Raw genomic sequence first — 64,309 nt, 5'->3', positions numbered from 1 at the left:
GTAACTTTCTATTAGAGGGGATCACTCCAGGGAAGCTCCGATTCAGAGATCGGGCTCCGGGGCGACGTGCGGGCTTGAGGTGAATGAACGCACGTAGAAACTCCTCCGGCTAAGAGGAGGAAGGGGATGAGCTCGGGGAAGCCTTCAGGAAGCTAGGAGAAGTTCTCCCCGTCGATCTCCAGTCATCAAACACGTCGAGGTGGATATCTCCTTCTCTCTCTAGGGTTGAGTGAAGAAAATAGTGTGAGAAGAAAAGAAAGAGAGAGCGAGAAAAAGTGATCGATGCACTTAAGTGGCTCTGCGCTCTGGCAGTCAGACAACGGGAGCTGCCGATCGGATCGTGCAAACGGTCTTTTTTCTCTTTCTTCCTTTTCCTATTCTTCTTCTACTCCAACGTCCTTAGGGTTTTTCCTAAATAGCTCTAACCCATTTCCACTCACAAAATTACTTACATTTCGGTGGGGAAAATGTGTAAAGGTTCCAAACGTAAAACCTTCAAAATCCGAGTGAACGTTTTAAAAATAATAATAATACACGTAAAACATAATGCCATGATGATTATGTATACTTAATTACGTAATTAACATCTTGGGATGTGATAGCTTCACCGTCGCCTGCACCTCCACCGCCTCTCTGGAGGTCCTCGAGCTCGGGGACGCTATCGTGGGGCTCACCCTCGAGGAGGCACGCAGCCGGGTGGACCACTTGCAGGATCGCCTCGGTGTCTCTATTCCCAGCGCCGCCACCACAAGCAATGAGGTGGCTGCGGCGCTCGCGAAGAATACGGAATTTGACGTGGTCATCGAGGAGGTGCCGAGCAGTGCGTGCATTGCGACCATCAAGGTGACACTGCAGGGCGGGGGCGACGACCGATGACGCGTAGGGTGAGGTCGGTGCATAGGGCGGGGGTGACGGCTGACGACACGCAGGGCTCAAATGAAAAACGAGAACCCCGCTTGAAATTTTCCGATTAAAAATAGGATTTTGAAAATATGGTCGAAAAAATAGCAAAACCGTTTTCGACCCCATTTTTTTAATTAAGTTTCCCGTTTTTATCCTATTTTCGCATAAGTCCCTAAGATCCGAAAACAACCGGGAAAAATGTAGAAAACGGGACGGGATAGGATTTCTCCCACCCGTTTTCATCCCTACATGAACTCTTGTCTAGCACAATCCAATAATTCCAATAAATTTATCAAAAAAGCAAGACCTGCGAATGAAAACCTAACCGTTAGAACCCAGAAACATAGATGTCCATCATAAACTTTAGGTTCTACAGTTGGTCAACACGTGTTCTTACCCTGACAATATGGACGTCGCTGCTGGGCTCTCCCATGTGCAGCGACAATGGGAGGTGCGCCGCCAGGCCCTGGAGGTGGTATGTGACGGGGGAGAGGGAGCAGGAGGATGGTGGATTGACAGCGCCGAGATCCATGGTGAAAGAGGGGGTGGAAGCGTGGAGAGCGAACTAGGACTAGGAGGGGTAGGTGAGGCAGGAGAAAGGAGGTGGGAGGTGGTGGCCAAAGGAAGAAGAGCAGTGATGGTAGGGTTAGTAATTTATTGGTGTCAGATGGGGTGTTAACCGTCTGATAACATTTTCGACCGCTGAGATGGTGTGGGGAAAGACAAAGATGGCTTGTGGTGGTGGTGTTGCTCGAGTGTCTGTTGTCTAATGCACGGGGTGCTAGACTGGTTTCGGCGCCAGAGTTTGTTGCTGGTGTAAAGAGGGAATCGGCCAGGGGCTGTCAGGTTCTGTTCCTCCGCGCCAATATTCATGGCATCTCAAGATCACGTGCTAAGCCAGCCTGCTAATCAAGTAGTGAGCAACCATGTCTGTGGATATATAGAACATGCAACAGATGATTGTAAAGCATGTATATGTTCTTGACCAAAGCAGGCATTTGTACAGGACGCAGTTTTTTCCCGCTTGTACAGGCCCAGGCAAGCATTATCATTGTTTGGCCGTTGGAGACTTGAAGTTATTTTTTGGCCGTTGGAGACTTGAAGATCCGTGCATACATTTCCTCTCTCCTCCGTCTCTGCCCTCTGGCTCGTCGTATAGCTAGCCCTATGTGTGAGCCGAAGCATTTTTTTTTTTTGTGAAGCCGAGCCGGAGCAATTTGTTGCGATGGCAATAGGTCGCTTCTGTCCTCCTCCGGGTGCAGGTGTGCTCATCACAATAATAGTGTTTGGGACGGAGACTTCAGAATATGTACTATGGCTACAAATGTGCAGCTAAATCTGTAGATCTCAGATCAATGCCTAGCTTAAATCTATTGTTTTGTGCCTATCTGCAGCTTTGCGGATTCACTCTGATATATTCAATATGGATCATTTGTTGCGTTAATTGTGAACAACACCATGGCAATGATTTTTAAAATGAATGTGCGATTTGAGAGAAAACGTGTTTGAAGTTTTAAAATTCATCCAAATTTCCCACCCCGTTACTCGGACGCGCATCTTCTTATTTTGCTTCACAAAGTCACCGAAATATATAGTAATATGAGTCTAGATGAATAGTATCATGACATTATTTACTGTGGCAAAATATTGTAGCGATTCTACTGTTTATAGAGGTACTGTAGCAGATAATCTAGTACGTCCATTCCAGATATAACGGTTCAGAAACGCTAATATTATGGTACTGTTCATCCTTTGATTTTGCCGATATGATTGCCCGTTACTCACACCGCCGTATGCCTCTCTGGTTTCTACCCACCTCCAGTCTAGGGCATCCTATGCATCGGGTAGCCGAAATTTGCCACCGATGGCATAGCCTATTCGGCTCATTATATGGCACATCAACAAGGGCTAAGCCCACAGACGCAAGGTAATCCTTTTTCTTTTTCATGTATCAATTACTAATTTATTCTTTTTTATTGACCTATGTTTTTCATATGCATTCAACATTTTCAAAGATTTGGTTTAAAAATTAATAAAAACGACTTCTACATTTTACGTGAGAACATTGAAACAACTAATAAATTCATATAGTAATTTTGAAACATTTCAAAACACTTGTTACAATATTTTGTAAAAACTAGTTCATCATTTTTACGAAAATGTTGAAGTAATACACTTAAATACTAATTTTAAAAAATAAAAATATGAAAATATGTTCATAATTCATCTTGTTTTATTGTATTAATTCTAAACAATACTGTGATTCAAATGAATTTGAAAACATGTCTACGGTTGGAGAGAGAAAATTACGTTTATAATTTGAAATTCATACCGGTTTTCCACCCACCTATCCATCCGGACCAACTCACCCACTTGCATCTCAATTGTTGACGTCCGATAATAGGATCTCAGAAGCAAATTCTATATAACATTATCTAGAAAGACTCTCGTGAGATCTCATCAATATTATCCATCTCATAATTTAATAACTGAGCTAAAAATAAGAAAAAGTGAATACGTATCATCATTAAAGAAAAGATCTTTTATAGAATAAAATGCTATAAAATTTACTTACTAGATCTTTGTCCAGCCCATCCCGTACGCCGTGTGGGCCCGGCCCAAACTCAGGCAGGCTCATCGCATCCCCGTTTAGTTTTGCCTAGGGTCCACATGTCAGCTACCCAGGCCACATCCTACGACCTCCTTGTCCGAACCGAGCAGAGCTTCCCTCCCTCCCCTCGCCGGCCGCGACGACGACCACCCACCACCTCCTCTGTCCTCTCCAGCGACCACCACGGTGGAGCCACCGCGTCATCGAGCTCCCATGTCTGCCGCCGCCGCCGCCGCCGTGCTGCGCCCAGCACCTCGGTGGGGCGGCGCGCCGTCGCACCGCCGGGGCCTGGAGCAGCACCTGGCCTCGCTCCCGCACGGCCTCCCGTGCCTCCGCCACGTGCAGGAGCTCCACGCACAGCTCCTCAAGCAGGGGCTCCATCGCGACCCGCTCGCGGCCTCCAAGCTCATCGGCTCCTACGCACTCCTCCGCCGCGTCCCCGCATGCCGCCGCGTCTTCGCCGCGCTACCCAACCCGCACGCCACCACCTTCCTCGCCAACACTCTCCTCCGAGCCTACGCGCTGAACTCCCTTCCGCACGCCGCGCTCGCCGCCTTCGCCGCCATGCCTCAGCGGGACACCTTCACCTACTCCTTCCTCATCAAGGCGCTGGCCGCCGCCGGTGTCGCGCCCATCCGCGCGGCGCACTCGCACGTCGTAAAACACGGGGCCGCCGATGACACCTTCGTCGGGAACGCGCTCATCGACGCCTACTCCAAGAACGGTGGGTTCGCGGAAGCCGGGAAGGTGTTCGACGAAATGCCAACACGGGACGTCGTGTCCTGGAACACGGCCATGGCCGCGATGGTGCGGCATGGTGAGGTAGCTGGCGCGAGGCGGATGTTCGACGAGATGCCAGAGAGGGACACGGTGAGCTGGAACACAATGCTGGATGGGCACGCTAAGGCTGGGGAAGCAGAGGAAGCATTTGAGCTATTCCAGCGCATGCCGGAGAGGAATGTTGTGTCGTGGTCAACGATGGTGTCGGCCTATTGTAAGAAGGGAGACATGGAGATGGCACGGGTGATCTTCGATAAGATGCCGACCAAGAACTTGGTGACATGGACTATAATGGTGTCAGCATGCGCGCAGAAGGGGCTTGTCGAGGAGGCAGGCAGGTTGTTTACTCAGATGAAAGAGGCTACTGTGGAACTTGATGTAGCTGCGATTGTGAGTATCCTGGCTGCATGCGCTGAGTCTGGCTCACTTGCCCTTGGGAAGAGGATTCACCGGCATGTGCGGCAAAGGAAGCTGGGGAGATCAACCCTTGTATGCAATGCCCTGATGGACATGTTTTGCAAGTGTGGGTGTGTTAACCGGGCCGATTACATCTTTGACACTGAGATAGTCGAAAAGGATTCGGTGTCATGGAACACCATAATTGGAGGTTTTGCAATGCATGGGCATGGAGACAAGGCGCTGGATCTGTTTGCTCAAATGAAGCAGCAAGGGTTCCGCCCTGATGCGGTGACGCTGATCAACGTTCTCAGCGCTTGCACACACATGGGGCTTGCGGAAGAAGGGCGCCGATACTTCTCTAGCATGGTGACGGACTACGGTATCATGCCCCAAATAGAGCATTATGGTTGCATGGTCGACCTTCTTGGCCGAGGAGGGCTCATCAAGGAGGCCGTTGACCTGATTAAAAGCATGCCTTGGGAGCCTAATGGGGTCATATGGGGGTCCCTTCTCAGTGCATGCCGACTGCACAAGAACGTGGAGTATGCAGAACTGGCAGTGAACAAGCTGAGCAAGCTGCAGCCCTCAAATGCAGGGAACTATGCTGTCCTTTCAAACATCTACGCAGAGGCTGGGCAGTGGAGCGATATGGCGAAGGTGAGGGTGCAGATGAAAGGAACAGGGTCTCAGAAAACAGCAGGGTCTAGTTCGATAGAACTGGATGAGGCGTTCCATGAGTTCACAGTTGGGGACAGAAAGCACCCAGAGTCAGATCAGATATCCGAGATGGTTGATAGGCTGAGTTCGCATGTTAAGCATGTTGGCTGCGTTCCAGCAGGCCATGAGCTGCTTGTGTAATGAGTCATATGCCAAGGGCATGCTTGTGATTACATTGCAAACGTGGAATGCTCCACAAGGTGATTTGCATTGCAAGTCATGTAATCTGAAGAAAGGAAGCACTAACTCCAGTGAAACTATGGCACTGCCTGCAATCAAGAAGATGCTGCGACATGGTACAGAAGTTTCCATAATGAACCTGAATGACCAGAGATGTGTTCAACCATTTCTCAGCATCTGCACCTCTGCCATCAGCTTTGCTCTGTTAATTTGCTACGGTGACGAAAGCTGGTGACGGGAGGGACTGTCAAAATACTGGCAATGCAGTGATAGGTTGGTCAAACAGTTGATAGCCCAGTACTTTCAATGCTTCATTTGATCTATAGACGATTCATAATTAGGGTCTTCTCAAAATACATAGAATAAAGGTGATAAGACCGTAGATCACAGCCAATTTTCTCTTTACATTGTAACAGCATAGTGATTTTGTTAAGATGAATCGGTTATGGGTTTTTGGCTGTTGTTGGCTCCATATTTTTACATGCATCATCTTTGTAACTTATGTATGATGAGAGGGTACAGATTCTTTTTCAGTAGGTTTTAATACATGCATCTGGAAATGTATTTGGAATGAAATCAAACGCTCTGCATTTCACTGTTTGCTTGGTCTTGTGATTTGTTGGTCCGCTGCTAAGAATATATAGAAGCACATTTCAGGTTTCTGTGCTGTTTATGTTAAGCGTGCAACACGGTATTCCTTTTGCAAACATCTGAGATAACCATTAGCTTGTAGTAGGCATCTTTGAGTCGGAGAAAAACAATCAACGCCTTGGGAAAGATAGCAATCCCGGTGTCATTTGACGAAGGATCAAACTTTCGAACGAAGGACATCACCTTCGATGTGGTTGACATCAACAATCACTATAATGCAATTTTTGGATGAGGAGTCCTAAATACATTCGAAGCAATACAGCACCATGCATATTTGTGCATGAAGATGCCTGGTCCCGAAGGTGTCATAACAGTGTTTGGATGTCAACAAGTGGCACGTAGAATTGAAGTGGGAAATACTCCGGGCCCGCGAAATATCCATGTAGTGGTTGGACCTTTGGTAAATCCTGAAGAACACGAAGAGCAACTGCAGGAGCAGACAATGGCGAAGGCTAGACCACAAGGCCAGACCAAGAAAGTACTACTGTGTCGAGACAGGCCAGATAAAAAAGTTGTTATTGGGGTAGAAATCATAGAGGAAGCTGAGCAAAGATTGATATTGTTCCTCCGCAACAACGAAGATATCTTCGTCTGGTCTCCGAAGGATTTGCAAGGAGTCAGCAGAGATATCATTCAACATACTCTAAATGTAGACCCCAAGGCAAAGCCTAAGAAGCAGAAGCTTCGGAAGGCTTCAAAGGAGAGGGAAGAGGCAGCGAAGGCTGAGGTGCAAAAGTTGCTTGACACCAGAGTGGTGCGCAAAGTGTTGCATTCTGAGTGGCTGGCCAACCCGGTGCTAGTTAAGAAAAGTAATGGCAAGTAGAGGATGTGTGTAGATTTCATAGACCTGAACAGAGCTTGTCCGAAGGATGACTTTCCGCTGCCACGAATTGATCAGTTGGTGGACTCCGCTGCGGGCTGTGAAATGTTAAGTTTCTTGGATGCATATTATGGGTACCACCAGGTTTGGATGGCCAAGGAGGACAAGGAGAAAACAAGTTTTAGAACCTCCTTAGGTATATATTGTTTCGTAAGAATAGCCTTCGACCTTTGGAATGCTGGTGCCACCTTTGTCAGGTTGGTACAGATAGTGCTGAAATGTCTCGGCATACGTTGATGACATAGTGGTCAAAAGCATTAGAGAAGACACACACCTCGATGACCTCCAAGAAACTTTTGAAAACCTGCGAAGTGCAGGTCTAAAGCTAAACCTAGAAAAATGTGCGTTTGGTATGCGATCAGGAAGATTACTGTGCTTCTTGGTCTCACGAAGGGGCACCGAGGTAGATCCTCAAAATATTCAAGCAATAATTGACATGAGACCTCCCCAGAGCAAGAAACAAGCACAACGCCTAGCAGGGAGATTGGCAGCTCTGAACCGATTCATCGCAAAATCAGCCGAGCGAAGCCTACCTTTCTTCAAAACGCTAAAAGGATTTGACCCTTTCAAATGGGGCGCGAAGTAGCAGGAAGCCTTCGATGAGTTGAAGAAGTATATGATGATGCTCACGGCCTTGTCCAGTCCCGATCCCGAGGCTGAGTTGTTGCTGTACATAGCAGCATCTCCTTCGGCAGGAAGTGCCGTACTTGTGCAAGAAAGGCAAGAAGGTGACAAATTTCAGCAATTTCTAGTATACTATGTACCGGAGGCTTTGGCAGGGCCGAAGAGGTATTACTTCGAAATGGAGAAGATGGCCTATGCGCTAGTAATAACGTCGTGAAGATAACAGTGCCCACCTCTTTACCCCTTTGCGACATGTTTGAAAACCGTGAAGCTATAGGGAGGATTGCAAAATGGGCTGCAGAGATTGCACCATTTATGATAGCTTTTGTTGCAAGAACAGCGATAAAAGTCTCAAGCATTATCGGAGTTCGTGGCAGACTGGACGCCGCTGGCTGAAGCTGCAGATAAGGCACCATTAGACCCAGTTTGGATCGTGTATTGTGATGGAGTATGGGGGGCTACATGTGCTGGCGCGGCGGTGACAGTATATTCACCTTCGGGAGTGAAGTTGCGATACGCCGCCAGACTCGATTTTCGATCGACAAACAATATTGCAGAGTACGAAGCAGTTCTCCTTGGGCTTCGTAAGGCACGAGCGTTGGGCGCCCGAAGGGTCCTAGTTAAGACAGACTCCAGGGTGGTCGCAAGCCAAATTGAAAAGACATTTCAGGCGAAGAAGCCAGAACTGGTTAAGTACATGGCAGAAGTGCGAAGCATGGAAAAGCATATCCTGGGGTTCATAGTCAAGAGCATATCAAGGAATTACAACTTCGAGGCTGACGACCTCGCAAAGGCTGTGGCACAAAATATGGTGATACCGCCAGATGTGTTTTATCAGAAGGTGAAGGTGCCAGCAGTCGAGGCCCCTTTGCAGGCGTCATGATCGATGACTATAATTGAAAGAGAAGATAGGCAATCCCCTATAATGGCATACCTTCGCGGTTACTATGAGCCTGAATATAATGTTGAGGATAAGCGCATGGCGCAACGGGCCAGAAACTACAAAATTGTGGGATCCGAATTGTATAAGATGGGAGTTTGTGCACCAATGCTTCGATGCATATCCCAAGCAGAGGGTCAAAACTTGCTCTGAGAAATACATGAGGACTGTGTGACTCACACATTGGCACTCGAGCACTCATCAAGAAAGTATACAGGCAAGGATTCTTTTGGCCAAAGACTATCTCTGATGCAGAGCACATAGTCTGAAGCTGTGTGAAGTGCCAATACTTGGCCAAGGGTTCAAATAGGCCTTCAACAAAGACGCAACTCATACCACAAGTCTAGCCATTAATACGGTGGGGAATCGACATTATCGGACAGTTACCAGTCGCACTGGGAAACTTGCGTTACGCTGTTGTCGCAGTTGGGTACATCTCGAAATGGGTAGAGGCAATGCCGCTGGTGAACATAACATCAAAAGTATTGTCTGTCACTTCGGCGTTCCTCGCAAGGTGACCATTGATAATGGCACACAGTTTGACAGCGAAGGATTCACAAAATTCTGCAAAGGTCTAGGAATCAAATCCATTACGCTCAATCAAATGGAAAGTGGGTGGAAGAGCTGCCGAAGGTCTAGTGGTCTGTGAGAACAACAGTAACAAGACCAACAGGGTTCACGCCATTTTGTTTGCTCTTCTGCGAAGAGGCGATGACTCCGAAGGAATGTAGAAACAAATCATTTAGAGTCACGGCTGAATCAGTCCAGAACGAAGAATCTGTATCGAAAGATGCACTGGAGGAAGTGAGAATGCATGCCATAAAAAACTTGACTAGATACCAGGAGGAAACTAGGGACCTGTTTGGCAGAGCTCCCAGAGCAGCTTCCCGGCTAGAATCTGGGGGAGCTCTACCAAACAACAGGTTTTAGCTTTTAACTCCCTGAGTGGAATCCGTCGGAGTGATTCTCTGAAATGAACTAGAAGCTGGGAAGCTGAAAAAAGTCGCTTACCCTGATTCACTTCCCGCACAGAATCACTTCCTTCATATAGTTTATTCTAAAGAATCACTTTCAGCCACAAAATCACTTCCTCCAGAGAATCACTCTCCGTAGAGAATTTGAATCAAAGAGAGCTCTACCAAACAGGCTCTAGGAAATGAAGAGACAAGAAAGTGTCCCCGAAGGAGTTCGCTCCTAGATACTTGGTACTTCGGAGGCTCACCAATACTTCGGCCATGGGAAAACTACAAAGTAAGTGGGATGGACCTTTTTTGGTGAAGAGGTCGTTAAGCCCGGGTCTTATCACCTGGCCACTGTCAAAGGGGAAGAGATTTCGCACACTTAGAATGCTGATAACCTTCGCAAGTTTTATGTGTAGTAACCATAGAAGATGTCCTCGCATTGGCGGTCGAGGTACACGTATCAGGGTAGCATTTATGTAATTTTCTTTTCTGCAGTTCAACCAAAATAGTGTACAATTGTTGTACTCTTTTCCTCACAGGAGGAACCCTTCGTCAGGGCATGAGGTTTTTAACGAGGCAATAACCTTTGTAAAAACTATGATATAAATGGAATCACCCCCATATAAAAAAGCGTGTACTTTTGACAAAATTATGCATAATTCATCGTCGAAGTGTTGCAAACCTTCACAAGAAGGAAGCACACCAATCGACAAAGGGTGAGCCAAAAACTCGCCATAAAAGTCAAGGTATGGAATGTCAAAGAAAGACATCTTACCTTTCGACTTTAGACGGGGCGTAAACCCGCAGCAAAGTACGAAGCTTATCACTTGCTTCAAAGTTGTCCATATTTTAAAGCATCTCTTTTTGCAGCGTCTTCGCCCACAAGGCAAGGTGATTATGATTCAGTTACATGAATTTGTGTAATGCTAAAAAAAAAGGAGACCCGAAGTGCTGCTCGACCTAAAAGAAGACAATCCACCTCTCGACTAAAAGTCGGGGGCTAAGAGTGCCTGCTCCCGCACCGAAGGGAAAACATACCTTCAGGAGAAAAAATAAAAAGCCAAAGTGCTGCTCGACCTAAAAGAAGGCGGCGCACCTCTTGACTAAAAGTCGGGGGCTAAGAGTGCCTGCGCTCGCACCGAAGGCAAAACGTACATTCGGGAGAAAAAAAAAAGCCAAAGTTCTGATCGACCTAAAAGAAGATGGCGCACCTCTCGACTAAAAATCAGGGGCTAAGAGTACCTGCCCCCGCACCGAGCGCAAAACGTACCTTCGTGAGAAAAAAAAATAAAAAGTTGAAGTGCTGCTCGACCTAAAAGAAGACGGCACACCTCTCGACTAAAAGTCGGGGGCTAAGAGTGCCTGCCCCCACACCGAAGGCAAAATGTACCTTTGGGAGAAAAAATAAAAAGCCGAAGTGCTACTCAACCTAAAAGAAGGTGGCGCACCTCTCGACTTGACTAAAAGTCAGGGGCTAAGTGTGCTTGCTCCCGCACCGAAGGAAAAACGTACCTCCGGGAGAAAAAATAAAAAGCCAAAGTGCTGCTCGGCTTTGAAAGAAGGTTGCGCGGCCCTCGGGGGCTAACAAAGCCTGCCCTGCACTGAAGGCACAAAATACCTAACGTTAATTCCGAAACACGGACAACGTACAAAATGCGAAAATTCAGCGAAATAAAAGTCAAAGCTTGGATAACCATCCCCGTAAATTGCGCAATCGCATTTACGGTTCTGCCGAAGGTCCCTACAGCTTAAAAGTTGGGGGGCGGTGTTTTCCACTTGGCGCTTCTCTTACGGTTCTGCTGAAGGTCCCTACGGCATGAAAGTCAGAGGGCGGCATTTTCCGGGTCACGTTTCGAACGCGATACAGCCGAAGGTCCTAATCGATGAAAGACCATCGATAACGACTTTATTCAACAAATTTATCAATGTCAGGATCTACAAAATCTTTTATACCAATGACTAAAGCCAAATTAAAAGGCTATGCCTTGGCTGGTATGGAAAGGCATCGTTCAATCCAAGGGTGATCCGATATAATTAGATGAAGTTGTAGACAAAGATGTAGCCAAGGCGCTCATGCCTTTGTCATGTCACACTATTTGCGAAGGCCCTTGGCGATAGCAAAATTGAAACTAACGAGGTAGAGATTCATGATTATCGTCTTCCGGCTCAGGCTTCGGATCAACGAACATATGCGGAGGCTGGAGGCTGAAAGTCTCCGCGCGCAATCATGTGGGCCTCGCGCTCAGCCCTTCGGGTCTCTAAAACCAAAGGGCTAAATGACTTCCAGAACGCTTTGGAGTCAGCATTCCTTACGTCATAGGACCTGCGCTTCGCTCTCCAGTACCTCCCGAAATCAATAGCCGGGTGACGACGGTGGAAGGAGTCCCAGCAAGACCAAGGCATAAAAAAATTGTCCTGCATCACAGTGATGAGAACAGCATCCTCGGCTACCTGTGTAGTGTCCAAAGCGAGGACCTGCGCAGGGAGCGAAGGCAGTCAAAACAATTGTCAATAAATAAAAGCGTATATATTACAATATGTTTTGATTGCTAACCAAACATTCAAAACCCAAAAACAACACTTCGTGCATTCTTCACACCTCTTTCTCTTCGACCGCCTTGGTCGTCGCTTTGGAGGAAGGATCATCTTTCGATTTTGCCTGCAAAACAAAGCGTCCATGAATATGCATGTGGTAAAATCTCAAAAACAAAAAAAAAGTACTCGTTGGCGGTTGATTTCTGCCTCCCGGAGGGAGAGCTTGCGGCCATGCTTACACCAATAGTTGGTGGTGAATACTCGCGTAGTGGCCTTTGATGCTCTCTACACAGCCGACGTGGCCATATCCGAAGGATAGAAGAAGGTTATTTTTTGGAGTACAGCATGATGGTTGCAACCAGTCATCTCAATTGACTGGACTAAACTCCTGGCTAGACCATGGCGCAGAAGTTGCCGTATAGCTAGGCCACGGGCAAAAGGCTACCGCTAGTTTCGCAGATCCATCCAATAAGTCCACCCAGCCCGACAAGGTCAAGAGTTGGAGGAGTGGCCGAAGCACCGATTCCATCAAAGGTGTTGCTAATTGCTTCACAGGTTGCAACGGCCTTCGGCTCTAGTTCTCCTAGCACAGTAAGGGCGTCATCGGATAGCGCCTTCACCTTGTCCAGCTCTTCGTGCAGCCGCTGCATTTTAGCTTTTTCTGCGATGTAGAGGGCTTGCAGCTCTGAAACCTGAGCTTCAGACGCCATTAGATTCTGGCGAAGATAGGTGATCTCTTCTTCCGCGCTCTATTTGCCTGAGTGAAGGGAGCTTACTTCTTTTCCAAGCTACTGCAAGTGCAGTTCTGCATCCTCGCTCGTCACGCGAACTCCCTTTTTTGAGCCTCGGCCTTCTCCGCCCGGGCCTAAAATAGGGCCCTTTGTGCCTCTGCATTCTTCGCGCGGGCCTCGGAGTGCTTTGCTTGCTTGTGCTGCACGCGTGAAATGAGCATAGCCTGCAATAGGTCGTAGGCGTCAGAACGAGTAAGCAAAGAGAAGCTGAAGTCGTGAAGCGAAATACTTTTGCAATGGCCACGTCAGAGGCGTCTATGAGCTCAACAGCAGGCTTTCACGCCAGAGAAATCTCAAGCTCGGGGAGAACGAAGCTACCAACGTCTTCTTCGCGCCATTGACTTCTCCCGAGCTTGGCTCAAATGAAGAAATTTTGAAGGCTTCAACGTCAATAGCCTTCGTGTTGAGAAAGCTGCTGAGCCCCTTTCCGCCATAGTGCGTTAGGGGCATCGAGGTATTTTCCTCTTCAGTCTCTGTGGCCCTATGGCCTCCGGACGAGCTGTCCTTAGACGAAGAGCTTGAAGATGAAGAGGAAGAGGTTGATTCAGCTCCAGCTTCTTCGGCAATTTTTACTCCTTTGCCCCCCTCAGCTTCCCTCCCCCCCCCCTACTATCTCAGTGGTAGCGCGCGGATAAGAAAGTTCATCCTCCTCGTTGCTAAGAATTAGCGTGGCAAGGTCCACATGCATAGAAAAGGTGGGCTTCAGCGAGGAGGGAGGATCCTGCATGCTCTTCAGAGGCTCCTATCAAAGGGGCATAGCTCGAATGGCAATTGACCCTTCGGGGGTCATTTCCTCGCCCAAGATGTCGAGGGCCATTTCGCGAGGTCTTTTCTTCAAGGCAAGCGCCTTCTTCTTTTTACCCGCTTGCGGCGAAGGGTTGGCGATTTTCCACTTCTTTTGGCTGCCACCAGTAGACTCTCTGCTGGCCTTGGCATTCAGGGAGCCTTCTCCTTCGCCTTGACTTGAAGAGAGCATAGTCACCTTCAGCCTGTCTTTATAGGCAAGGCCCCGTGACTCGAAAATATGGTTAAGTCGCTGACCAAGCTCCTAGTTGGCGTAGAGTTGGGCTTCTCCCTAAGTAAATTTCCCAAGAAGAAGGGTGACCTTAGTCACCACTTCGGTCACCGTCAAGTCTGCCACAAAGTAAACAATGTAAGGAAATAACATAACCTAAGTGCAGTTAACAACACGATAAAAGAGAATACCTGTGAAGCCTCAGAACTCCAGCTAGGGACGGCAGAGTCCCTCCAGGTCCTTGTCACCAAATTTCGGGATGATCCAACCCCGGCTAAGGGGCCACACCTCGGATGCCACGAACTCTTTGACGAGATCGTGCGTGGTCAGATGCTTCGCGCACCTGGTAAAGGCCTCAAATGCTGCATTCTGGGAGGCCTTCAGCTGAACATCGGGGGCGCGGTTCCCCTTCACCTCTTCGCACTTGGACACGAGAAACTCATCTCGGTCCACCTTATGGTAGAACCACCATTGCGTCCAATCCTTCGGTCATTTGTTTTTGTATGCCACGACTGGCGTGGCCAGGCCAGCATGATAAGTGAAGTTCAGGCAACCATAGTGGGCTTCACTTTGCACGTTACGAGCGAAAACCGGCTTCGGTTGATGATGGAGCCTGTGGGCTGCGGCGAAGGCCCTGACTGATGCTTTCATTCCTTTGAAACGTGCTTCCCAAGCGAAAAGGCCGAGCCGAACGATGTCGTTCGGCGTCAACTGATGGAGGTAGATTTCAAAAAGCTTCAGAACCTTGGGCACCATTTCATCGCAAGGAAAGCGAAGCCCTGCTTGGAAGTAGTCGACGAAGACAATGGCTTCGTCATCTTCAGGCTCCGGAGTCTCTTGGCCCTTCGGGAGCCTAACTTTCGAAACATCACTTATCAAACCCTCCTTCACTAGTCCAACAAGGACTTCTTCATCAACCTTGGATTTCCCAATCCAGTAGGTATTCAGGCAACTTGTCTTGCCTCTCGGAGCCATCCACACTAGGCTTCGGGAAGAAGCGTGACCGTGATGGTCTTCGTATGGGAGCTGTAGCTTTAGCATATTCAAGCAGTGAAAATTGAAGCAACTGGTGCAACGCTTTTATAGCGGTGAAAAAGTGTTAACGTTGGTTGAAATGAGATGCTTTGGAAATTGAACCGTTGCCGTAAAAGATGATTCAACTTGAGACGAAGACACCTAGTGTCATCGAGCCCTGATATTTGTCTGGGGTCATAATAGTCATAACCTCGCATATATAAAATTAGTTAAAAATAATAAAAAATAAAAAGGATGATGAGCATGCGGCGGCTATCTGCTAAAAGGTAAAATGAGCCCCCAGAGGTCTTCGACGGGCCGAAGGGGACGACGTTCAGCTATATTATTTGATTCACAGGTTCGGCCCATCGAAGATAAACCTTATCTGTAAGGGGCTACTGTTGGGAAATGATCTTACGCGCCCCTTCGGATCCTGAGGTGAAGTTTACTAGTGGCTGTTCAATGATGAATAATACAGTTATGTTTCTAGGAGTACAGGTGAAGCCTCTGGCGGACCTTCATATGGAGACCAAAGGTTGACCCGCGGCGCCAAATATCAGTGTAGGCGAAGCCTCTAGCGGGACTTCAGGCGGAGACCGAAGGGTGACTCGGGACACAGCACCGAGGTTGGTCGAAGGTGCCCTGAGAGCCCATGCAGCTGTCTGAGGTATAATTGTAAATGAGCAAATGTACTCGGTGGTACCAAAATGCTCCCGAATATACCGAGAATGTGGCAGTTAGAGGGGTAACGCTATAAATTATGGCACGGAGTAGTTGAGTACGGGTTATAAATCGATCGACACTGTAACTAATAGAACAAAGAACAATTAATTTACTCATCTTCCCATAAGCACATGTTACATCTCGCCATCTTCAGCTCCTTCTCTCTGGCCGAAGGCTTCACTTAGTTTGATACTTCGATTACCAACACCGTGTTCTTCTAATAACTAAAGGTAGGAGAGAATAGATGCACAAGATTTATTTGTAACAGTGACCTGCCTTTGATTCGTGTTCCAGATTTTTTATGTATTACATATATTCCTCATAAATCCTAATCCAAGATTAAAGAAAAAGCAATTGATATGTCTGTATCTACAAGATGATGCATCACTTTCAACTGTATACTAACAATATTCACAAAGTGATTGAAAATATCATCTGATTAGTTGTGCATTTGTCACCTGTCAGCTAGGGACAAGAATTGTGCTGTTGTGGTTTGCAGGTTTGGTGTGTGCATCTATCAGGGGAGCTACATTTATGATCTTTCTTCCTTTCCTTTCTTTATACTCCAAATGCAGACATTGCAGAGGCAGGAGGAGGAGAGAGAAAGGTATGAGAGAGAGAGGGGAAGAGAATCTCCCAGGTCTGATTGTCCAAAAGGCTGAACTCACGCTGGAAAAAAAAAGAGAGGAATGGGAAAGGCACAGAGAAGCCCCTAATTTATGGCTTTTCCCTCAAAACTCAATGCAAAGTGATGAAGTTTAATGCCTTCTCCTATCCACCAGACCACCCCAAACCGGCCGAAGAAAACCAAGAAAACAAGAGCAGTGAGAACAGTACAGGAGGAGGCGGAGAATAAGAAGACCAGAAGTTGACAAACTTTTCCTGTTCTTCGAGAAGCTCTTTTTTCCCTCCAGTCCTCCTCTTCTCTGATAGAGATAGGAGAAGCTGAGAAGGAAGACGAAAGAAAGAATGAGAGATTTTCCCCTTATCTTCCTCTGCCTGCCATTCTAGTAGTCCCTGGTCTGCATCTGGGTCTCTCCTCCCTTCCTTGCATGGCCTAGTGAGGAAGGATTATATTTTTGTCCATGTGGATGGAGATAAACTAGTATTGTTTATAAGCGTCGCTGTTTGTTTGGTTGGCCTTGTCTCCTTGTTTGAGGAAGTGGGGAAAGGTGGAATCTTTCGTTGGATCATGGTGGTTCCAAGGCTGCCGGTGGCCTTGTGACTTGGTGAGCTGAAAAATTCTCTCCTGTTCTTGGCCGCTTCTTTCTGCCTCGGTCGCCATTGTTTTAGTGGAGGAGGTCGGAGGCTTGTTCTTGGATGTTTCCCTTCTCTCCGGGTCACGCGTTCTTATGCCAAGATTTTGTTTCCGCAAAAAAAAATCTTCTCCTTTTCCTTTTCTTGGTTTTGGTTGGACATTGGCAGAAAGGAGGCACTTTGATCGTTCTGATGTTCTTTTCTTGCTAATCCTGCCTTGCCCCCTTGTTTCTTGGATTTGGTTTCTGTTTGATTATTCTCGCAGTGTGCTTGTGATGTGATTTTAAGAATTGTTTTGGAAAGCTCTGATGTTTTTGAGCACTTTAATGTTCGGAATCCTTCTTCCTCCACGATCTCCTGCAGTTTGTGATACTGTCTTCAATTTTGCATTTATTTCCCTTTTCCTTTTTTTTCTCGCACCATGTCCTTACGTGCTGCAAATGCCAAATTACAGGTCTCCTCTTGGTAACGCAACCTGGGCTTTTCTTCTGCTGATGATAAAGATGAACTGAAACAGTTGGCATTCATAACTCAGTTTCTTGGGAGCAATATAGAGGCCCGGCTTGCAAAATCTATCCACCGTTGTTTTACATCCGAGCACTTCGTAAGTAGGAGATTTTGTTGTTGTGATTTTATAAACTAATGCTTGATTTACCTTTTTTTCTTTAGACATTGTTTTACTTGTTGATCAGAATTACTTAGGTGTTTGTAAAAAAAGGCAGCCTTGCATCTGAAATAAGTGATGTTTTCTATATGCGCTTCTTGTGACGTGGTCCGAGGGCTTCATTTGTGTGCTATTTCATTCACTTTGGACTAGCTGCCCTTCTATCCTGCATTTTTCAGGAACTGAGCTCTCAGTTGGTGGGAGGTGTGAGTGTACACCCCTACCATCTAGGTTCGAGTCCTCTTAAACTCGAATTTGGGTGCATATTTCTTCTTATATATGCAATGCCACCTAGTTCCTCTTAGGTTGGTTGAGTTTTTTTTTTATCCTGCAAATTTTCTTCCATGGATTAGACCGCTGGCACTGATTTATTTCCCAGCTAACCTCATTTTCGGTTGATTCTTGTTTTCTTGCTTAACTCATTGCAATTATAAGAAATTGTGATATGGCTCATAGTCAGAGTTTGCAGAAAACAAAAATAGGACCCTTGTTTTTTTTTTTTTGGTCTGCTTACCTGCTGCGATTGCCAATTTGCAGGTCTCCTTCAGGTGCATTTTCCTTGGCTGCAAAAGGAGCAATAGCTGAATAAACCGGCTGAACAATCCGTTTGTTCTTGGAACTACAGAGACTTGGTCTGCAGATTCTTCCATCCAGCATTGTTTCACATCTGACCACTTTGTAAGTAGGAGATATCTTCACACTAGTCTCCTAAACATAATGCTTGTTTCAGTTCTTGCGTAATTATCTGGATGGATGCCTATTATGGAATTCGTCATTACAAAATTAGTGATACTAGCAAACTCAAACATCTGTATTCGTATATTCTTATTTCTTAAAAAAACATCTGTATTTGTATTCTGAAGATGCGGCTGAAGTCTGAAGAGGTTCACTTAAATACTGTTTGAGTAACTGCTGGGCCGTTGGTACCCTCTTTTGCTCAAGGAAAACACGTGTTGTTTTCCCCATATCTGGCTTGAAGGAAGCTTATAATTTGATATGCCAGTCATTTAGTAAGGAATTATAATATTGGATCATAATCAATACTTAGCAGAAAACAACAACCAGGGTCTTGACACTGCAAAATTCAGTGTAGAGTACAGGCATACCTGTTGATGCTACACATTCAGTCAATGATATTTTATACTGTTGGTTATTCAGGTCCCGGTGTTAAAGTGTATATGGTGTTTGTGATTATGCCTGAAATAACTGTTAGTTGATAGATGAACTTTAAAGGCTGTTGTTGCTCTATTTACATGTTCCTGATATTGATGGAATATGGTGTGTTAAGTAGATCAGATCTTTTCTAGACCAGTACCATTTGAGCTAGAAAACACTCAGAGAATAGTGTTTATGAGTTTATCTTTTATCAGTCGACGAGATTAATCTATAAGTGTGTGGTATTCTTTTTGGAAAATAGTGCTTATTTACAATTAGCTGACGAGTTCTAGTGACTGAAAGGACTTCCGTAACTTCTTGCCCCATGCAAAGACTGCATTACTACAGTATGCCATTACTTGTAGGGTCGGCTTTGTATGATAGGATTCTCCGTTTGACCATTTCAGCCTTTTCCCTTTTCTCATTTGTTTCCCGAGTGAAATCCAAAATGAAAGGCTGCACATATGGACAAATTTGTACTGACTTGTTGTGATCCTCTCCAAAAGATAAAAAGGATCATCACAGTGTGTTTGTTTTGGCCCACTTAGACCTGTGCATGAGATTGGTTTGGACAGTTCAGGGTTGGGGATGGCTGGATTCATTAATTGCAATGATTTAGTATGAGTATGAAATCATATGTATGATATCGGGCATTATTCCATAGTCCACAAAACTCTCTGAATGCTCTGAGCAGAAGTATGGTAAATGTGAATGATCTCTTGATAACCTGGAATCTCTGTCAATACTTGTCAGGAATGGGAACAAAAGTTGAGGCTAAGATCTTTTCTCCAGGATACTTTGACATGGCAGATTCTAGTGTAAACTCAAACTGCAATGTGCTGCGTTACCACGTGGAGAGCAAACCAAGTGGGCATCGTAGTGACAGGTTCACAATAATATCTGCAAATGGATCTGTACATTATAACAAGGAAATGCTAAAGCGGACAATGCTTGTACATGAAGCTACATTTCGGAAACAGGTAAATTTTGTTGAAACCATGGGCTCTATATTTTTTATGTAGAGAAAGAAAGCATTCCTTTTAGTGTTGGTGTTGGCTTTCTTTTCCTTGCCTATATTTGCAATACTTGTCTCATTTTCTTTACTATTTGGCGTCTATATAGGTGTACGAACTTCACCGTCTGTACAAAATTCAGAAGGACCTAATGGCACAGTTCCAAAGAGAGGAGTTCAATGGTTATCTTAGATATGCAGATACATTACAGCAAAGGTCCTATGCATCAAATGCACCATCTGGGGATGTACAAAGAGTCTGGCAAATCGAAACTCCTATTTCTGGACACGATCTTAAGCAATCATCCATAGATTTCATGAATGAAAGTAGTTCACAGTATAGTGTGAATGTAGCTCCTTTGTGGCATAATAATGTTAGGCCGAGAAAGAAAATGTTGGACCTTCAGCTTCCGGCAGATGTGTATGCCGATGATGATGTGGAGATCCTGGATGAGAAGCCTTTGAAAAGTTTTCCAGGGACTAATGGCTCTGTTCTTGGTGGAAGTGTTATTAACCTTGGCAATAGTGAGTCTTCACATGTGCAGAAGAGTTGGATCACTGATATACAGCTGCAACACGACTCATCTATGGATAAATTGAATAAACCAGTCGAAGAGTCATCTAATATGAAAATAACAGATTTTCTTGGTGTGCGAATCTCTACTTCTCAGAACCAGCATGTATCACAGGGAGTGAACTTGAACCTTCTAGGCTTGCAAGGCAACTTAAGAGAAAAGTGTGTTGGTAAAGTATCTGATTCAAGCTTCATTGGTGCAAACGAGGAAATAAAGCATAGCAATTCAAGACAGAGAAAGGATGGTAAGATTTCTATACCTGTTCTTTCAAACAGAGAAAGGATGGTAAGATTTATATACCTGTTCTTTCTGGCAAATTCTATAATCATATTTTACTCTTCTTTTTCAGATCCAAACGCCAGCATGGCATGGTTACAACACAAACAAAGTGGTACTGATTCCTCAATGGGGCATTACTTGTCCAGTGCTAGATCCTTCAATCATTTAATCCTTTCACCGCCTCTCTTCAGTGATGCACTGAATTCTCCGTGGCAACACAACTATACAAATTACTTGACTAAGAGTTGTAATGGTACTGTTGAAACATCCATTGCTAAGAATGCTCTCTCCAATGGTATCTTAATGGATTCACCATTTCAAAAGATTCGTGGAGAGCCACAATATCAAAAGCTTCCCCCACTCCCTGAGTACCTGAAGGATATAAATCTGAACGATGCACAAGCAGATAACACTGCCACTTGGGAACAGGAAAGTGAGAATTCAGTGGTTGATATCTCTTGGGTCAGAAAGAAACTGGTAAACCTGATGAAGTCACAAGTCCCATCGAGTTGTGCAAATGGCCATTCCCAGACTTTGGTCAGTTCCACATCATATTCAGAAGATAGAACTCCCACAAGATTCCCTGGCTTCCCCATCAGTGCTGCTGCTGAAAAAGATTCTCGGTGCTCACCCACTCTACATTGTGACATAAGCATTGCACCATTGATTAAACATGAAGCTGACATGGAAATGCAACCCCAAAGCAAGAATGCTGACACAACTATTAGGAATCTCATTGACCTGAATGAAGCATTGCCGATCATGGACGATCCAAAGATGGATATTCGTGAATCAGAAGGTGACATTGTTCCTCACGAACCTGATGATCCTTTAAGGGATTCTCTTGCCATAACTGCAGCAGAGAGCCTGGTGGGAATGTGTAATGATGTCGTTCAGCCAGGATCTCCTCAACTTGACACTTTGCATTGGTTCGCCGACCTAGCTACATCGAAGGAGAACACAATGTTTGACATTGACAGTGATGATGACTTTGAGGCTTTGACACTGAAGTTGCAAGAAACCAAAAGTTTTGAGTTCCATTCAACACCAAAAACCCAGGAGGTTAACAGCAATGATGGGCAGTGCTCTGCAGCATTACTGCTTGTCACAAGACCACGGAGAGGCAAAGCGCGAGGACGCCCTCAGAAGAAAAACTTTCGTAAGGGCGTTCTGCCAGGTCTCGCATCGTTGCCAAAGCACGTGGTGTCAGAGGATCTTCATACTCTTGGAAGGTCAAAGCCAGTGATCCCAGCAAAGCGGGGAGGCCGTAATGTGCGGCAACCAAGGGGGAGGCGCCGGGCGAGAAGCGTGGCTGTCACCATGGAGGAAGCTGAGGTCAGCCCGCCACCAGTGCCACCACCACTTGTTCCTGCTGACTTGGACGCTGATGGGCTGGGGATAACCAAGTGGGGAAGGACAACCAGGCGCTGTCGAAGGCCAAGATGCCCACCAGCGAACAATGCCTCATTGCGTGTAGCTTGAGAGAAGTTTTTAGGTGTCTTACCTTATGAGAATTGATCAGAAACTGTGTTTTTTTTTTGGTGAGGGAGTTGGAGATAAATTCAGGGACTTGTAGGTTAAAAGTAATCAATCAAAATTGTAAATGCTTCTCAGCACTAATTTGGCTCCAGAAACCTGCATTGGATCATAACATTGTACATCGCTTTAAAATGAGCTCTAATTCTAGAAAGAAATGCACCTGGAGTGTTGGCCTTTCTATCATTGTATGTTGGAATTTCGGTTTCGGTAATTGCATTTGGCTATTGAGCAATCAGAGTGTAATACCAGGTTCAGAGAATAGTAATACACATGTTGGATAAGCAGCAGGATTTAGTCTTTTTTTTTTAACTGGTGATGTCATGTAATCATTTGAAGCACTTTTAGCCAAACATGTCGTCAGTTTGTTGGAGGTGGTGAGAAGTCTTGGTACTCTCGTTGGTTTTGACCATGAAGTAGTTGAGCTAAACATATTGGTATAAATGCATGTTTCAGTTTCCTATTCCTTTTTTTAATATTCAAATTCTTGTCACATTTGAGATTTTTTTTCTTTATTTCGAGGCACATGAGCATTTTGTTTATACAGGCGAAAGCTTATGGTTACCATGTTTCTGTGTTTCCACATAAAAATATATTTGATGGCCTGCCAAACAATTGTTAAGGGGCAAACGACTTTTGGGGCTTTGGTTGGGCCAAAACCTTGGAAAGTAAGCAAAGCCCATTCTGACTGTCACCAGTTTTTTCAGATTTCACTCCCCCTTTTGAATTCGCTCGAAAAACAGTAAGTAAATCTCAGTTCTGTACTTTCTCATTATTTCTCATTCTTTTCAATGAGGTAGAGAATTCAAGTCAAGGCAAAAAAAAGCCGCATAATCCTCCGATCTAATTTACTTATTATTTAGGGCATTGATACAATCTATAATGCAGACATTTGACCAGTACCTTTTCTAAGCACATGTTACCAAAGTTTAATAAATAATAGTGTCATTGAAGTACTTTTTATGATTAATTTAGCAATATTATTTTCTTGGGGCAAAATTGACACTTGTGTTTAAAATAATTGTTAGTTCTGAAAATTTGACTGCACATGTAAAAAAAAGGACTACTACATATATTTTTGACCCAAGGTAGCGTTATCTTACATGAAACAACTACTTGCACGTGGATTTACTACCAATTGCACCGGACTTAGATTTGCCCATATGGTTGTTGAGTTTGTGCTATGTCGGACCCATCCTTTGGGGTCACCTCGTGTAACTCATACTAGTCCCTGGATCAGTAGCTGGTACGCACGAACTCCAACAAAAATAGATATCATAGTCATACATCGAATAAATACGATAATAAAGTACATTACAGAGTTCATTACAACTGAAGCCTGAAGGCATAAATTAACAAACCCTTAAAATACAGCGGAAACACACAAAAGCGACCCAAGCCCTACAGGCAGCTTGAGTGCAGACGAAACCGGCTTCTCTAATCTTCACCTTCTCTTCCGACGAAAATTAGATGCTTAAGGGTAGATCAAGGATAAGGCTGTAGAGTCTTTTAGGTTTTGCGAAAAGCTAGTTTTATTGATGCAGGGTTCATTTTGCAAAGACTAACTTTTAATAAAAACACTTCCAAGGAGAAATACATAAGTTGAGCTTATGGGGGTTGACGGCCCTGGGGGAGATACATCCGTCCCGCCAGTTCCCACAAGTCTTTTGCCTGAGGACACACAGTCCAGGAGGCCTAGGGCACAAAATCAAAATCCTTCTTTTCGAAAACACGGGCACACAGCCCACTCACACACCAAGGAGATACTCACGCTGAAAAACTAATCATTGTGACCAAACCATAGCATGTCCTTGACCGAGGACACGGCTATCTGGATAGGTTTAACACTCTGCAGAGGTTGTACACTTTACCCACAAGATATGCACAGGCTCCCACCTTAGCAACTGGTGAAGCCGTCATAACGAGACGTAACGACCTCACAACGAAGCCACAATATCCACCCATGGGGCACTAAGATACCAGGGGCTTTAGAAGAATCACGGGAAAGATCACTTAGCAATCCCAAGGCTTGACTTAGCCTTAACAATATCACCAGCCGAACCTTGGGCTACACACTACCCAAGTCTTCTCCTGGTCCCCATTGCCACTACCGGCCTCCGGGTGGGTACCGCACTAAGTCAGAGGGGTTAGGTCAAGTCCTGCCCATACAGGCCATGTGGTTGTACGAGTGGATACTAGGTGAGATGTCACAGCGAACCGGTCCTTATGCGACCGAGGTAAGAGTCTCCCAGCAAGAACACCACAAAGGCGAACCTTGCTCCAAGGTGGCTCCCACCTTTGTGGGGCACCTTACTCATCCTCGTCAACACTACTCTAGAGTTTTCCCAAGAACACAAGTGTTACACGCACCAAGCACACACCATTTCTCATTGTAAAGCATGGTTATCACCTGTAAATAATCTAGTTCTTTCTTTTGAGCAAAGCAATCCTAAGCATACTAGTAAACAAGCATTCTTCCAAGCAATCATTATAGTTGATGTTGGTAATCTTCTAGGGTTTCAACGGAATAATGGTAACAATGACAAGGCATGGGATAAACAAGCTGGGTCATAACTATTCTAGCATTTCATTAAGAATCATAACTACTAATCTAAACATGCATACTCCTATTATTTGAAACAATGGCTCTACGGGTTGTGTTTAAAAATATAGGATCAACATGATCAACGGTTGTAAGACTTGCCTTCGTTGAAGTCCTCGTCTGCTCCTTCTTCAAACTCCGGGTCCTCAGGGTCTTCCTCGAATGCTCCTTCCTCTAATAATCGCAACAATGACAAAGGCACAATCAATCAAATAATTAAAATAATGGCCAAACAATTTACAAAAATTATGAAATTGATATGATTGGATAGATCTCGAATTTAGATGAATATCGGTGGAAGAATCGAAACGGAGTTAGGACGGAGGAGAAACGGGCTTCGGAAGTTTTGCCGGGAGAAAAATTCAGAAAAAAGAAAAGGGGAGAATATTCGGCTGAGTCGGCTCGGAACTGGACTCGGCTCGACTCTGGGATCAGCTCGCGGCTCGGCTCATTTTTCGGCTCGGCTCACTGTCGGTGGGCTCAACGGCTCAGCTCGGTTTGGGATCAACTCGGCTTCCACGGGCGGCTCGGCTCAAGGAAACGGGCTCGGTTTTCGGCTCGGCTCGCTGTTGGTGGGCTCGGCTTCAAGGGGACCCACATGTCAGCCACACGGGGGGGGAGAGGGTATAAGAGAGAGAGAGAGAGAGAGAGCAGAGAGAGGGAGGCTCAGGCACAGAGAGATCGGGAGGGAGAGAGGGGCGGCTCGGGTGGCGGCGGCGCTGGCGCGGCGGCGGGGGCCGGCGACGGGGCACCGACCGGAGGGCGGCGGCAGCCGGAGGGAGGCAGCAGGCCTCACCGGCGGGGGCTGGCTGGCGGCCGGCCGGCGGCTCGGGGACGGGCAGCGGCAAGTGGCAACGCGGCGGCGGGGCACCGGCGGAGGCCGGCGACAGGGAACGGAGGCAGCTGGCGACAAGGAGGGGCCCAGGTATGCTTCGAGGAGAGGGAAGAGACAGAGGGAAGGGGAAGGAAGGGGAGCTCACCGGCGGCGGGGCTCTCGGAGCGAGGGCGGCGGCGGCACGGGTGCTCGGGAGAGAGAGGGGTGAAGTGATGAAGGGATGGGGAAGAAGAGGCACTGTTCACCGCTATATATAGCGGCCGGCGGGGCGAGGAGCGGCGCGCGGGGCGAGGCGGCTCGGGGTGCGAGACGGTGCGGGGCGCGAGGCACAGGCGCGGGGCGCGAGGACTGCCGGCGCGGCGCGGTGATGAGACGGCAGACGCGGCGCGCGACGACGGGACGGCGAGTCACGGGGAGAGAGAGAGAAGAGAGAAAGAGAGAGGAAGGAGAGAGGAAAGGGGGGGGGGGAATAGGGATTTGATAAACCTACCCCCACTTAGGAAAATCTCGTCCTCGAGATTTGAGGTTCTTCTTCGAAGAGGTAGGGGAACTCCTTCTGAAGATCATCTTCACGCTCCCAGGTAGCTTCAGCCTCAGTGTGGTTGCTCCACTGCACTTGACAGAATCTGACCACAGATCTTCTGGTTTGTCGCTCTGTTGTATCCAATATTTTTATTGGTCGCTCTTGGTACCGTAGGTCCGGTTGAAGGTCCATCACTTCTATCGGTACTTGCTCTTCAGGAATCCTTAAGCACTTCTTCAACTGTGATACATGGAAGACGTTGTGAATGTCCACCATTTCCTCTGGAAGTGCGAGGCAGTATGCCACGGCACCTATCCTGCTTAATATCTTGTATGGTCCAATATATCGGGGTGCTAATTTTCCTCGAATCCGAAATCTTCGTGTGCCTCTTATCGGCGATACCTTCAGATATACATGATCTCCCGCCTCGAACTCAAGATTTCTCCTTCTAGTGTCAGCATAACTCTTTTGTCTGCTCTGAGCTGCTTTCAAGTTCTCTCTTACTTTGGCTACATGCTCTTCAGCCTCCTTTATCAAGGCTGGTCCATAGAGACAGCGTTCTCCGACCTCAGACCACATAAGAGGGGTTCTGCACTTTCTCCCATATAATGCCTCGAAGGGTGACATCTTCAGGCTTATCTGATAGCTATTGTTATAAGAGAACTCTGCATAAGATAAACTTTTCTCCCAATCTTTTCCATATGTGAGCACACAAGCTCTTAGCATATCTTCCAGGATTTGAATCACTCGTTCTGTCTGCCCATCGGTCTGCGGGTGATAGGCTGAGCTGTAGTCCAGCTTAGTTCCTAAGGTGGCATGTAGGCTTTTCCAGAATCTTACGGTGAATTGAGGGCCGCGATCTGATACAATTCTACTCGGGACATCATGAAGCTTGAGGATATTGTCCACATACAACTGTGCTAGCTTGTCTCCTCCATAAGTTACTTTTACCGGTATAAAATGAGCTACCTTGGTCAAACGGTCTACTATGACTCATATAGAATCATGTCCTCTCTGAGTACGGGGTAATCCCACAACAAAGTCCAACCCGATTTCATCCCACTTCCAAACTGGGATAGGAAGTGGTTGCAATAATCCTGCTGATTTCTGATGTTCTGCCTTAACCCTCTGGCATATGTCACAGCATGCGACAAATCTAGCTATGTCCTTCTTCATTCCTGACCACCAATACTTCTCTTTTAAGTCCAGGAACATCTTTGTCGACCCAGGGTGGATCGAATAGGCAGAGTTATGGGCTTCGTCCATAATGAGTTTTCTAAACTCTTCTTTATTAGGAACACAGATCCTATCTTTGTACCATAAAGTTCCTTGGTCATCTACTCGGAATCCAGGTGCCTTGCCTTCTCCGGTTTGGACCTTAATTTTCTGTAGCTCTTCATCTTCTTCTTGAGCTTTTCGGAGTTGGCCTTCTAAGGTAGGTTGGACTATCAAGGTATTGACACAACCTTCGTTGACTATTTGGAGGTTTAGGCGTTGAATTTCCTTAAGTAGCTCTGGCCTCCGTTTCTGAACTTTCAGGTTGTAGCAATGAGCCTCCTGCTAAGGGCATCTGCTACGACATTGGCCTTGCTTGGATGATACTGAATATCCAGATTATAGTCCTTAATCAACTCCAACCATCTTCTTTGCCTTAGGTTTAAGTCTGGCTGGGTAAAGATATAATTTAGACTCTTGTGATCTGTGAATATCTCACACTTATTTCCAATTAAGTAGTGTCTCCAGAGCTTAAGGACATGCACTACGACTGCTAGTTCCAAATCATGGGTCGGGTAATTCTTCTCATGCTCTTTTAACTGTCTAGATGCGTAGGCGACTACCTTACCATCTTGGATTAGGACACATCCTAATCCTTGCCTAGAGGCATCACAGAACACCGTGAAATCCTTGTGAATATCTGGCAAGGTTAGCACTGGGGCTGTGATTAATCTATCTTTTAGCTCTTTTAGCTCTTCTCACAAGCCTTGGTCCACTGAAAGGGTTTTTCCTTTTGGGTCAGTTCAGTCATAGGTTTTGCTATCTTCGAGAATCCTTCTATGAACCTCTAATAGTATCCTGCCAATCCAAGAAAACTTTTGATTTGTGTTACGTTAGTCGGCGGTTTCCAATCCGCGACTGCCTTAACTTTAGCAGGATCCACTGCTACTCCTTCTTCCGTTATGACGTGTCGAAGAAAAGCAACTTTTTTTAGCCAAAATTCACACTTGTTGAATTTGGCATAAAGCTCATGGGCTCTTAATCTCTTCAAAACTATTCTTAGGTGTTGTTCGTGCTCTTCGACCCTCTGAGAGTAGATGAGTATGTCGTCAATAAAGACTACGATAAACTTATCTAACTCTTCCATAAATACCCTGTTCATTAGGCTCATAAAGTAAGCAGGAGCATTGGTTAATCTAAAGGACATTACTGTGAACTCGTATTGTCCATACCGGGTTACAAAGGCTGTTTTAGGTATGTCACTTTCCCGAACCTTTAGCTGTTAATACCCTAACCTCAAGTCAATCTTAGAGAAGAACTTGGCTCCTTGCAGTTGATCAAAGAGGTCATCGATCCTGGGCAGTGGGTATTTATTCTTTATTGTGACTTCATTTAAAGCTCGGTAGTCTACACACATCCTAAGACCACCATCTTTCTTCTTCACAAACAAGACAGGTGATCCCCACGGGGACGAGCTAGGCCTTATATATCCTTTCTCTTGCAACTCTCCTAGCTGCTTTTTTAACTCCACTAGTTCATTTGCTGCCATACGGTAGGGTCTCTTGGCCATTGGGGATGTTCCGGGGATAAGATCTATGATGAATTCTATTTCCCGGTCAGGTGGCATTCCAGGTAGTTCCTCTAGGAACACATCTGGGTACTCCTTCACTATGGGCACTTTGTCCGGAGTGGTGGCTTCCAAGTTGCACAACATGTGCTTGGGTTTTGGTCCCTTAGGCTGACATTCCACTTTAATACCATGGTTGTTAACTAGGGTGACTTTTCGGGTGCCACAAGCTATGTTGCCTTGACATTTGGCTAACCAATCCATCCCAAGGATGATATCTATTCCATCAGATTGGAGAACCACTAAGTCTGCTAGGAACTCTACCCCACTTATTATAATTTTCACCCGGGGGCATCCTAATAGGCACTTAATTTCCGCTCCGGGAGAGCGTATCATAAGGGGGGGTCTTAAGCATGACAGTTGGAATTCTATGCTTAGCAACAAACTTTGAGGATATGAATGCATGTGAAGCTCCAGAATCAAATAGTACTGTTGCTAGAGTTGAATTGACAACGAACTCACCGAAGACGATGTCCGGTGCTTCCTAGGCATCACGAGCATCGATGTGGTTGACGCGGCCTCTTCCAAAGGATTGTGTTGTCCTCTTCTGCTGTCCTGAGGCTTGGGGTCCACCAGGTCCAACTCCCGACGCTGCTGTCCTAGCACTTGCTGCGGGGTTCGTCGGGGCTCGTGCTGCGGTAGGGTTCTTGTGTGGGCAGTTGGCTATCACATGCCCGGGCTCTCTACAATTGTAGCAGACTCTGTCCTTATTCCTTTCCGTCACCTGTGCAATAGTTCCACTGCTATTCTGCTGACTTACTGGGTGCTGGCTGCGGTAGGCTAAATTTGCTGGTTGGTTATATCCCTGAGACCGATACTGCATGGTTGGTTGGTGTTTTGGCTTCTGGTGGTAGCTAGGTCTGGGCCTTACAAACCTTTCTTGCTGCTTTTGCTTCTGTGCCAAAAACTTGCGCTTCCAGTCATTGTCTCCTTCAGTCTTGGCCTCCTCTACGATGATGGCTCGATTCATCATCGTATTGAAGTCCGGGTACGTACTTGCAGACAAGTGTGTCTTCAGGGTACTATGCAGTCCCCTTCTGAAACGGTCCTGCTTCTTCTTATCTGTGTTCACATCCTCAGGGGCATAGCGAGAGAGCTTCGTGAACTTGCTGATGTACTGATTTACGGTCATGGACCCTTGCTTCAAGTCGCGGAACTCCGCTGCCTTCATCTCGATGATCCCTTTGGGAATGTGATACCTTCTAAATTCCTCCTGGAATTCCTTCCATGTGATGGTACTAGAATCTTCTACTGCTTCTTGGTAGTTTTCCCACCATTCTAGGGCAGCTCCTGTTAGTTGGTGTGATGCCAAAAGAACTCTTTCATGGTCGCTGGGGTTTACAACATCCAGCTTCCTGTTTATGCCCCTTAGTCAATCATCTGCTACTAAAGGGTCATCTTCAGTGTGGTCAAAGGTGGCTAGTCTCAGTCTCATGAACTCAGTCATTTTGGGCTGTGGCCCCTGACCATGTCCACGATTGCCTTGAATGCCTTGAGCTATGGCTTCGGTCAGACGATTTGCCATCAAAGCCACAAGTTCCTCCACAGACGGTGGGGGTGGCAGTTGTCCTCTTAGTTGGTTGTTTTGGTCATAACCTTTTGGCTCTTGGTTTACTTCTTCATCATGATCTAGCTCTTCCATGTTTTCTCTTTGGGCTTGGGGATACAGTGGGGCTTGCCTAACCCATCCGCCTCGGTTATGATTCCCTCCTCTCGTTCGTGGTTTTCCCCTGGGTTGTCGTCCCACTTGAATCTCACTAGCGGCCTCATATCCTTCACGAGCTTGACGCCCTTGGTGTGGCTGGATCCTGGTTGTCCTCTTAGGCGGCATCTGCTTGAAGGTAGGAGAAAAGGTAAGGCTCCAGAGGGGATAGCTGATCATTAGGCTACTAGGGTTCTTCTAAGAGCACTTGATTAACTAAGGCACATAGCATTAGCACGAACATCAATCACATAGCATTACATTACACAAGATTCAATACAAACACGAGCATTGGAGCTAAGGGCTCCAAGCAACACAGAACTGCTACAAACACAACTCGCTACTACACTACGATACAAGGGTTACATCACTGGACACACTACTAGAAGTCTGACACGCGGTCAGCAGGCGGTACATTGGTCTTGACGGCGCTCCTGAATTGCGCTGTTGCTGATGGTGAAGAGGGGCTTCAGGGGTAGGCTGCACTCCACTCTGCAGCGAGGTCGATGTCGTCATGGCTAGCTAGCTCCAAGTCGTGCATCTGACTAAAGGTTCTAGCCATGTCCTCCTCATAACCATCCAAGTCAATGTTGTTCTCCCCCACAGACTCCTGGCTATCCTCCGAGTCATCGTCGCGCACAAACTCGCGCTCGAAGGGTTCTTCTTCTTCTTCTTCTTCCTCCTCGGATCCTTCTTCATACATCTGGCCTTCTGGCTCTGCTCCGGGAGCTGGTGGAGGTGGTGGCGGCACTGCGACCGGTGCTGATATAACTCTGCCAGACGTAATTGCGCTGGCGACTCCTGGGGGCAGGAGGGGAACTCCGGGTAATTCCAAGCGCTGAACGCTGTCAAGAGGAGGCAAGTGGAAGGTCCTCTTCCTTGGGGTGAGCTTGCGGTGCGGTCCTCCGTGTGTCCTATGGCAAGTCAAGTAGGCTTTGTTAAGCTCCTTGACATAGTGCTCGAAGGTCTCCATGAGGGCCTTGGTGACATCTTCGGCACATCTTTCTGCAGCTGTGGCCTGCTCTCGGACTTGTTGCAGCTGCCTCCGCAGAGCTCTTTCCCGGGTCTCTGAGTGTTTTGCCCTCTGGATACTTGCCCTCCACTCGAAGCGGTGGCTCTCATATAGCTGGTCCAGTGCGAGAAGGTACTTCACTGTAGCAACTAGGGTAGGGTCGTCCTCTCTTTGACCCAGGCCTTCCAGCCTTCTCATCCTATTGCACCACACTGGGCGGGAACGGTCACTTACTGGAAAGAATTTCACCGGGGTACGTCCGGTGTCCTTCTCGTGCTTCTCGCAGAAGTGGAGTAGGGCTTTACGGGCTGCAGTTTGGTAGGTGTCACTGTACTCAGCCCCATAGGCAACAACAATCCATGGTTGCCAGTCTGTATGCTCAGGCGTCTCGAACACAAGGACATGCACTTCACATTTGTTGGTACCATGCTCTTGGTACTCCCGTCCACGGTACTCTGGACGCTGAGTATATTCGAACCTCATCTGTGTCTCCAAAGGATGAGGGGGAAGCCTTGCACGTCCAAGCAGTAGGTGGCGGTCCATCCATCTCCTTCCATCTGCCAAGGTCTTAAGGAACAGAAATGAGTCGGGATTGAGTAAAAACTTTTGTTAAATGGAGCATCAATGTATATAGGCAATAGGGGTAAGGAAATTTTGTCAAAATAATTTGTAATAAAATTATCACTCTTTTACTCAGCCAATCCTAAGGTTTCGTCCTACAGTCAACCTGGCTCTGATACCACTCTGTCGGACCCCTCGTTTGGGGTCACCTCGTGTAGCTCATACTAGTCCCTGGATCAGTAGCTGGTATGCACGAACTCCAACAGAAGTAGACATCATAGTCATACATCGAATAAATACAATAATACAGTACATTACAGAGTTCATTACAACTGAAACCCGAAGGCATAAATTAACAAACACTAAAAACACAGCGGAAACACACAAAAGCGACCCAAGCCCTACAGGCAGCTTGAGTGCAGACGAAACCGGCTTCTCTAATCTTCATCTTCTCTTCCGACGAAGTCAGCCACTGGATCATCTGGATCCACAATTAGCAAGTGTGAGTACATAAGGTACTCAGCAAGTCCTACCTCAAGGGGGGAAAATTAGATGCTTAAGGGTAGATCAAGGATAAGGCTGTAGAGTCTTTTAGGTTTTGCGGAAAGCTAGTTTTATTGATGCAGGGTTCATTTTGCAAAGACTAACTTTTAATAAAAACACTTCCAAGGAGAAATACATAAGTTGAGCTTATGGGGGTTGACGGCCCTGGGGGAGATACATCCGTCCCGCCAGTTCCCACAAGTCTTTTGCCTGAGGACACACAGTCCAGGAGGCCTAGGGCACAAAATCAAAATCCTTCTTTTCGAAAACACGGGCACACAGCCCACTCACACACCAAGGAGATACTCACGCTGAAAAACTAATCATTGTGACCAAACCATAGCATGTCCTTGACCGAGGACACGGCTATCTGGATAGGTTTAACACTCTGCAGAGGTTGTACACTTTACCCACAAGATATGCACAGGCTCCCACCTTAGCAACTGGTGAAGCCGTCATAACGAGACGTAACGACCTCACAACGAAGCCACAATATCCACCCATGGGGCACTAAGATACCAGGGGCTTTAGAAGAATCACGGGAAAGATCACTTAGCAATCCCAAGGCTTGACTTAGCCTCAACAATATCACTAGCCGGACCTTGGGCTACACACTACCCAAGTCTTCTCCTGGTCCCCATTGCCACTACCGGCCTCCGGGTGGGTACCGCACTAAGTCAGAGGGGTTAGGTCAAGTCCTGCCCATACAGGTCATGTGGTTGTACGAGTGGATACTAGGTGAGATGTCACAGCGAACCGGTCCTTATGCGACCGAGGTAAGAGTCTCCCAGCAAGAACACCACAAAGGCGAACCTTGCTCCAAGGTGGCTCCCACCTTTGTGGGGCACCTTACTCATCCTCGTCAACACTACTCTAGAGTTTTCCCAAGAACACAAGTGTTACACGCACCAAGCACCAAGCACACACCATTTCTCATTGTAAAGCATGGTTATCACCTGTAAATAATCTAGTTCTTTCTTTTGAGCAAAGCAATCCTAAGCATACTAGTAAACAAGCATTCTTCCAAGCAATCATTATAGTTGATGTTGGTAATCTTCTAGGGTTTCAACGGAATAATGGTAACAATGACAAGGCATGGGATAAACAAGCTGGGTCATAACTATTCTAGCATTTCATTAAGAATCATAACTACTAATCTAAACATGCATACTCCTATTATTTGAAACAATGGCTCTACGGGTTGTGTTTAAAAACATAGGATCAACATGATCAATGGTTGTAGGACTTGCCTTCGTTGAAGTCCTCGTCTGCTCCTTCTTTAAACTCTGGGTCCTCGGGGTCTTCCTCGAATGCTCATTTCTCTAATAATCGCAACAACAACAAAGGCACAATCAATCAAACAATTAAAATAATAGCCAAACAATTTACAAAAATTATGAAATTGATATGATTGGATAGATCTCGAATTTAGATGAATATCGGTGGAAGAATCGACGAAAACGGAGTTAGGACGGAGGAGAAACGGGCTTCGGAAGTTTTGCCGGGAGAAAAATTCAGAAAAAAGAAAAGGGAAGAATATTCCCGGAATATTCGGCTGAGTCGGCTCGGAACTGGACTCGGCTCGGCTCTGGGATCGGCTCGCGGCTCGGCTCACTATCGGTGGGCTCGACGACTCGGCTCGGTCTGGGATCAGCTCGGCTCAAGGAAACGGGCTCGGTTTTCGGCTCGGCTTGCTGTCGGTGGGCTCGGCTTCAAGGGGACCCACATGTCAGCCACACGGGGGGGAGAGGGTATAAGAGAGAGAGAGAGAGAGAGCAGAGAGAGGGAGGCTCGGGCACAGAGAGATCGAGAGGGAGAGAGGGGCGGCTTGGGTGGCGGCGGCGCTGGTGCGGCGACGGGGCGCCGACCGGAGGACGGTGGCAGCCGTAGGGAGGCGGCAGGCCTCGCCGGCCGGGGCTGGCTGGCGGGCGGGCGGCGGCTCAGGGACGGGCAGTGGTAGGTGGCGACGCGGCGGCGGGGCACCGGCGGAGACCGACGACGGGGAACGGCGGAGGCCGGCGACAAGGAGGGGCCCAGGTATGCTTCGGGGAGAGGGAAGAGAGAGAGGGAAGAGGAAGGAAGGGGAGCTCACCGGCGGCGGGGCTCTCGGAGCGAGGGCGGCGGCGGCACGGGTGCTCGGGAGAGAGAGGGGTGAAGTAAGGAAGGGATGGGGAAGAAGAGGCACTGTTCACCGCTATATATAGCGGCCGGCGGGGCGAGGAGCGGCGCGCGGGGCGAGGCGGCTCGGGGCGCGAGACGGCGCGGGGCGTAAGGCACGGCGCGGGGCGCGAGGACTGCCGGCGCGGCGCGGTGACGAGACGGTAGACGCGGCGCGCGGCGACGGGACGGTGAGTCACGGGGAGAGAGAGAGAGAAGAGAGAAAGAGAGAGGAAAAGGGGGGGGGGGATAGGGATTTGACATGCTAAGTTTGGCCCAATAATACGAGAAACAGCGAAGAAATCAGGTTTCTCGAGAAGAAAAAGTTTATCGAAGTTTCTCGAGAAGAAAAAGTTTGTCCAATGACTAAGGTCAAGTGGTAAATCTTGCAAATGCCACAACCACATGCCTGTGTTGAATACAATAGGGATTTTAATTTTGTTTTACAATAGGCTGAAATTAGTAAAAATTTATCAAAATTTCAATCATCATATACTTTGTGAGTATCACATAACAGTGAAAAAAATTCCATAATTGATATTTCGTTCCTCTCCAAAATTTGTGAAATTTTACAAGAAATTCTGCGAAATTTTAATCCCTGAATACAGCACGAGCATTGTCTTTCCTGCCATCCTTGATTGCAGCACTCATGAACACACACGACTTGTGATAAACCAAAGGATTTCAAGCAAGATGGTACAAGTACATTGGTGGGACCCAGGGAAAGAGAGAAAAGGCATAAAGAGTGCTAGCTAGGGCATGCATCATGTCTTCCCAACCAAGTATTTACAGCCTTTTCTCTTGCTTCTTTGATCAGTGAAAAGACTGGATAGGAAAGGGAAGAGCATCTGAAAAATCTTTTGGATTTATTTACAGCCTTTTCTTTGCCATTGATTTCTCGAGTGATTATTTTGTTTTGCATATCTATGAAATTTGTGCAAGTCTGATTGGCTTTGAGATTGGTAGATTATTGCAGGGTCCACGAGAAGCACAAAGACATAAACATGGGATGACACAAGATATGAGTAAAATATTTTTGAATTCTCAATATTTAGACATAGACAATTCCGATTTCTAGCATGGCATTATGACCAATGTTCAGTTCTATAGTTACATACTAAAACTGCAACGTGTTGACAGGGATCTCAATTCGCTGCAGCCAAAAGAGGAGCAGCATGATCATTTCTATGTGAGCACCAAAGCATGGCAGAAAGCAGGAAAGATCATCGTATGATCCATCTCTCTCTCAATGCAATTGCTCATGGATCCACACTGCACACACAGCTTGCTCAGTGCTCAGGATAAAGTTCTTCATTTCAGAATCTTTTTTTAAGCAGACATGCAACTGGACCCCAGCATCATGTGCAATTGAACCGGGCCCATTTTTCAGACATTGTTGATTATTCATTAGTAGTACTGCTCTCTAAGAAAACAGTGTGTTTAGAGAAAAACGCCAGGCACAAAACACAAATTAACCACAATACAGGATACCACAACAGCTTACCTCCTCAAAAGGATTGCCAAGCCACAAAAGAGGATACCACAATGAGTGGACTTTTCCCTTGTTAAATCATATTTCTTCTCTCTTCTCTTCTATGGAGCAAGTGCTACTTTTTACCTTTTCTTTTTTTGACAAAATTTTGCATGGATCAGTGACTCTATGGTCCTATGCACACCTCTCCATGCCAGTGGGGCCATGTACTTTGTTTGTACCTTTTTGGGAGGCATAGAACAGGGGCAAGATGGTAAATGGTAGTCCAGGCCAAATAAATTCCTTTCTACAGAAAGAACGAAATGCCTGGCTAGCTAACCAACCGTCCTTGAAATGCATTTGATCATAGTTCACACCTAGCCGGGTGTGCATCGTGTAGTACTGTGAGCTTCCCATAAATTTCAAATCTCATTTGGAATGCAGAATTTGTAGGAATTTTGCGGAAAAAATATTCACTTTGGGAATACCCGCATTACATCCACGCATGCCTCGAGTTCTTTTTCCTGCACATATCATGTATTTCCATACAGGTCTCCGCATTGTTATTTTGCAACTAAAATTGGTGTTTATGAAACGATGCAAGGTTTGACGAAAAAAGAATGTGTGTACTCCAAACAAAATTGCATGTGGAATTGGTAGGAGAGACAAAGCAATAGTGTAGCATCTTTATTTGTGTAAGTGCACACACTTAAAATGCAGAGGCATGAATTCATGATTCAAGGAAATATGAGGTACACATTGCGTAGTCATCGAAACAAACATAATCCCACCAACAAAATGGGATCTGAATTAACTTAATTGTGCATTGAACAAATTTGCTTGAAAGAAAAATGGTGCATTGAACAATAGTCCCTATCATAGACATTCTCACCAAATACCCACGATTGCAATAGTCAAACATTCCCTCCCATATATCCCTTTCTCATGCAATATGGATTGGTGGGGGTGGGGTATCTACATTGTGGGTATATATCCCTTTCTCCAAACATGAGAAAAGGAAAAAAAAAAAGAGTGGTCAAAGTGTTAGATCACCACTTTCTTCTTCTTTGGAATTAAGTAGTTCAACCACTTGATGTCATGTTCCTTCCAAACAAACCACCTTTGTTCGGTGCTTATCTTTGCATCAACTACATCATCACAAACAGCACTAAACCATATTAACAACAACTAAATTACTCAGAACATTAGCAATGGAAGAAGAAAAAGGGGGAGAGAGGAAAAAAGGAAACCAGGTGGCTAGGTTTTTAAATACAAACGGCTAGTACTACATACCCGTACTGCCCTAGTGCCATAAATATACTCACATGAACGTTTCCCGCCCAAAACCAGGACACCACGTTGCTATGCTTGCACACACATCAATTCTTTTGCCCATGTACCCTCTCCCAAAACAAATGTATTCTTTGACCAATGCAACCACACATCTGTATCTTCTTCTCCCAAAAAAGTCTTTTTCCAAAACCCTCAACCAGTTCCACAACGAAAAACACACAAAATATACATGCAAAATACTACCAAATAGCCTTGTTTTTGGATCAGTTGCACCTGTTCTTCCTTGCTCGCTCACATAGAGGTTGTTGCACTTTTAACCAAATCAAAGAGCTCTCTCATGTTCATGATCTCATCTCACCACCTTTTGGCCATCTTTAGGCAGGCTTCAACCATCAGAAATAAAATAATCATCTGATATATATATACACTATGTGTGTGTGTGTGTGTGTGTTATATATACAAGCTCGTATATATATATATATATAATTGTTGCCATTAGAGTCATCAGAAAGGAAATAATCACCAGGATTGCACTTCTTCCCCAGCTCGAGACCAGCACAGGAATTAAAGCAAAAGGGGAGGACAGGCAGACAGATTGAGGGAGGCATTGAGCCACCAGGAGAGCAGAGCACCAATTAAAGGCAGCAGCAGCAGCCATTGGCCTGCCATCTCCTTCCTTGCTATCTTTAGCAGCTGCTTGCATTGCTTGTGCAAGGCAAGGGAGGCAGGGGAGGTGGGGGGAGCCGGAGCAGAGGAGAGGAGAGGACCCCTCCCCTGTTTCCTGTTCCTCCTCTGTTTCTTGGGTTGGCCCGCCGCGCCGGCGTCCGCGGCGGGGGCCATGGGGTGCGCGTCGTCGAGGGCCGGGGCGGTGGCGTCGCCGGGGTACGAGGTGTCGTCGTCGTCGTACGAGGTGTCCAGGAGCGCGTCGTCGGAGCCGGGGTCGGCGTCGATATGGAGCCGGCCGGTGCGGCTGGAGGCGTTCGAGCTCGGCGGGGACGTCGGCGACAGCGAGGAGGAGCGCCGTCGCCCCGGGGAGACCCGGTTGGGGAACCTGCGGCGGTGCATCGAGGGTGAGCAGGCCGCCGCCGGGTGGCCGTCGTGGCTGAGCGCCGTGGCGGCCGAGGCCGTGCAGGGGTGGGTGCCCCTCAGGGCCGAGAGCTTCGAGAAGCTGGAGAAGATCGGGCAGGGGACGTACAGCAGCGTATTCCGGGCGCGGGAGCTGGCGACGGGGCGGCTGGTGGCGCTCAAGAAGGTGCGGTTCGACAGCCTGGAGCCGGAGAGCGTGCGGTTCATGGCGCGGGAGATCCTCATCCTCCGACGGCTGCAGCGCCACCCGAACGTCGTCGGGCTCGAGGGCCTCATCACCTCCCGCTCCTCCTGCGCCATCTACCTCGTCTTCGAGTACATGGAGCACGATCTCGCCGGACTCGCCTCCGCCCCCGACGTCGCCTTCTCCGAGGCCCAGGTACCACAAGCAAAGTTGTCAGAATTGCGATATGAATTGTAGGATTTCACGACACCATTATCGCGGGATCGTGATCATGTAATCTAGACATGGTGATCCTGATAACCTTGCCTGGATGCGCCATGACCATCGCACCAGACCTGAACACTGACGACATGTGATGCGTGCAGATCAAGTGCTACATGCGGCAGCTGCTGGAGGGCCTGGCGCACTGCCACGCGCGTGGGGTGATGCACCGCGACATCAAGTGCGCCAACCTTCTGGTGAGCAACGCCGGCGAGCTCAAGGTCGCCGACTTCGGCCTCGCCAACACCTTCTCCCCGTCGAGTGCGGCGCCGCTGACCAGCCGCGTCGTCACGCTCTGGTACCGCCCCCCGGAGCTTCTCCTCGGCGCCACCGCGTACGAGCCCTCCGTCGACCTCTGGAGCGCCGGCTGCGTCTTCGCCGAGATGCACGCGCGCCGCCCCGTCCTCCAGGGCCGCACCGAGGTCGAGCAGATCCACAAGATCTTCAAGCTCTGCGGCTCGCCGCCAGATGACTTCTGGCGCCGCTCCGGGGTCGCCCACGCCGCCGTCTTCCGCCCCCACCACCCCTACCCGAGCCGCCTCAGGGACACCTTCGCCTCCTGCATGCCCGAGCACGCGTTCCGCCTCCTCGCCACGCTCCTCTCCCTCGACCCCGCCGCCCGCAGCACCGCTGCCGCCGCCCTCGACGCTGACGTACGTTTCATTCATGCCATGCTGTCTCAGTCTGAATCTTCGTATTGTTGTTGCTCATGCCATTTGCCATGCACTGCTGCTTGATCAGTACTTCAGGACGCCGCCGTACGCGTGCGAGCCGTCGAGCCTGCCCAAGTACGCGCCCAACAAGGAGATGGATGCGAAGTTTCGAGAAGATTCTAGAAGGTACTCAGCCATTGCCCATCTAGTCCTAACAGTTCGTTGCCTTCTTGGAGCACCGCACGTCCGCACCCGGCCTGTGCTGAAGTATTGAAGCAACATACCATTTCCAGGAGGAGCAACGGCAGGAACCACGGCGGCGAGGCGGCGAAGCGGCTGTCAAGGCTGCACAAAAGCATGCAACTGCAGGACATGAACCAGAGGCACGGCAATGGCCACGTCCACGCCGAGGTGCACCGCCGTCAGAGACGAACTCTCACAATCACCGTGCGTGTCCAGAGCTGTCCTGAGCGCTGCTGTTGGTTCCACCCGCAGGAATCGCTGCCCGGGGCCGGTGACGGCGCGGCGGCCAGGAAGGACGGCGAGGCGCCGCTGTTCATCGACCTGCAACCCGTGCCGGCGATCAGCAAGCTGCACGGCGACGACGACGGCGACCGCGCCGCGCCGTGCGCCAGGACCATGTCTAGCAGCTACAAGGAGGCGCCCCGGCTCGCCGACAGCCTCCCGCTCTCCGGCCCGGTGCAGCTCGCAGCGTCCACCGGCTTCGCCTGGGCCAAGAAGCCCCGGCCCGACGCGGCGGCGACGAAGAGGGGCTTCTCCAAGGGGCCAAGGACCAACAACAATGGAGGAGAAGACGCTGCAAGAACCACCACCGCCGCCACCACAGCACCGTACGAGGTGGAGAAGCAGAAGATGACCAAGCAGTGGGCACACGTCGCTGAGGCTTTCAGCACCTCTGAAGCTTACAACAACAGGTTGAGGCAGACGCTGGATGTCAAGCAGCTCAAGACTGGAAAGGTCTCACCACTCACAACACTTGCAAATAAATCCGAAACCACGACCGCTTCTACTATCCTATCCGTCGAAATCATCTCACTACCTCTACCTCACAAAGCAGCTCCGGAGCGAGTCCCAAAGCCAATTCGACACAAACGGCCGCTTGCACAAGTGGGAACCATCGCGAAAAAAATTCTATGTAGCCTTGCTCCAGACGCCTCCTCCTGTGGCACCGCTGCACATAGTATTTTTTCCAGCATTGCATTGCGATGTTGAGTTTTAGTTTGTCTCAGTTACTGAATTTTGTTTCTGTGTTGCGTGATCTGGTTGGTACTGGGGTGTTTCAGAAGTACAAGGGGAAGGTGGACAGGGTGGACTTCTCGGGGCCACTGTTGTCGCAGCCCCGGCGCATCGACGAGCTCCTGCAGAACCACGAGCAGCAGATCCGGCGAGCCGGTCGCCGGTCATGGTTCCAGAAAGGTGACTTCGTACCCCATGCTGATGCATGCATACTGCTGTAGCTTCTCTGAAACTGCCATTGCTTCCTTCTTGACAGGCAGCAAAAGGGAGCAGCACTGACAGAGGCATGGCATGGTCACAAATCACAAAACAGAACACCATCAGATTGTATGTACTTACCACAAGGAAAACAAGATGTGCTGCAAGCAAATCAAAGGGATAAAGGAAATATAACCATGAGTTCTCTTGATGAGCAGTTGTTTTTTCAGGGCTGGACTGGACACAGCCAGCCCCATGCCATCAGAGAAAGAGCTGAGGTGGAAACTGTTGTAGTATTTTTCAGTTTTCATGCAACCAAATATGTTCCACCTGAACTGAACAATTCTGTTGTTGTACAAGATTTTTGTGCTCACATGTGATGATCAGATAAATCGGAGGCTCCGAAATGTGGTTTCCAAATTCTGTACAGCATGAGGTTATAGAGTTGCCAATCATAACGCCTGTAGTATCATCCCATTGTCACATCGATTTCTTGTCTTCTTCCATCATTAGCTCAGTTTATTCCTTGCTAATGCCTGAAGAAACAAACCCCGCATTTTGTTGATGTTTGTTGAAATAACGCTACCGCTGCTTATACATATTGGCAGAACTCCAACTCCAGATCTATGAATGAGAAGATTTAAGGTGAATTATTCGTACTACCCTTGATTGCGAAGTTTACCCCCTTCCCCAACTCCACCGAAGCAACACCATGAGGACCTCGCTGGAGGTCGAGACCTCGCGCCATCCACGCCCACCACCACCACCTCCTGCCTCACCCTGCGCCCATTGGCGACCTCGCCGACCATGAGCCCAGCACTACTCCGTACCGTCCGGAGTGGCAACAAGCGGCGGCTAGTGAAGGCACTCCTCGCGGACCCATTCGCCCCCAACCTTGAGGCCACCGCAACAACTGGAGGGAACATGTCCTCCATGTGGCCTCCGCGAGAAAGCACACGGAGCTCGCGTCACTCCTCTTCCATGCCCCGCACCTCCTCGTTGCGTGCAACGCCACGCTCGACATCCCATTCCACCTTGTCGCCCGTGCCAGGGCCCACAAGGTCGTTTCCCTCCTTGTCCTCATCCTCCCCTGCAAGCTCCCTGCACGCCTTGACCAGGGCCACAAATAGGTGCAACGAGATGAGGTTGCACGACAATGAGTTAGGAGAGGATCCGAGCACCGGTGGGATACCTATGGCAAAAGCAAGTAATATTCTCTTAACATGCCACCAATGCGAGAACGCGGTAGTAAGGTGCCTAATTGCACTGCCAGCAACCTGGGTTCAATTCCAGATGTTGGCAAAGGGTGAGAACAGCCTTTTCAAAAAAAAAAACCTCTTAACATGGTGGGCTGGTTGGTTTCAAGAGGGCAGAACCATAGCTCCAGGAAAACATGAACTGTTAGGGGGCCGGATGGGCTAGCAAACGTAAAGCCCACCTCTTCTTTCCTTCTATTTTCTTATCTTTTATTTGATAATTTTGTTGTATTATCTCATCTCTACTCTGAGTTTCGTCTGCCCCCCTCCGCATTTCGCTCCCGTTCCATGCTTCACCCCCGCTTTTGTATGCCGACATGTGGGTCCGTCCCTTGCTCCCCACTCTAAGCCTGGCTCTTCTATGTCTCCACTCATCTAATCCCGCACCGCTCGGAAGCAAATTGTATAGTACTTTTTATTAAAAAAATTATAAGATCTTGATCCAGTCATATATCTTCTAATTTAATGATTAAACTAAAAAAAGAGAAAAGAAGAATGACATGTGTCATTAGTGGTTTATAGAATTTGCTTCGGCACTGCTCGCCTGCCTAACTCCTCCCCTCCCCACAACTGCGCCCCATCCCCTCCCCGCAGCCATAGCTCCTCCCCACCGCCACGCCACGTCCACCCGCTGGTGATCCTCCCTCCTCTCTCTCTTGCTGCTGCTGACCCTAGGGTTCTGCATCTCGCCGTCCCACACTCGCGTCTTAGGGCACCGCCATCTCCCGTGCGACCTCTCCTATGGTGCTGCCTCCAGTGGCTGGGAAAAAAGGAGCCTCCCGCATCCACCTCAACTCGCCTTTGCCGACGGCCATCCTGTGAGGAGGCTCCTCCGGCTGCATCCACCTCCAACTGTTGCCCCTCCCTCGGCGCTGCCTCGACCGACCAGGGAAAAGGAGCCTCCACGGTAGCCGCCTCGACACTGCCGTCCCAGCCTTCATCGCACGGGGAGGCTCCTCTGGCCGCATCCACCTCTGACCGTTGCCACAAGGGGTTGTTCTCATGCCGTCGTAGCCACCGCCTCCTCCTCCACCCGACCCCGTGTGATGCCCTTTTCGCCGGCCCGACCGTTTCTCCCCGTGCGTGTAGCCCAGCCCATCTGCTCCCTCTCTCTCTCTCTCTCTCTCTCTCTCTCTCTCTCTCTCTCTCTCTGACAGCTCGACCCCACTCGTCAGATCTTTCCCCTCCATCCGCGTCGCGCTCGCTCCCACGTTCAGCGCAGCACCACAACGGCTGCCCGAGATCGCCGATTCCCTCAACCGCATCCGCGAATCCTGCAGCCGCCTCACGCGTGCCTATATATGCCGCCCAGCCCATCGCTCTCTCGTTCGCCCACAATTCCGCTCGCTCCACACCCTCGCAGAGCCGCCATTGCCGGCACTAAGCTCCCCGCCGTGACTGAGCTTCCCCCAACGCATCTGAGGCTGCCTTCAGCTTCGCCGGAGCACGAGGAGTCCCTTTTGTCGCTCGTCGACGACGTTCCGCTGCCGCACGGTCCATCTTGTCGAACTCCGATGAGTGTCACTGCACGTCTCCGTCGCACGCCTTCTCTGTCGCGCCTCAGGACCGGCTGACCAATTCTTCAGCATCGCAGGACCCTGAGGAAGCCTCCTAGACCCCCAATTTTGCGCCTTCGCCTCCGTAGCCAAGTCCCCGTCGAGCTCCGACCCCGCCGCCACTTCCCTTCACCATCGACCACCGCCGAGACCCCACCGGCCGCCGTAAAGCCCTCGGTGAGACTCCCTGTCACTATCTCGTCCTATTGCGCTGTTTATCGTCGAATTTGGTAGCCCGTAGCCCCTATTCGCGCGTCACAGGTGAAGTTCCGACCATGCCTGCGACACCGCCGCCGTTTTCTGTTGCCGTCGGCCACCCGTTTCCCCACAACCACCCTCAGCCGTCAGATCTCGCGTAGATGGTCCAGATTAGATCGGGAGAAAACCATACCCCTTCAGTCCACCATGGACCGGTGGACCATACCACCTCAGCTGGTCCACGTGACCATAGACCCAGTCAGCACCCACGCCAGCCGCGCGTCATCGTTTTGTCTGACATGGCAGTCCCAGTCAGCCAACCAATCCGATTCAGCAGCCACGTCAGCGTGCTGATGTCATAATTAGGTTTTTTAAATAAAAATTAATATGTTAATTCTTTTAAATAGGTAATTTTACATATAGGCCCCTAAACTTTTCTGTTTTCAAAAAAGACCCTTTTCAGCCTTGTAATTTTAATTTTAGCCCCATGTAGTTTATTTAATTGCATATAGGTCTGAAATTTTACAAATAAGTCCATAGAACTTTTTGTTTTTATAATTTAGCCCTTGTACTTTTTCAGAAAATCCCCCGTAGCTTAAAACCCTCACAACTTTTTCATACGAGCTCCGATTTAGACGATTCTTGCACTCTCGCGATCGTAGTAGCGAGTATTATCCGTTAGTAATCTTTTTATAGTGCATTGCTATTATTTGGTGTATTATTCTTAGATGTTTGTGTTTTTTTATTTCTGGTGTGCGTGATTGCATTAGGAGATGAGTTGCTCGTGAACCTGTAGGACCAGACTTTCAAGGAGTTTGAACAACCCGTGGTTGAAGGCAAGTGTCCTTGATCACATTGATCCCATTATAGGAAAGTGTATCTTTTATTTTTCTAGATGCATGCTTGTCAATATGAATCTCATATTTAGAGTTTACTAGTATTTTCCCTATTGTCCTTATCGCCTGTGTCATAGTTTGAGTGTCAAGAATAGAAATGCTTAGCTGTGCTGTCAAGTCGGGTGTGTTAAATATTAATCTGAATAATGTTCTATGCAATATGAACCGGTTTAGGTAATTTTGTAGCAACTTTTATCATAGGGATCTAGGCAGGTTGGTTTGATTGGTATGACTGCTGTGTGCGCATTGGGTGATGTGCAAGTACCTGTTGTAGATTCTAAGGACCGGTTTGTGAAGCCTGTAACCCAGCATAACAACGCAACCACAAGGCTTATATGGGTAGGGACTTGCCAATTAATTAGATGTTCCCCTTATTTTGTACGCACCAGTGGACGGTTGAGTGGCACAAGAGGGGGCCTCTGCAGTGGATGTAATCCCTGTTAGCGGTGAAACCTTAGTGGGTGCATATAGATTTGGAGACGCTTTGTAAAGACCTTGTAGTGAGACTCCGGCTCTACACCTCGGAAGTGTGAAGCAAAACGAGAATCACAACTCGTGGGTAAAGTATGCAAACTCAACAGAGTATAAAACTGATCGATCAACTCAATAGCAGGCTTGGACTTCTTCATGATTAGTAGGGATCTTGGATGGTTGGTTTTGGGTAGTCGGGTGGTGTCTCGATGAGTTGGTAGCCGGATATGGAATATCTGGTGAGTCTGGTAGTCGGATGGAATCCGATGAGCTGTGATTTTAATACTGGTGTCATCACACATAGTAAATATGATAGCTATGTCTTTTTAAATTCTAGATTAGATTGGCATAGATGCAGTAAATCAGAGTCAAGATTTCCTTGCCTTAATCCTTCGTATCATGCTTTTCCATACTTGTTGAGTACTCTATGTACTCACGCTTGCTTTCTCCTAATCTCTTGATGCTGCTCAGAAGGTGAGAATTTCGGGATATTCCGACCGATGAAGCTGAAATCTAGGCGAAAGAAGATGCCGACCTGAAGACCATATCGTAGGTTGATGCTTCCCTGGACAACATCTATAGATGGATGGAAGACCTGCTATCGCTCGAAGTTATTGTAGTGTTTTCTTTAAGACTTACGGATCTTTTTTAATGAATCTTATCATTATATAATGACACTGTTATATTATTACTTATAAAACATCGTATGTATGAAAACTTATAGATGAAATACATCTGATTTGTTGTTTGAAAACCGGGCGTGGCACCCCGCCGCCCCGCCGGTGGTCATGGAGGACACGACGGCCTCCCTACGTATGGCCAATGTCGCTTCCATCCCATCTACCATGTCAAATCCCTAAATTTATCCCCTTCTCTCTCTCCTTCCTCTCTCTTCCTCTCTCCTCCATCCCCTCCCCGTGACTCGCCTATCCCGCCGCCTGCCACGCCGCACCTGCCATCCCGTCACCGCGCGCTGCGCCGGCAGACCTCGCGCCCCGCGACTCGCCTCGCGCCCCGCACCGCCTCGCCGGCCTATATAAAGGCGGTGAACAGTGCCTTCTTCCCCCACCTCACTCCCCCCCTCTCTCTCTCTCTCTCTCTCTCTCTCTCCCCCCCCCCTGAGCCCCTCCGCCGCCTCGCCGCCTCACTCCGTGCGTCACCGCCGGTGAGCTCCCCGGCCCCCCTTCTCCCCTTCCCTCTCCCTCCTTTCCCACCCCCCGTGAGCGTACCTAGGTCCCTCCCGTCGCCGGCCGCCGCCGCTCTCCGTCGCCCGGCCGCCGCCGCTTCTCCGCGCGGGCCGAAGCCTTTTCCTCGGCCCGCCGCTGCCCTCCGGCCGGCAAAACCCGCCGCCGCCCTCCAGCCGGTGAGGTTTGTTGCCGCCCGCCCTCGGCTCGCCGTCGCCGCCTATCGCCCGTTCTCTCCCTCCCCCTCGCGCTCTCCACAGCCGAGCCGCCGGTCTCCTCTCCTCTCTCTATTTTTATCCCCCGAGCCGAGCCGTTCGAAGCCGAGTCGAGCCATAGAAGCCAAGCCGAGCCGAGCCGTAGAAACCGAGCCGCTGAGCCCACCGACAAAATCGAGCCGAGCCTGAGCCGCGAGCCGAGCCATGAGCCGAGAGCCAAGCCGCGAGCCGAGTCCAATCCCGAGCCGACTCAGCCGAATATTCCAGGAATATTCTCCCCTTTTCTTTTTCTGAATTTCTCTCCCGGCAAAGCTTCCGAAGCCCGTTTCTCCTCCGTCCTAACTCCGTTTTCATCGATTCTTCCACCGATATTCCTCTAAATTCGAGATCTACACAAACATGTCAATTTCATAATTTTTGTAAATTGTTTAGTCCTTGTTTTAATCGTTTGATTGATTATGTGCCTTTGTCGTTGTTGCGATTATTAGAGGAAGGAGCATTCGAGGAAGACCCCGAGGACCCGGAGTTTGAAGAAGGAGCAGACGAGGACTTCAACGAAGGCAAGTCCTACAACCGTTGATCATGTTGATCCTATGTTTTTAAATACAACCCGTAGAGCCGTTGTTTCAAACAATAGGAGTATGCATGATTAGATTAATAGTTGTGATTGTTTAAGAAATGCTAGAATAGTTATGACCCAGCTTGTTTATCCCATGTCTTGTCATTGTTACTTTTATTCCGTTGAAACCCTAGAAGGTTCCAACATCAACTATAATGATTGCTTGGAAGAATGCTTGTTTACTAGTATGCTTAGGATTGCTTTGCTCAAAAGAAAGAACTAGATTATTTACATGTGATAATCATGCTTTACAATGTGAAGTGATGTGTGCTTGGTGCGTGTGCGTGTAAAACTTGTGTTCTTGGAAAAACTCTAGAGTAGTATTGACGAGGGTGAGTAAGGTGCCCCACAAAGGTGGGAACTACCTTGGAGCAAGGTTCGCCTTTGTGGCGTTCTTGCTGGGAGACTCTTGCCTCGGTCATATAAGAACCAGTTTGCTGTGACATCTCACCTAGTATCCACTCGTACAACCACATAGCCTGTATGAGCAGAACTTGATCTAACCCCTCTGACTTAGTGCGGTACCCACCCGGAGGCCGGTAGTGGCAATGGGGACCAGAAGAAGACTTGGTTAGTGTGTAGCCCAAGGTCTGGCTGGTGACATTGTTGAGGCTATGTCAAAGCCTTGGGATTGCTAACTGGTCCTTCCCGTGAATCGTCTAAGGCCCCTGGTATCTTAGTGCCCCATGGGTGAATATTGTGGCTTCGTTGTGAGGTCGTTGCGTCTCGTTATGACAGCTTCACCAGTTGCTAAGGTGGGAGCCTGTGTATATCTTGTGGGTAAAGTGTACAACCTCTGCAGAGTGTTAAACCTATCCGGATAGCCGTGTCCTCGGTCAAGGACGTGCTATGGTTTGGTCACAATGATTAGCTTTTCGGTGTGAGTGTCTCCTTGGTATGTGAGTGGGCTGTGTGCCCGTGTTTTCGAAAAGAAGGGTTTTGGCTTTGTGCCCTAAGCCTCCTAGACTGTGTGTCCGCTGGCAAAAGACTTATAGGAACTAGCAGGACAGATGTATCTCCCCCAGGGCCGTCAATCTCCATAAACTCAACTTATGTATTTCTCTTCGGAAGTGTATTTATTAAAGTTAGTCTTTGCAAAATGAATCTTGCATCAATAAAACTAGCTTTCCGCAAAACCTAAAAGACTCTACAGCCGTTATCTACCTTTAAGCATCTAATTTTCCCTTTGAGGTAGGACTTGCTGAGTACCTTATGTACTCATACTTGCTAATTGTGGTTCCAGATGATCCAAAGGCTGACTTCGTCGAAAGAGAAGATGAAGATTAGAGAAGCCGGTTTCGTCTGCACTCAAGCTGTCTGTAGGGCTTGGGTCGCTTTTATGTTTCCGATATGTTTTGAGGGTTTGTTAATTTATGCTTATAGGATTCTGTTGTAATGAAGTCTGTGATATACTCTATTATCGTATTTAATCAATATATATCTGTGATGTCTATTTTTATTGAAAATCGTGTATCTCAGTTACTGATCCGGGGACTGATATGAGCTACACTAGCCGACCCAAAGAGGGGTCCGACATACCAACACAGCACGACAGCCCGCGCCGGCGCCCTGGCCTTCAAGGCCTGCGAACCCAGCTTCGACCACATCGACAACCGTTCTTGTGCCATCCTCTCACCAGATTTGCCGTCCCCGGCGACCCCAGTGCCTTCGTCTCCTTTGGCCCTTGCTCTTCCCCACACGGATCTGGCGTCCTCAAGCCAAGCCCAGGTGTGGCTCTCTCTCTCACACATGGAATTCCTTCCCTTCTCTTTTTTGTTTCCGAATTTCTTCTAGGTTCTGTTCAATTTAGTTAGAATCGATATAATTAGTTTCTTTGTTATCTCATATCAGGAGGGTTTTTTTTTTTTTTTTTTTTTTTTTTGCGGAAGCCATTTGTGTGCTCACGATTTTGCTACAAATCTAACTAACGAGTGGAATCCTGCTAAATGATGCTCCTGTTAGTATATCTCTGATGGTTATGAATTCAACTATTATTCGAGCTGACACTTCTCTTTTTTTTCTTCCTCCAAATTTCAGTTTGCCGCTTCGATACCCTCAGCTGCCTGAGGACCGTATTTTCACAATCGTGAGTAGCAATTGTATATGTAGACATACTCACACTTCATCGCAGTTCTTGCTGTGCTGTTAATTCCTTGTACAGAGGAAGGAGAAATAATCACAGAGGCAGCTGATAGAATCTTGAGTTACTTGTCAAAGCTTGCAAACTTTTATGACCTTGTTTGAAATAGCACAAATGTAGGTCTCATTCTTGGTATCTCTACTGTGACACGAAGTGATTGGAATGATGAAGTTTATGTGCCTTTTCGTATATGATGTTCAGTTGGTTGCACGTCGAGGACCACGACCTTCACAGCCTCAATTACATGCACTCCGGTGCCACGAAGACGTGGTACGGGGTGCCCATGAAGCTGCACTCGCGTTCGAGGAGGTCGTGCGCATCCACGGTTATGGCGGGGAGGTGAACTCCTTAGGTGAGGCAGCAGCATTATTTTGTCGTTTTCAATAGAACCTCTGTCCTGTGCTGATGTGATATTTCAGAATTGTGATTTGTGGTGCAGAAATCTTTGCAATGCTGGGGGACAAGACGGCGGTGATGCCCCTGAAGTGTGCTTGTGGACTCGGGGATTCCCTGTTGCAGGTGGTTCTACTGCTTCCTTTCGTTAATGAATGATTACCTTTGATACTCTTGGTGGTTGATTGACAATTGGTTCCTCTGTGCGTGGGAACAGAATGCTGCAGAATGCAGGGGAGTTCGCGGTCACTTTTCCCAGATCATATCACTATGGTTTCAGTCATGGTGAACACTTTCAAGAGTTAGCCTTGCTGATAATCCTCTCTTTTACCTCGTTGAAAAGAAGATGTCTGATGTCTGATGCATTGCTTACTCAGTTATGCCTGTCCAACTCATGCCTTCATGTCAATCCTTGTGGCCCTAGATATATGGAACTAGATTTGTCTTAAACAGTAACGCATCAAGGTGATTTTTGCAAATGCTATATCCATTTGATGCTGACCTTTTTATTGTATGGCGGGAAGAAACACCTTTAGGTATCTCTGGGACTGTTTTGAGTTTTAGCCTTTTAGGCTAGACAACTGTAGGACATTTGTTGTAGGGATTAGCATTTGCAAGGTGCATGTTTTCTGTGAATACAACAGTGCCTGTGCATATGACCGCAATAGGAATTTTCTTTTATCACATACCACTGGAAAAGGCAAACTTAGGCTGTTGGTCATCGCTTTGGTGCCTTTCGTGATGAATTCTTCCAATCAGCCTTGTGAAGAATATTTATATTTGGGCAGGATTCAACTGCAGGGAAGCATCAAATATAGCTACTCCTGAATGGTTGGGAGTCGCGAAAGAGGCAGCAGTCCGCAGAGCCTCAATCAATCGTCCTCCCATGGTTTCGCATTATCAGTTGCTCTATGAACTTGCACTGTCAATGTGCTTGAGGTATTCTCATATTATACATGCTTCATGGTGCAGACCTTTTCTTATGAGATAATTATTTCCCCTCCTGCATCCCACCCAAAAAAAGAAGAAGAGAAAAATGAAAAACTGTTTTACAGCCCAGTTTGGTCGTAGAGCCTGTCTTTTCATGGGTTCAACTTTCATTATGTTAACTTATTCAAGGCTCTATTCTCAGTGGTGTATATATTTGATATCTCCATTTTCATTTCTGCAATATCTCTACTACTTACAAAGTGTCTAACGAATTCGTTCGTCTGCAAGTCAGCACGCCAACATGTGGGTTGTAACTCTCACAACTCGAAAGTAATCTTTGGTAGCAGGCGAGCAAGTTGTGTTTTTCCAGTGGAATTTACTAGCTGATCGATAGAAATAGTTTGCATTATGCTAGTTCGGATCGACAATTTATTCTGGTGTGTTTCGTCTACCTTAAAAACATTCCGCATTGATCAGCATTGATTGGCCTCAATGTACAAAAAAGATGCATATATCAGTATGTGACACTTCTATATATGATTGCTACTCTATGCAAATTGTTCCCCGGTCTTTCGGTTTTCCTTTGCCACTGCCCTATCCTGCTGGTTCCCAGCTGCCAGGCCACTTAAGCCTGATGAAATTGTAGTTCTTTTTACACCAACTTGATATTTGCTAATTAGTTGAATGATTGTCAAGATGCAGATGTGAGTAGCAGGGATTTCTATCTGCACCCAAAACATCAGCATTGTTGGTTTATATTTGTCCCTGGCCCCTCAGGGACATTGCCGTGATGCTGCTGGTGTGTATGTTCATTCTTTCTGAATATTAGCTGCTGACATTCAAGTGAATAGAAACATGAGCGTGATCCTAGGTTTGCCCATTGTGCCATACTAATTTGGAAACTCCTTTCCATCTGTTGATTATCTGTAGCTTTGCTAGACAAGTTGCTGCATATATTCATAACTGGTTGGGTATTTCACCACTCCAATTGATCCTTTATCATTTTGATTGCTGCTTGATCACCTGTAATCAAGAGCAATATTATTATTCTGATGAAATTTCTTAGTCAGCCGTGTTAGTTTTCACTTTCCTATTATTCTGATGTTCTTGATGAATGATGGCAAATATAGGTAATTAGTAGTGTGATTTACCTGATTGCTTCCAGCTGGTAGTAGTAGAGTGGCATTTTCTAATCCAGCTGGTAGTAGTAGAGTGGCATTTTCTAATCGCATAGTGTCCTGCTATTAAACTCAAGGTGACTTAGCTGGGTTTCTGAACCTCTCTTATTTCTTTTTCTTTTCTATAATTGAATTGTTGTGTCTGCCATCTAATAGCAAAGTAATTCTGCAGTGATTGCTAATCAAATGGTTTGTGTTGGTTCGCAAACATTTAAAGAGAGATCTCGATGTAAAGTGTTACATCATAATGTTAGTACTTTCTGCTTATAATATTTTAACACTTTGATATTCTTATGCTGGCAAATGCCATGAAACTTGAAAAAAAAAAAACAGGCCAAAGCACTCCGTCCAGGTAATCAAAGCGCTCCGTCAGGTAAGGTTTTTTCCATATTGTTTTTAGTTTTTTGTCCATCCGAAGGATGCTATATGCAAATTGTTACAACCACATATCACTAAGACCAAATTGACAGTTCACTGTCCATCTAACTGCTACCTCTATTTTGATAGTTCACTGCATGTTCATATGGGGCATGAGTATCTGTAATTTCTGTCAAAATTGTTTGAAAGTCACGCTACTGTGATATCCTTTTGGTTTTCTACGGACCAATTTGATAGTTCACAGCATGTTCATATGCATAGTTTAGAGCTCATGTCAGCTTTACAGAAAAGTCTTTCAGTTATCAGCCAATCGACATTTACAATGCTTGCTCAGGTAATCTCAAAAATGCAAGGAGTAGGCACGTATTGAACAACAAGAGCAAAATAAGCACTGAACATTTAGATGGTGAACTAGCAGTCAAATTTGTCGCCGGAATTCACTTTCTAGCAATACATTGTAGTAACATGAGAGATCAAATAGTATCTCTCCATGTTTGTGTTCATGATTTCTGTCAGTTTAAGAGTTGTGTTATTTGCTTAAGTTGGCAAGTCATTGGTTGGTCAAAATGTCATTTTGCATTAGCTAAACACGGTAAATTATTGTATCTCGTGAAAATTTTCAACCCCGTTGTAACGCACGGGTGAGTAAGTCTCTATTTATTTATGTGTGGCATATCATAGTTCATTGGCCCAGGTCGTCAACCCGCATTAATGGGAACAACCTTCTGTGTCCTGAAATGATCGTAAAAAAGCACTACACTTTCACCCCATATTTTTAGACAGTCGTGACCCGTGTCCCTTGACCCCGACCCGAGTGACCTGGGTTTCTGATGGGACAGACCACGCGTATGGGAGAATCGAGCTTGGCTTCCTAGTTTTATTAGCAACTCTCACTAGGTTTATTAAAACAACGCGCCTCCTAAAGGAAGTAGGTTGGCTCAGCGGAGAAGGTGGGTATAGGGGCAGGGTAGCGAGTCAGATATAGGCGTCGTCGACCGTGGGTGATAGAGGATGACCAGTAGGGTGTCAGGGTGGAGGAGGCAAGAACACTAGGTTAGCACGGCAGAGGGAGGTAGCAATGGATTCGAAGGTGGGAGCACGATGCTGGCAAGCAATGCAGAGGAGCTGGACACCGGAGAGTGGAGACAGGTCGAAAGAAGATCCACAGATGGGCGTCAACTGAAAATAAAAATAAAAAACAGGCACCTGACCATTAACATCACCCTTAAAAGAAAGTCAAATTTTTATTTTGTTAAATAGTATATTTGAGCTTGAAAACACGGCGTCACAGATAGGCAACCCTGATTTCAGCAATGCCTAACAATCAGACCGAGAACAGATAAATTGAAAAAATAGATAAGAGAGCCTTTGAAAGGCTACGTGCATAACTTTGTGTAAAAGCCGGAATAAGTTTTATTCCTTCGTTAAAAAAAGACAGTCTTATGGCATTCTCAATTCTTGATTTGCAAGTCGACTTCGCATAGAATTTGGCTCGCAAAACCAGAATGCCAAAAAACATGACTATACACGCATGTTTCTACAGAGCTGTTCATCTTGCAGAGCGAAACGACGATAATTCCTCCATTCCAATGCCATGCTAATAATATTCTTGACAAAAAACATCAGGCTCAGTTAACTTGGTGCAGGCTCAATTGTCAGTCGCCGTCGCATGGCAGGAGTGTCGGTATTTGCCCATTATCGACAAAATCAACTTTGTTTAACCTTACACTGCACAAGACATGCTCGGGAAGTTCTTCCTGTTTCTGGGCCTGTGTAAAATTCGCAATATGTTCAGCTCATCAAGAAATTAGTCTGTATCTGCAACTTAACAAATGGGAAAATGTTGCGTACTATACACATATCGCTATTCATGATTTACTAGACTTGAACAAACAATTTTCAGATAAGTAGTACAATTTGAGGGTTCTTATCACATTTCAAAATGATCTGTTAAGGAAAAATAACTAAACTTGTTCTGAAATTCAGAAACATTCAGCAGCCCAAACTTTTTAATATAATAGGCAGTTGTCCTGTCGTTTTTTTTTAAAAAAAATCAGCAGCCCAAGCTTCTATAGGATATAATTCCAGGGCAATATATTCTAGCCTTTATGTCCGTTTCCTGGCTATTCTTAACAACTTTCTCGAGGATATTGAATTAGCAGATAACATTTTTTGTGGTATCGAGATGCATAACGAACAAGAGAACAAGGATCGTCATTCTACCTGTATGGTTAGACCAAGATCAATTACACCATGCTTCAATCGTTCTCGGAATGCTTCGAGCCCTTTCCTTGAGATGAAGCTAAACCGGTGCACATCAAGGTCAATCTCCAAGTAATTTGATCCCTGCATCGACCCCACGGGTCATGTAAGAGTCGAGAAGAAAGAAAGGAGAAGCATGACCATATCAAGCGAAGCAACTTACCACATAAAAGCTGTGTTGAGGCCTTGAAAGGACTGGCTTTTCATTGTAAGCCTGCACAAGCTTCCTCTCCGCAGAACTCAGATTCATGTAATCTGGGTTAACCAATCCGGCTAATATTTTTAATCTTTCTCTGAAAGGGACTGTTGAGTCTAGTGGGAAACCCTTAACCTTTTCTATCTCATCGTTTACAAGTCTCTGAAAATAAACCAGGAGACAGCTACGGATTAGTATGCATCTATCTGTGAAAAGAGACAGCATCCAACGATGGAGAAGTTTACCTTGATGCTGTCATGAAACTGAGGAGAAATCTCCTTCTCAAAGTTATCATTCAGTCTGAAGTACAGCACTAGATTAATCCCTTCTCCGTCACTATCACCAAGGAACATAGCAGCAGGATATGTAGGCATCTGCATGAATACATATTTATAATTATCGAACACTTAAAGAATTAAATCTCAAGGAAGAAAGTCTGGTGACCATACCTGAATATTTACGATAAGTAGGGAAGGAATTTTCTCATTTGGCTTTACAGATGGAAGCTCAATATGCTGGGCAATGTGGTGCATTTTCCTTGGGGACATGAATATGTCCACACCAATTGGAGTGTATGGAGAACTACCTGGAGCAGGAGACTTCTTTTTGTCCCTGCAAGTAACTCCAAATTATACAAATCAAAATCAAGTTCACGAGAGACATTACACGCATTTCTGCAGCAATTCTTACTTGAAAAAGCTTTCCCCTCGCAGTTTGAAGGTCGAAGGCTCAAGCACAGACCAACAACCTTCTGAAATTTTCTCACTGGCTTGAGGAACCAATAATCCAGCTCTTGGACGGATCAAGTACCTCCTAGAGGAACCTGCAGTTTAAAATATTTAACATCAACCATGTTTTTAATCCCAGCTATGTTAGTCCACTGCAAAACATACTGTGAAACACATCTGAGCAAAAAACCAACATATTTCAGTAGTTTGTTCTCCATCAAAAGATTGCCTCTTAAAAGATAGCCTGACAACCGCGCATTTCTTCTTTTGGCCCCGCGGACTTGCTACTGCCAATGGTTGGACCTTGTTAGCATGACGAGGCGTGCACACTGGTGTCAAACTTTTGAAGATGCTTTCATGAGCCTTTTCTCCATCTTTGAAAGACTTCAAGGTATTGCAGGCATCCTCGCCTCTTCTAAGTTTTGTCAGAATTTTTATACCCTCATTTCTTGTCTTTGATTCCTCAACCTTCCCACTAGAGACATCACATGCTTCCGGGCTTGCAACTTTAGGCCTCTCTGCTTCTTGGATATCAGCTTGCCTTGATCTATCTATTTTGTTTGCATCTCTTTTCAGGTACTGTCCAACAGCTTGAGCAACATTAGAACCATCAAAAATACTCTCAAACTTCTGGATGGCATCAGCGATGGATGAAGCATCTTCACACTGCATTAATTGTGTACCTGCTGAATTTGACATGGCAGGGAGGTCTGCAAGAAAAGATCAAGCCTGAATATATGGCGCCTCAAAAAAAAAAAAAAAAACTGTTGGAATATAGGACATCAACTCAGTACTTATAGTAAAACTCAAAATGGCTGAAAAGCAATACAAACCTCCATTGACGCTACTGAAGTCTTCATCAGAGTCAGACCCAAAAATACTGACAGAATCGAACCATGCTTCTTCTTGACACACAACTGAACCCATGGGGAAAATACTGAAGAATTAGTCGAGTTCTTTGAAATGTAAGTTGCATTTCTAAACCATATGCAAGTAATCTAATTACCATGTCCATTCTCTGTGTCTAGCTTACTGTGATGCCACTGCAATTGTGTGAGGTGGAATGTAACGTTCGAGCCATCGGATCTCCGCCGAGTAGCAGCAGAAGTCCCTACATGGACAACTTCTCCAGAAGCAGTAAAATTCTCCACATCACTGGCGCGTACTATAGGCACATTGCTTAAAACCTTTCCACGGTAAGGCCTATATATACAGCACAATATTTGTGATCTCCGCTTTTTGCTTGAAGATATGCAAGCACCCATAGTTGTTGGAAGCTGAGTTTATTCAGCACAAGACGATTTCTTCTTCATGGCATTTGACCAGAATGTAGATTTCAGGAAGCTGCAAAACAGAAATGCCATAGAGAGATTAGCTATGCCTAACTATAATGTTTTCACAAGTGAACTAAAAAAACAAAAGACATCGATTTATGCTTCTTGTATTCTAATAACAGCACCTATTACTTCAGTAGGATTAGTACTGAAGAAGTTCAGAGTACTAAATCCGGAACTTGATGTATCTTTGAAGGAGAAAACCAGCAAAATACTACATGCATTGATATGAAAAAAAGATGTACAACCGAAAAGAAACGTAACATCGGAAGAAAATGCATAGATCTCCTAAAGTAGACACAAATGATATGAAGACTTCGAACCCAAAACACCTGATGATAAATTGGGTAAATAAGCCCAGGAGAGATGATATTATTGGTGGCCTACTAATCACCAACGCGCATTCCACTCCCTCTGACAGCCTGCACAGAAATCCATTTTCTGACCATTAAAATCATACATCTATGCTCGTAACACGAGCAGTTGTTTTGAGCATCATACAGCTAAAAAAAGAATCTAAAAAATAGATTAAAAAGTATAAGAATGAAAGTACTTTGAAAGTCTTCAGAAACAACAGTACTCCAGATGAAAACAATAAATGAATAGAAAGATTCTGCAAAGTTTTAATTGCTCCTTGAACTCTTCAGCTCAACAAGTCGACTTAAGGGCCACTAACAAAAAATATTTAAGCTTCTAAGAGGCAAAGTACATACAAACCCACACTGGAGATTAAAATAGTCGGGCTGAAACTACCACAAGACAGATCTTAGTTTTAATCTTAGCCAAAAACATTTTTAAAAAGAGTTTGTTTTTTTAAAAAGAACATTTCAATAGGAGGAAAAATGAATAGGTACAGCAAGAATCCGAAAGACTTGGATTCACGTCCCCACTAATTCCATGGATGACAGCAGAAAGGATCCTAACTGAGTCAAAGAAGAAAAGCAACAAATTGCTGGAAAGCAAGGCATTTTTTCTGCAGCCAAGTACCAACTAACTCGATCAAAGGGGGTTCACTAGCAGCAGAAGAAACCAAAGAATTGCATCAGAATCCCAGCCTGAATCCCAAAGGCCTCGCCTTTAATCGCCAAAACAACTAGCTGTTTGGCATTACGGCAACCCAGGAAAAACACAAATTTATGCCAAAAAATTCCAACCATAACAGGTAAACCCAAGTTGTATGTACCAAGAAGCCAAGCTTGCCGTTGCCGGCTTCATAAACACCAAAATAAGAGACGAAAAGGCAAACCGACACGCCAATACCAGTAAAGCCGCTACCTTTCCTGCCAAGACCAGCAAAGATCCACGGGGAGCGGACGGGCAGCCCGGCCGGCGGCCGCCGCCGGTGAGGTGGCCGGAGCAGAGCAGTGCACGAAGTCTAGAGGAAGAGGAGGAAGTCGCCGAGGTAGTAGTGGTTCATGTGCTTGTGCGTGTGCGTGTGCGTCTATGTATAGGTATTATACCACGTGGGAGAGGAGATTGAGATGGTTCCGAGGGGGAAGGAGGAAGGTCGAGGGACAGGGGAAGATGGAGGAGGCTACAAGGTTGCATCAGCCTTTTTTTTTTCTCCCTCTCTCTCTCTCCTGCTTCTGTTGCTCTTTTTTAGAGATTCTTTTTAAAGTTTTTTGTTGATCGGTTTGGAGTAACAGTTCATTTTATTTTGGTTTGGTCTGTGGTGAGAGAAAAAAGGCTGTGTTCTAGGTGATGCCGGCTTCAAATTCTTTCCTTTTTACCTCCAAAAAATGTTTCTTCTTTTGCTCCTTTTGTGTATGCCAGTGTGTATGGGGTAGGCTTGTCTGACACTGGTTTTGCATGGTTTTTATTTTCTGCAGACATAAATTGGTTGGTTGTGAATTTGGCCAAAGTTTGGTAAGGGGGAGCTGGGAACTTCATGCTGTCATCCACGATCAATAAAGTGCAGCACGAACTCTGTCAAATTGCAGGTGACTTTTATAGCAGGAAATCAAATCCAGAGAACCTATGCATGTGTGGCTTGACATGGAAATGGGCATAGGTTGAGTTGGAGCTAGAGTTGGATCACATAAGCCATTTTAGACATTGCTATTATTTCATCATCTAATAAAGACTGGAACAAAAATCTGTCTGCAAAAGATACATAGACAGATACGAGTATGAGCTTGTTGTACCTAAATATGAAGGCATCGTAATTCGTAGAGGAGTGCATTTGTTCATCCAGTTAAATCTTTTTTTTTTCTTGCGAGGACCATCCAGCTAAATTTCCACCGAATTAGCCAAAAAAAAGTTGCCCATTTCTGTCCACTTGACATCCAAAGGAAATCCAGACAAAATTCCTGGAGAGCTTGTTTGGTTTCCCTTGGCGGGAAATTATGCGAAGGGATCCTTCAAACTAATCTGCAATGCCCCAGAGAAGATGCTGCTGCAGCTTAGTTTAACAGCTCAGATGGCAGCGGTGAAAATTTCTATAGGGAATAGACAGCCATTTTTGTTCCCATTTGAAAGATAATTTCTCGTCCCCGTCCTCATATGTGGGGAATAATTTTTTTCCATCCTTGTCTCCGCATCGGGAATCGTAACCGACGGGTCTTGTTCCCGCTTCAATAACATTAGAATTTGATGCAAATTGAGCTCTGTAATGAATCGGACAACGAATGGACTAGCCTTAGTTATTTGATTCATACATGTTGACTCATATATGATATAAACAGAGACAGGGACAGGGACAGGTTACCATCCCGATCCCACTAAATCTGACATGGGTGATTACCCCTTGTTTATATCCCACAGGAAAAAACAGCCTCGTCCGCTAACAGATGAATTCACCGCTAATAGTTTTTCACCATAGATGAGTGAGAGAAGAAGAAGAGAAGAAAGAGAAGGAAGAGAGAGAAGTGAATAAGCCCCTACCTGGCTCTCTACATGCGCCACTGCCTATAGAGGTACTTTCAGCTAGCCTTTCAAAACTTCAAGCATCACCTATTTCTCAAAAGCTTTGGACGTCATGGTAGTAAGAGTATTTAGATTCTTGTCGTGTAATAATTAACAATGTTATTAAGATTCATATCATTATGTGCCTTTAGTAGTTATTATCTGTTAAAAATATGTTTCGGAAAGCATATTACAGAGCAAAACCTCCTTAGAATAAAAACTTGCGGTTGTATCTAGTAGTGCAATATTTAAGTAAACTTGTGATATGTTGGTTATAGAATAGGACATGACCTGGCTTCTGTTGGCTTGTGATATGTTGTTTGCACATGATGTTTCCCCGTCGTTGATATACTATCATTTACCAGCTTCTACCAGCTCAGTTTCCGCATTTTATGAAAAATACACCATAGACGACAGTTACTCTTTTACACTAACAAAATTGACACTCTCATTAAAGGGTGAAATCAGCCATGGGTCAAGCCTCGAGCTGGCACATTCAGGTTTAGGTTAAGTTTAAAAAATATATCATTTGTATAGTAAATTCTAATAAAAATTTAAATCCAAATTTCTCGACTGAAACTTTAGCTGTCATGGGTCTAATTTCGCCCCTGCTCTTGTTTTACAATTTTAATCTGACACCTAGACCACACTCAATTTGCTCCAACTATCATTTTACACCAGCCACAACGTACAACCACAGCATCCAGCTCTACCAGCTAGGCCTCAGCTCGATCACAACCTGAAACAGTGACGAGTGCTACAGTTCTTTTGGATCTGAGCACCGGTAAAAACGGTCGGTGCGCGTTGAATGCGTAGCTACTACTGACGACCCGTACAGCACATATTTAACCGCTCTTCTGGGGCAAACTTTTACTGCATGCATGCACGAACGAAGCGAAAGAAATGAGATACTCCATCCTGCAAGTTTTCTTCTGGGGATATGATAGTTACCGCCATGAATATAATGGATTCTGTGCTGCACTTGTTCATCAGTCTCCCCGGACTGTTTTGACTGAGCCCGCCGGGCAAGCAATCGATCCATGCGTGCCAGGGCCACATACCAAGAAATTGAAACACATACATGAAAGAGTCCAACTTACCCCTTGGTAGATTAGCGTTTATTCGTTTAACCTCTAGGCCATTTTTTCCTTTTAGCCCTAACGAAACAATTGGCTTAAAACAATTGGCTTTATATCCACCTCAAATTAATCAGTCCATTCTTGGGCCCCGAATCAAGACCTAACAGTTGATGCTCTTCTTCTCATATACAAGGATAAATTCTACCTGTTAGAACAATCATGCTCCTCTCCCTCACCCCACAATAGCAGGGAAGGGACTTGTTCGGAGGGATTGAGATCCGCTGATGTTGGTGGATTTTAACGTTAGAGGGCAGTTGGACAGTTTTGAGCCATCCGATCGCAAACGGATAGATGAGATCTGGTGTCACAGTACTTTAATGAACAGTAGAATCGCTAAGGTATTTTAATAAATAGTTAAAATTCGGCACTGTATGACGTCAGATAACTATAGCGTCTCTCATATTTTACTGTGCACCTCTGACGTTCCTCCACCAACGTCAGAGGATCCGGTTCCTGTTCGGAGGGCAATGGAGCTTCTCCTTAGCCGTTGCAGTCTTTCCTTCTATGTGTTGTGTTATATATCTCGATTTTTTTAATATTATAATTTTATACGGAAATTTCAAAAATAATACCTATTTACAATCTGGTCCTGTGAAAAACGAGTTTTTATGTCCTCAGGATGCGAAATCTATGTTTTCGTCATCTTATAACGCGAAAATGGGTTTTCGCAGGTTGGATATTCGAAAACCCCCATGAAATCCTCATGTGCGGCTTGAAGGCACGAAAATTAGTTGTCACGGCTTGAGAGCGCGAAAACAGGTTGTCGCAGCCTTGGCATGTGAAAAATACTGACGTGTTAGAGTTATCACGGCCTGGGCGCTTGAAAACTGGAGGTTTTCACATCCTGGGGGCGCGAAAACTGTCCGCCCTTATGCGTGTGGCCCCTCCTCCTCTCAGTGCCATTTTGCATTCTGCGGGATTTACGTTCAGTCAAGCGGAGCGAGAGAGAAAAGAGCGAGGAAGGAGGGGTGGGGGGAGGGGGGGAAGGAGGAAGGAGGGGTGGGGGGGGAAGGAGGAAGGAGAAAGCAGAGGAAAGAGGAGTGAGAGGAGCCGGAGTAAGGAGGAGAGGAGGAGGAAGTTGAAACATTTTTATTGGAAGGTAAATTTTTTTATGTTTTTATTGTTCGTATAAATAATGTAAAGTAGTTTAGAAATTTTAGATGTAATTTTATTATAGTTTAGAAAATTTAGTTTAGTTGTAGAAAGTATAGTGTGATGTAAAAATAGAATTAGGAAATAGTTTAGAAAATATAATTTTATTGTAGAAATTGTAGCATCGGTGTGAAATAATTAATATTATGTTATAATTATTAGATAGATGCAATATTTACTATAGGATAAATGAGTTAGGAAATAAAATATAGATTTTGTAATGTTATTATAGGTGTACAATTTAATTTGAGGTATTTGGTAGTTGTAGATGTACATAGAAATAATAAAAATTAGGTTATAATTATTATACGTATGCAATATTAACTTTAGGATATACAAGTTGGAAAGTTAATGATAGAATTAGCAACGGTATTATAGATGTGCAATTTAATTTGAGGTATTTGTTGGACGTTATACATGTTAGATATATGTAACGTATAATTTTATTTAAGACATTTATTCTAAGTTTAGTTAGGTTTTGTACAGTTTTTTAATATACAGTAAATTACATATTTAGGTTGAGAATAATTTTATTTCACTTAAAATTATGTCATGTCACATATATGTCTTGAGCACTATAGGTCTTAGAGTAAAGTAAATATTTTTATGTAATATTTATCTTTGTAATCTAGTTTTAGAAATATAGTTATTGTTTGCTACATTTGAAGTTAGTCACATAAAATTAACTTGGTAATTTATTTAATATATTTATTTTAGGTCGTAGTTATGTCAAACACTATAACTCTTAGTGTTTTATATGGAAATGGTTAAATTCGTAACGGTCCATCGGCGTTGATTTACGCAATTTTCCGTTTACTACCATTGAGCACCCAACCCTGGGGGTACAAGGATAAAGGAGATGAAAATATGGTTCACCTAATATTTTCAATTGGACCCTGATATTTATTCTGTTATGGTGCATTGCATATGGACTTGTACATTTAATCTAGTTTGTTGGGAGTTGAAATAGGTGAATCAGACAGAGAAGTGGTTGCAATGGTTAGAGTGGTACCGACGTCGTGGGGCTAAGTTTAATATACTGGTGCAGGTTTGTAAAAGAGAAGCGTATGACGATAACAGTGCAACAACACCTGCAAAAGAAGTGGATAGGTGGGGGAATGCAGTGGTGAGGGAAGAAGTTGAGCAACGGCATAAGGCTGATGCAGATGTTGTGCATAGGCTTGCGGCAGAGGTTGAGGGTCAGGTTAATGCAGGGAGAAAGTTGAAGAAATTGTTGCTGATCTTGAGAACATGGACTGTAACGTGGTACACGAGGAACAATCTTTACCGCAATCTGAAAATGTGGAGGATGATGGTGACGACGATGATGATTAGGCATCCTCTAAAGTTGTCGTCCTAGATCAATGGAACTTGCATGAGAAAGCGAAGATGCAAGTTATGGAAAACCATGATTCCTCTGGGAGTATGGATCAACTATGGTTCACCTAAATCAAGTATTTCTCAATCGGTCTGAAATGAAGGATGCAGTAGCACGGTGGACAGTGACATCACACAAGGATGTATGGGTTACTGTGTCGACCCCAGAAAAGTACAATGTGAAGTGAAGAACTCATGGATGCAGCTTTTATGTTCATACATACAAGCCAAAGCATGCGACCCATTGGGTAGCATCTAGAGTGGTTAAACACAATTGTAAGTTGGAAATAGTAGATCAGAAGCATCATAACCTCACTGCTGCACTAGTTGCAAATGAATTGTTCATTGAGATTATTCAGAAGTGGGACAAGGAATGCTCTTTCATACAACGATCCATATTATGACATTTCAAATATGATA

The 64,309-nt window shown here is 46.2% G+C and overlaps 4 protein-coding genes and 1 long non-coding RNA gene across 10 annotated transcripts; 4 read left to right on the top strand and 1 right to left on the bottom strand.

The window, feature by feature from the left end:
• The first annotated feature begins 3,591 nt into the window (after window positions 1-3,591).
• Window positions 3,592-6,250, top strand: LOC133905475 (pentatricopeptide repeat-containing protein At3g29230). Its single transcript, XM_062347281.1, has one exon. It carries the CDS (start codon window positions 3,728-3,730, stop codon window positions 5,549-5,551), a length of 1,824 nt encoding a protein of 607 aa, XP_062203265.1. The 5' UTR covers window positions 3,592-3,727; the 3' UTR covers window positions 5,552-6,250.
• A 10,052-nt stretch (window positions 6,251-16,302) lies between these two features.
• Window positions 16,303-22,384, top strand: LOC133905269 (uncharacterized). 4 transcript variants are annotated; one of them, XM_062347014.1, is made up of 7 exons: window positions 16,303-16,954; window positions 17,437-17,586; window positions 17,826-17,877; window positions 18,184-18,324; window positions 19,555-19,781; window positions 19,924-20,632; window positions 20,738-22,384. In XM_062347014.1, exons 5-7 carry the CDS (start codon window positions 19,557-19,559, stop codon window positions 22,147-22,149), a joined length of 2,346 nt encoding a protein of 781 aa, XP_062202998.1. In that variant the 5' UTR covers window positions 16,303-16,954; window positions 17,437-17,586; window positions 17,826-17,877; window positions 18,184-18,324; window positions 19,555-19,556; the 3' UTR covers window positions 22,150-22,384. The 4 variants fall into 4 exon arrangements, with proteins under 4 accessions (XP_062202998.1, XP_062202997.1, XP_062202999.1 ...); XM_062347013.1 differs by lacking the exon at window positions 17,826-17,877; XM_062347015.1 differs by lacking the exon at window positions 17,826-17,877 and having other exon boundaries at window positions 16,303-17,026.
• Window positions 22,385-38,226: 15,842 nt separating this feature from the next.
• LOC133905510 (protein IMPAIRED IN BABA-INDUCED STERILITY 1-like) lies at window positions 38,227-41,877 on the top strand. Its single transcript, XM_062347319.1, has 7 exons — window positions 38,227-39,209; window positions 39,380-39,928; window positions 40,017-40,114; window positions 40,222-40,339; window positions 40,424-40,906; window positions 41,233-41,365; window positions 41,442-41,877. Exons 1-7 carry the CDS (start codon window positions 38,583-38,585, stop codon window positions 41,462-41,464), a joined length of 2,031 nt encoding a protein of 676 aa, XP_062203303.1. The 5' UTR covers window positions 38,227-38,582; the 3' UTR covers window positions 41,465-41,877.
• Window positions 41,878-49,292: 7,415 nt separating this feature from the next.
• On the top strand, window positions 49,293-54,058 carry LOC133905235 (uncharacterized). Of its 3 annotated transcripts, XR_009907591.1 has the most exons (6): window positions 49,293-49,506; window positions 49,816-50,034; window positions 50,120-50,270; window positions 50,338-50,437; window positions 50,529-50,776; window positions 51,100-54,058. It is a non-coding gene; the product is annotated as an uncharacterized LOC133905235 (long non-coding RNA). The 3 variants fall into 3 exon arrangements; XR_009907590.1 differs by having other exon boundaries at window positions 50,358-50,437; window positions 50,529-54,058; XR_009907589.1 differs by having other exon boundaries at window positions 50,529-54,058.
• Window positions 54,023-58,994, bottom strand: LOC133905234 (uncharacterized). The gene is made up of 11 exons (XM_062346968.1): window positions 58,593-58,994; window positions 57,650-57,739; window positions 56,990-57,327; window positions 56,817-56,900; window positions 56,178-56,693; window positions 55,946-56,078; window positions 55,705-55,867; window positions 55,501-55,629; window positions 55,223-55,417; window positions 55,021-55,143; window positions 54,023-54,566 (listed from the first exon to the last, which is right to left on the bottom strand). Exons 3-11 carry the CDS (start codon window positions 57,246-57,248, stop codon window positions 54,453-54,455), a joined length of 1,716 nt encoding a protein of 571 aa, XP_062202952.1. The 5' UTR covers window positions 57,249-57,327; window positions 57,650-57,739; window positions 58,593-58,994; the 3' UTR covers window positions 54,023-54,452.
• Window positions 58,995-64,309: the final 5,315 nt, after the last annotated feature.

This window comes from Phragmites australis, chromosome 22 (genome assembly GCF_958298935.1).
Source record: "Phragmites australis chromosome 22, lpPhrAust1.1, whole genome shotgun sequence".
NCBI lineage: Eukaryota > Viridiplantae > Streptophyta > Magnoliopsida > Poales > Poaceae > Phragmites > Phragmites australis.
Note: the sequence above shows the minus strand (reverse complement) of the source record. Positions and strands in the feature narration are given on the sequence as shown.

Coding starts and splice junctions, on each gene's coding strand:
- LOC133905475 (XM_062347281.1), top strand. CDS start 3,728: ATGTCTGCCGCCGCCGCCGCCGCCGTGCTGCGCCCAGCACCTCGGTGG.
- LOC133905269 (XM_062347016.1), top strand. CDS start 19,557: ATGGGAACAAAAGTTGAGGCTAAGATCTTTTCTCCAGGATACTTTGAC. Junction 19,782..19,923: donor AAGCTACATTTCGGAAACAG/GTAAATTTTGTT, acceptor GCGTCTATATAG/GTGTACGAACTTCACCGTCT. Junction 20,633..20,737: donor TTCAAGACAGAGAAAGGATG/GTAAGATTTCTA, acceptor CTTCTTTTTCAG/ATCCAAACGCCAGCATGGCA.
- LOC133905510 (XM_062347319.1), top strand. CDS start 38,583: ATGGGGTGCGCGTCGTCGAGGGCCGGGGCGGTGGCGTCGCCGGGGTAC. Junction 39,210..39,379: donor TCGCCTTCTCCGAGGCCCAG/GTACCACAAGCA, acceptor TGATGCGTGCAG/ATCAAGTGCTACATGCGGCA. Junction 41,366..41,441: donor CCGGTCATGGTTCCAGAAAG/GTGACTTCGTAC, acceptor CCTTCTTGACAG/GCAGCAAAAGGGAGCAGCAC.
- LOC133905234 (XM_062346968.1), bottom strand. CDS start 57,248: ATGGGTGCTTGCATATCTTCAAGCAAAAAGCGGAGATCACAAATATTG. Junction 56,901..56,989: donor AGACACAGAGAATGGACATG/GTAATTAGATTA, acceptor CCATGGGTTCAG/TTGTGTGTCAAGAAGAAGCA. Junction 55,630..55,704: donor TACTTATCGTAAATATTCAG/GTATGGTCACCA, acceptor GTATTCATGCAG/ATGCCTACATATCCTGCTGC.